Source organism: Peromyscus eremicus, chromosome 6, assembly GCF_949786415.1.
Source record: "Peromyscus eremicus chromosome 6, PerEre_H2_v1, whole genome shotgun sequence".
NCBI classification, from domain to species: Eukaryota; Metazoa; Chordata; class Mammalia; order Rodentia; family Cricetidae; genus Peromyscus; species Peromyscus eremicus.
In genome coordinates this window covers 65,876,174-65,947,192 of record NC_081421.1, presented here as the reverse complement: position 1 = coordinate 65,947,192, position 71,019 = coordinate 65,876,174, and the positions used below count along the sequence as shown (strand labels likewise).

At 42.8% G+C, this 71,019-nt stretch overlaps 5 protein-coding genes and 1 pseudogene across 6 annotated transcripts; 3 read left to right on the top strand and 3 right to left on the bottom strand.

Annotated features, from left to right (window-relative positions):
* Positions 1-11,377: 11,377 nt before the first annotated feature.
* Positions 11,378-21,551, top strand: LOC131913246 (uncharacterized). Of its 2 annotated transcripts, none has more exons than XR_009379844.1 (2): positions 11,378-11,695; positions 21,346-21,551. XR_009379844.1 is itself a non-coding variant. In XM_059265785.1 (2 exons), the coding sequence occupies exons 1-2, from the start codon at positions 11,556-11,558 to the stop codon at positions 16,890-16,892; spliced, it is 639 nt and encodes a 212-aa protein (XP_059121768.1). In that variant the 5' UTR covers positions 11,399-11,555; the 3' UTR covers positions 16,893-16,911. The 2 variants fall into 2 exon arrangements, 1 of the variants encoding a protein (XP_059121768.1); XM_059265785.1 differs by lacking the exon at positions 21,346-21,551 and adding an exon at positions 16,394-16,911 and having other exon boundaries at positions 11,399-11,695.
* Positions 15,720-29,011, bottom strand: LOC131913247 (late cornified envelope protein 3D-like). The gene is made up of 3 exons (XM_059265786.1): positions 28,741-29,011; positions 16,509-16,691; positions 15,720-16,024 (listed from the first exon to the last, which is right to left on the bottom strand). Exon 3 carries the CDS (start codon positions 16,002-16,004, stop codon positions 15,720-15,722), a length of 285 nt encoding a protein of 94 aa, XP_059121769.1. The 5' UTR covers positions 16,005-16,024; positions 16,509-16,691; positions 28,741-29,011.
* A 5,136-nt stretch (positions 29,012-34,147) lies between these two features.
* Positions 34,148-34,471, bottom strand: LOC131912551 (late cornified envelope protein 3D-like). Its single transcript, XM_059264854.1, has one exon. The coding sequence runs from the start codon at positions 34,469-34,471 to the stop codon at positions 34,187-34,189; it is 285 nt and encodes a 94-aa protein (XP_059120837.1). The 3' UTR covers positions 34,148-34,186.
* Positions 34,472-41,931: 7,460 nt separating this feature from the next.
* Positions 41,932-42,031, top strand: LOC131913902 (U6 spliceosomal RNA; annotated as a pseudogene).
* A 5,179-nt stretch (positions 42,032-47,210) lies between these two features.
* Positions 47,211-47,495, bottom strand: LOC131912550 (late cornified envelope protein 3D-like). The gene has a single exon (XM_059264853.1). It carries the CDS (start codon positions 47,493-47,495, stop codon positions 47,211-47,213), a length of 285 nt encoding a protein of 94 aa, XP_059120836.1.
* Positions 47,496-53,790: 6,295 nt separating this feature from the next.
* LOC131912549 (late cornified envelope protein 3D-like) lies at positions 53,791-55,346 on the top strand. Its single transcript, XM_059264852.1, has 2 exons — positions 53,791-54,418; positions 54,820-55,346. The coding sequence occupies exon 2, from the start codon at positions 54,837-54,839 to the stop codon at positions 55,119-55,121; it is 285 nt and encodes a 94-aa protein (XP_059120835.1). The 5' UTR covers positions 53,791-54,418; positions 54,820-54,836; the 3' UTR covers positions 55,122-55,346.
* The last annotated feature ends 15,673 nt before the right edge of the window (positions 55,347-71,019 follow it).

Below are 71,019 nucleotides of genomic sequence, written 5' to 3'. Positions count from 1 at the left end.
GGAGAGGCCAGATCCCAGGTGGCTTCAAATGCCAATTCTTAGAGTTTAACAATGTTGTGTTTGTGGCATAGAAAAATGGCTCTTAAAGGAGAATTCAGAAAGACAGAAGTTGACCTACAGAACATCTACAACAATGGTGAGGATGCTCTGGAAACCTGGAAAGATTATGTTAATAGGCAGCTACAATGACCCCGGCTTGAGATAGAGATCTGAACCTGGCATTGGGCAAGAAAAGGAAATGACAGATAGGAAAAACATTTGCCCAGAGGAAAGAATAGATAGAACTGGGTACAGGATTGGGGCTTTGGGAGATGAACCAACTGAGGTGGCATTGGGGAATTTGAGTCTGGTCGCTAGGAAATGACAATAACTGACAGAAAAGTGGAGAAAGAAAGAACATGTGAAGGAGGAAGAGTGCTGGTTGCCCCTGTGATGTGCTGGGCTGGAAAAGCTGCCAGGGCATGACCACAGGTCAGTGATGTGGGGCTGGAAATGCAGATAATCTCTGAAAACTGATTTAACAATATCTAGATAAAGAGGAGTAGACTCTGTGGAGGTGGGATCCCAATACTTGGCAATGGATGTGGTTTCACTTCTGCAATGAAAGTTATGAAGAAAAACAAAAACAGATCTATCTGGTCTGTCTTACTCAACACAGAAAGCCTGTGTAAAAATAGAAAATTGGACACTTGAGATGCCTGATCACTATGCATTGGATTAAGAAGCTGGCCAAACAGAAGCCGAAGAGGTGAGCTGAGGGGACTGGGCAGGAAGGAAGAAGCTGAATTCTGAAACAAAGTCAAAGATGAAGTCAGTAAACTCACTCAGGTTTTACCTGAGTAAAAAGCAGCTCATCCGGCTGCTTTCAAGACCGAGTTCTGGAAATCCAGGCTGAAGGGAAGCAGGGCAGAACAAGATTGTCCTTTTCCATTGCCTGCTCAATCTTCCCACCAACTAAGCATTAGACAGAGTGAGAAGTTCCATGTGAGGGGCAGCAGTTCCTCCTCAATTTGGTAGAACGGGTTAAACAGGCAAATTGGTATCACAGTGAGTAAGAGAAAAAATCCTCTCTGCTGTGGATGACGATGCAGCAGATTCGAATGATTTGGCTCTCATAAATCTGAACCGTGTCAGCTTGCCTCAGGATGAAGTACAGTCAGCCCTAGAAAGGCAAGTATCACCTCCTCTCATAAATACTGACCAGGACAAGGACAATGGCTTCTAATCTATCTTATTCAGTGATGCACCTTGTTAAGAATGTTGTTAGAGGGACCAGGGAGATGGTTCAGTAGAAAAGAAGAATTGAGTTCAAATCCCTAACACCTTTGTAAAAAAAATAAAAAACAAAACCTGGGTGTGGCTATGCATGCCTGTAACCCCAGCACTGGTGAGCAGAGACAGGCAGATCCTAGGAGAGCTTGCTGGCCAGCTAGCCTAGGTGAAATGGTAAGCTCCCAGTTCCCAAGGCAGTAAGAAGAAAGCAACAGGGGAAGACATCTTGTGACATCTCTCTCTGGCCTTCACATTCATGCATGGATGCACACATCTGCACACTCATGTATGTACCACACATCCACCGCAGCACCCACACGCAGAGAGATGGTGTGCATTGGTTTTATTGTCAATGATGTATCTGTGTCAACTCTGCTTATTTGTGAACTGAATTTGTAGTGTTAAAAGGCCATTTTTTTCTTGCTTTTCCCCCAAAGACCATTTTTTTTCTACCAGTTCGAAGTAATTCTATATACCAGAAAGCTAGGAGGAATTAACCTCCACTTCCTGTTCCATTCACTTACAGGATTTTCTGTTCGTTCATCACTGTAATCTTTCATTCATTAAAAGCTGATTGATCGCTCACCATATCCATGGCTCTTTTGTCTTAATGAGAGAGTCCAGTACAATGTAGTGTGATAAGGGCTTGAAGCCATCACATGAAATCAGCACTACACAGAGGTGACAGTTCACACTGGCAATGACAGAAAACATTGCTTGGACTTAATGCTGGAGATTGTGTTGGTCAAGCTGAGAACGCAGAAAAAAAACCTTTAAGTTAAAATAAATGACACCAAGGGTCAGGGCAGTGAGAAGAATATGTGACTCATAGCAAAACCATTTTGCATGGATGGACCTCGAGGAGGTCAGAGAAGTGAGATTATACATATAGCTGGTCGGGGAACAGACGAGGCAAACCCTTAAGTGCTTTCCTAAAGCATCTGGAGCTTTATCCTACAGGCACGGTGGATCATGACATTTTAAAATACAATATTTTTATTTATTTATTTAGAATTTCTCATATGTATACAGAGTATTTTGATCATAGCTTGTCACCATTCCCCTCTTCTCCACTCACCCTGGACCTCATCCTTCACACATCCCCCACCTAACTTCATGTACCTTTTTTATTTTGTAAATAATCCACGGAGTGCAATTTGTGCAGTTCATGTGAGTAGAGGTGTGGGGCGTCCACTGGCGTGTGAACAACCTACCAGCTGCGGTACTTTCAACGGAAAATGAACTTCCCTCCCTCAGCAGCCATCAATTGCCACTAGCTCCTTAAATAGGGGTGGGTCCTTGCCACCCCTCCTGTGTTAATGCTGGAATTCTGACTGGCTTGATGGTGTGCAGGTAACCACAGCTGTTCTGAGTTCACAAGGCCAGGATAATGGCCTTTTAAAAACTGTTAGATCTCTCTGCTCTTTTTGAACATATTGAAGATGCCGCCTTACCTTAAGGAGCCAGAGCACCGACATCGTCTCTTGCTATTCCTGGTCTTTTTTTTTTTTTAGTGTCTTCTCCAAATTCCCAAGTGTCATCCACAGTTCACTATTCCTTACCATACTTAGCTCCTCTGAATAATTCTTATCCCACCAACCATTAGGCAATATCATATCATCCCAGTCACCAGAGCATCTCAAGCTCCACATCCCATACCCCTTTCCTCATTCTCAGGGTCTTGGCCTCAGTCAGGCACTGCCCACTTCTGATCGAAGTTTACCTGTCCATTCTGGACTCTGCACTTCTATCAGTTTTCTCATTCACTGGTTCACCCCATCCGTTCTCTGCCTCTCTCTCGCCTAGTTTTTCTTTTAAGTCGGAACATTATACCCAAAGTTCTGATTTTTTTCTTTCTACGGAACATCTCAATCATTCATTTATTCACGTATGCATCATGACATCAGGTGTCTGTCTCATCCACTCTCTACCTTTTATTTTGAGACTGGACCTCTCACCAAACCTGAGACTCACCAGTTTGGCTAGACAGGCTGACCAGAAATCTCCAGGAGTTCACGTGTCTCTGCGTGCCAGTGCTGGGGTTACAGATTTATGCAGCACTTGGCTGGGGAATCTGAACTCACATCCTCATGGCTGTGAAGCATCACCCCAGCCCCTGCTGCGGAATCTTAGACACTGGCCTTCATATTTGTTTTGTGTTTGCACAGGCTGCTTTTTCTTCCCTAGTAATTGTCCTTCTGCCATTTCTTTCCTATTTTATATCATCATCACCATCACCATCAAGACAATGAGCAGAGAATTTGGAAGTAAATCATCTAGGCAAGTCACCTGTCATGTGACACCAGAAGGGTCTAGTGTTGGGTAGATATCTTAATCTAAGCCAATTTTTGGTGGAAACAAGCCATCTACAGAGAGGTTGGAGTTCTGTATAGTGTTTTCTTTGTAGTCTTTTGTGCTTTATTGCATAAGGTAAAAATTAAGAAGTAAAGTATAGAGTATAAAGGACAGTTCTCTCTGGGGCAGTATGACGTGTCTGAGAGCACTTCAACTCTGAGCGTCCTCTCCTTGTCTTCCATTTTGTTGTTGTCTGTCATCAAAGTGTTATCCTAAGACCCTTCAAGAAGTCTTCATTACTTCTGCTGCTTTTTACTATCAGTGCTTGTTATTCTATCAACATTTTTTGTTTTTCCTCTCCTTGTCTTAGTTATTGTTCTATTGCTGTGATAAGACACCGCAACCAAGGCAGCTTATAAAAGAAAACATTTAATTTGGGGTTCATGATTGCAGAGGTACAGGTCATGACCATCAATCATGGTGTGGGACGTGGGAGCAGGCAACCATGGTGCCGAAGCAGTAGCTGAGAGTCAGCCTGAGTGGCTGTGTTTATACTGTGTCTTGATCCACAAGCAAGAGACCGAGAGAGCTCAGTGGGAATGGTGTCCACCTCCAGTGACACACCTCCTCCAACAAGACCACAGGGGCACACCTCCTAATCCTTCCCAGATGGTTCCATAAATCAGGGGCCAAGCATTCAAATATATGAGCCTATGGGACCATTCTCATTCAAACAACCACATCCTGCTTACCATTGTTTTAGATCAGTCTTTCCTTTGAAATTCAGTTTTTATCTTCCTGAATTAAATATTCTGGTAGTTCGTTTTAGGCACTGTTAACGGTAAGATAATTTTTAGCTGAAAAAATTCTTGGTCCTCAACATTAAATGATATTTTAGGTGAATACAGAATTCTAGGTTGGGAAATTTGGCCTTGGATCATTGGTGATGTGTAGCATGAATCTTAGAGAGTCTTATTAGTAAAATCAAACCTGAGCCAGGTATTGGGTTGAACACTGGAAGATCAGAGAGACAGAACAAGCCACAGCTAACCTCACCTGGCCAACTTCTCAGTTGGTCTTGTTTCCTCAGACTGGAAGCTTCTGTGTCCTCATATCCGAATGACTCTCAGCTGAACTGTGCTGCTAGAAGCCTGAAAGCTTAACCAGCCAAATGCTTAACCAGCCAAATGCTTCTAGTTTCTGGTCTTCATGCCTTATATATCTTTCCTTTCTACCATCACTACCTGGGATTAAAGGCTCGCTTTCTGGGATTAAAGGTGTGTGTCACCATGCCTGGCTGTTTCCAATGTGGCTTTGAACTCACAGAGATCCAGAGGGATTTCTGTCTCTGGAATGCTAGGATTAAAGGCGTGAGTGCCACCATTTTCTAGCCTCTGTATCTAGTGACTGTCTGTTCTCTGACCCCAGATAAATTTATTAGCGTGCACAATATACCATATACACATCACCCTTATATTCAGGATACTAGTTCTTTCACCTCAGTATGTATTTCCCACCAACAATGTGCAGTGTCCAAACCAGGAAAAGAAAGGGATGAAGAGGAAAGGGACAATGAGTATGGATCTATCCTTTTAAAATGTCTTAGAGGTGTGCCTACAATGCCCAGGAGTGAGTGGCCACACTCACCTAGATGAGTGGCCAGGAAATCTCCTAAGATTTATGTGTTTTGTTATTGTGGAAGAAATGAGTTATAGATGCAGAAGTAAGTCAATAGCTCAGTGGCAAACAAACATTTTTTTTTTATTGCATTTGTTTATCCAGCAGCAGAGTTCAGGTCAGCAGTCTTTGGCGACAGGCACATTTATAGTTAAGCCATCTCACTGGCCTGCTAATTCATCTTTTACTCAGGGAGGACGCCCACTTCATTAGTTTCAAATTTATATTCTGACCTTTGCAGTCTTGGATCCCAAATTTCTAGAAAATTATACTCTCCACCTCCAGATAGCTTTGGCTTTATTCTCCCTTCTACTGGAATGTGGGACATTTTCTTACTTTCTTGAAAGCTTAGACATTCTTTAAAGTGCACTCTAACATCTTTCCCTCTAACATTTGAGGTGAGCAAACATGTAAACGCTTTTTAGTAAGATCTGTCAAAACTAGTAGTTGGCTGTTTGGAAGTCCTAAACTGTCTTCCCTGCTGAGGGAAACCAGGGTAAAGGATTTCTGTCAGATGGGGGTTAATATGCCCTGGAGACTACTGTGGATGAAGCAATGATACAGATAATGAGAGTTAAAAGAAAGCCAAGGTTCTGGGGAAGCCTCTGGACCCCCTGCTTTGCTACATGCCACATCTCCTCCACCATTAGCAGCCAGTATGCTTCCTGAGGACAGTGATTGTGTCTTCTACATCTTGTTTCTTTACCATCTCGGCACAATGGCTTGTACATGGAAGTTACTCAACAGAGCTGTTGATTGATTGTTGACAGCACAGACTATGCAATTTGATCCTTGCTTTGTACTTTATACTCATCAGAAAATTATATCAAGGTGTGGTGCATTTCAAATACGAAGTAGCACATTAACCCTCTACTCCACCCATTCCAGAAACATAGGGAAAATACCTGGACTCATTTTTGACATTATATCCATTCCATAATTAAGTTACAAGCAATAGGAGAGCAGAGATGATTTAAAATATTACTTCTTTAATTCAAAATGTGTTTTGGAAAAGCTTTCAGGATTTGTAGTCCCAAATTTCCTACTCCTTCAGTCTTTGGTGGGGTTATTACAAGCCCTGTAATCTGCTCAGTTTTGGTCCCTCTGCTGTGACCAGGTTAACACTGACTGTACAGAGATGGGGCATTAGCTCTGTCCCACCTGATGGTTCATTTCATTTTGAAAGTTTTTTTTTCTATGAAAATACATGTGGTTTCAATATTGACCTAAGTTTTCTATTTTACTGAATGATTGTACTCACTGAAGACAAGAGCAATCATAAATAAGCAAAAGATACCTTATATCAGCATAGCTATTTTACGGCTGTGTGTTTCTCCATACCATTCTTTACACTTCATTTGTTAAATAAGCCTATTCAGGCTGCAACGCTGTTTTTCACCTGCCTGGTTATGCATTCCTCTGTATCTTCACGCTGACTCTTTTTGTTTAATAAAGCATCCAGGCTGGGATGTAGTTTCCCTCACCCCCTTGATTTTTACTCAGGAGTGTAAAACCATGTTTATTATAGTAAATATACATAGCATGCTTTTCATGCCTACATAGTTTTCTATTTCACGGCTATCTACTGTTTACTTGGCCACCTCCTCATTATTGGGCATTATCTTGCCTCCAAATCTTTACTATAATTAGGTACAGTGTGATGCACATAGTTCATTCATTCAACAAATATTCATGAAGTATGTGAATTCTGCTCGCCACTGTGGAAGGGATTGAAGAGTCAGAATAGGGAACAAATTTCCTGCTGATTTCTGCTAAGGACAGAGACAGAAAATAAATATCATCAGAAGGCAAATAAGATAATCACAAACACCAAAGAAGGAAAAAAAATAAACAAGTAATGAGATAGAGAGTGATGGGCTCCAGCCTGTAATTTAGGCAGTGGTGGCCGACTGTGTCATAGAACCGCAGGATAAACCTCGGATGAACCTGCAGAGGTGGAACGCTGCACTGGGTATTAAGCAAACCACACCATGTGGGAGGGTTGGCTGCTTGTCATGCTGACCAGTGCTGTGCCCTGTCCTCAGCCTGGTGTCCACCTTTCAGCCTTCCTGCTGTGCTCTGAACCAACTCCGGACCATCTGCTCCCTGCCTGCCTCACGACAATATGGTCTCTCGTATGAGCAGGCACTTTACAAAAACCTTTCACGGGCTAACCTGATGTCGTAATCACTTCTAATTAATTAGCTAATTAGTTAATTCAGTGGAAATCTCCAAATCTGAACAAAAAGAGAGAACAATGATCCCTCAATTACTCTGCATTTATTTCTTCTACTCTCAATGATTTCTCCCTTGACTATTTTAAAATAAAGTCCAGAATAGTAACATCTTTCCCCACCATAAAATACTGAGGTTCATGTTTCTAACACAGTACGTTTTGAATAATTTGCTTGTCATCACTACTTCTGACAGAACAAACAATAATACTTCAAATAACACAAAATAGTTTGTGCTCACATTTTTATAATTATCTTAAAAGCGTGGCTGAAGAGTTGGCTTGTTTCAATCTCACTGCAAATTTAGCCACTCATTTGGCTGCTGTGCCTCTGAAGTGTCTTCAGATAGTTTTCTCCCACATCATTTACTTTGTAAAATGTACCTTACTTGACAAGAGTTACTCGCATTTTGAGTTAGATTAATTACTTCTCTTTGCTGCCTTTTTTTTCTTGTGATACCCTCACATTCCCCAGTGATTCTTGCAAACTGGTAATTATATATAGGAGCTTAAATTAAATTCAGGTTCAATATTTTTGGCAAGCATGGATCCAGTGTTATCTTATATGCTTGATAAACCATACAGCAGACTCGAACTGCTTGGATGTCCCACTTGAGTGATGTTGACTGAGACCAACCTGTAGATTTGGATGTTGTCAGTACCATCATTTATCCATCTTAAAGCTGCCCATAAACCTTTCACTTAATAGTATATAAGTGCTTCTCAGTGATTACTTCTTGAGACATCATTTCATTATTGATTAATACATGGAACTTTTCTGCCATTCATTTATCACTTATTATCTGAAATTGTTAAGGAGCTTTCTCTCCAACTACTTCATAGCTTGAAATATAAATTATATAGGAAGATAGTAATATCAATTAATTTTTATAAATAATATATAATTTATATATAAATTTTATATAAATATATATTACATAAATATATATAATTTATAATTAAATCTTCCTGTGACCAATTTTTGGGGCAACTAGTTGACAGCTTATTAATCCCTACGGATAACTCTTAAATCATCACTATTTCTGGGTCTCTGTTTTAATGTTCACTGATCAGGTGTGGGATATTTGTCATATTTTCCATCCAATGAGAATCCTTTAAAATGGTCTCCCATGTGTTTTGACACAATCTCAGAGACCTTCCACAGTGTCCTTGCTTTCTGGTCCAACATGGTAGTTCATCTTGTGTATTACTTACATCAGAACTAGACAAGTGTTTCTTCAAGGATCCTTGCTTTCTTTTAGTGGGAAATAGCATTTAGAGACCTCAGTGTGGCCGCCATAAATGCAAAATGCTACTATTTTTCTAAAAATATTGCTAGATTTTTTTAGTAAACAATTAGAAATATATTTTAAGGAGACAATTATTAGTTAATATTTTAAATTCAAATTTTGTATTTCAGGTCACATACTTAACTTGTTGGATTCTCTTCTTATATCCTATTATATTGAAAAAATTGATATTTTTATTTACTCTATAATAAAGCTGTGTTATTTTCTAAATGATAATGGTATTATTATTATTATTATTATTATTATTATTATTGATAAGATCATTCAATATTTTATTTGTTTTCTCTGGGACTTATTTTGTCCTTCAGAAAAGATGTATGGTACAAATATTTTAAAGTTGCTTGGGATAATTATTTTTTCTTCTGTGTCAACTTGATATAGCACCGGCTAACTCCAGCCGTTTTAGTTTGATTTTGTCATTTAGAGAGTTTAACTATTTTATTTTTGTTGATACATGTAACATTTACATGAACCAACAGACAAGGCACACTCAACAAGGTCTAGCTTCTTTTCTTGGCTCCTCTCTATTCTGTAGTTAATTTTTTTATTGAGGTTTATCTCACATTTTCTTTGTCATTATCCTTTCTTCTTATCTCCAACCCTTTTATTTAGGCAGCAAAGCAGTGATTATAGTAATAGAGGAAGTAGCACCGCCCTGTGTGAGCCCAGCTTTCCTGTCTCACACTGCCCTCCGCAGACTGCTGAAAGGATGTCAAGGCCAGGAGCCATTAGCTCACACTTAGTGCTAGCTTGACGCCCCATTTCAGATGATTCTTGCTTCACCGAAGAGTCCTCCCACTCTAGGATATGCAAAGTAACTATGAGAGTTATTTTTGGACTCTACATACCGCTGAGTGTACAGACAAAAATGTGTGACTGCACAGGTGTGTTGCCACTTCCTGCTAACACTGCTCTGATGAAGGGCTGAGGGATGCAAAGACGTTGAGTGCTTCCTGAGGCAAGTGTGGGGACAATTCACCCAAGGAAAGTGGTTCTCAAATAAACGAAAACCACAGTTCAGGGAACAACTGTGGTTTCTGGAAGTCTTGATTGCCACTTGGGACCTTCTAAGAGCAAAAACTGGTGAAACGTTCTCCAAATGTAAATGAGAACAGGCTCATATTCTTTTCTTTCTAGCTTAATTTCATTTAAAATGGTATTGGCAACGAGGTAAAATTTAGGGGCCACAACTCCCTTAAGAAAACTTCCTAGGCCGGGCGGTGGTGGCGCACGCCTTTAATCCCAGCACTCGGGAGGCAGAGCCAGGCGGATCTCTGTGAGTTCGAGGCCAGCCTGGGCTACCAAGTGAGTTCCAGGAAAGGCGCAAAGCTACACAGAGAAACCCTGTCTCGAAAAACCAAAAAAAAAAAACAAAACAAAAAAGAAAACTTCCTAATGGGCTAAGTCGCCTGCAAGGCTGTTAGATTCCTAGGGTGTTACTGACCACCAATGGAGTTCTTCACCAAAGGGGTCCTCAGAGTTCCCTCAGGTCCCCTGGCTTGCCCAGAAGAGGTGATGGACTTGCCATGGCTGTGCCAATAACATTCTTATAATGCCCACTGGAACTTCCACGTCACCTTCCTGCTTAGGTCTGCTTACTGTGACACCCTGGAAGTGAAACATCAATCCCCTCCCTCCCCTCCCTCCCCTCCCTCCCCTCCCTCCCCTCTCTTCCCTCCCTCTCCTCCCTCCCCTCCCTCCCTTCCCTCCCCTCCCTCCCCTCTCTTCCCTCCCTCTCCTCCCTCCCCTCCCTCCCTTCCCTCCCCTCCCTCCCCTCCCTCCCCTGCTTCCCCTCCCTCCCCTGCCTCCCCTCCCTCCAGGGCTTCTTTTCCCCCTTCCAGCTCCCCACCCACTGTTCTCCTGTCCTCTCCTCCTCAGTTCCCTGACTTCTTCTCTTCCTCCTTTTTCCTTTCCTTTTTCTCCCTCTCTCCTTCTCTTCCTTCCCTCTGCTCTTGCACCCCTTCTCTTTTTCTTTCCTTTTTCCTCACCCTCTCCCTTCCTCTCCCCTCCTCTCCCTCTTCCCTTTTCATCTTCTCTCTTCCCTTCCCTCCCTCTCCCCTGCCCCTCCCCCTCTTTTTCTTTTTTCCTGGACCATTTTATGGATGCTGCTGGGCATCCAGGCAGGTTTTTTATTCCTACACATCTAAAGAATGACACATACATTTTAAAACAAAAACTTCAGTAACTCTTCCCAGTAGTTACCAGTCTGTCAAATGGAATGACCGTTAAGGTTTTGGAGCCCTCCCCCCGCTGCCGTGAGCACACCACCCGGCTCACATTTTCAGTATCCGGAAGCCTACACTACTAAAAGAACTAAATATAGGTGAACACTGTTGTTTCTATTAAAGAAGTTGAGCCTGTATTATTTTTAAGACTATTTGTAGTACCTTTATATATTGACTTTGTCTTTTATTGAATTTATAAAAGTTAAGAGATACTTTGTGTGCCTTAATGTGTTAGAAGCTTTTGGTCCTTGTTAAGTAATTATGTACCACTTATGCTGTACAGTCATGATGATCTTATTGAAAATATGTTATAAATACTTTAGGCAGCTGGTAGGCCCATTTCCTTAAAAACAAAACCCAAAATACTTCACTAGTTTTTACTCTGGATGTTAACACACCCAGCTGTCTGGCTAGGTCAGCTCAAGAGCTCTTTCCAGGGAAGGACTGAGGAACACTGGCCTCAGGTGGCCGCTAGGTGGCTCTGCGCCAGGACTTCGTCACAGTGGCTGATGGTGAATACAGTAACCGCCCAATGACGGAGAAATGGAAGAGATCTACATGAACAGCCTGGACATGAGTGGGGGTAACGAAGAGCGAGGGTCGAGGGAAAGAGAGCTTGGGGGGAGCGGGAGATCCCAGCTGGATCAACAACAGAGAGGGAGAACAAGGAATAGGAGACCATGGTAAATGAAGACCACATGAGAATAGGAAGAAGCAAAGTGCTAGAGAGGCCCACAGAAATCCACAAAGATACCCCCACAACAGACTGCTGGCAATGGTCGAGAGACAGCCTGAACTGACCTACTCTGGTGATGGGATGGCCAAACACCCTAATTGTCGTACTAGAAACCCCATCCAAAGACTGAGGGATCTGGATGCAGAGATCCATGGCTAGGCCCCGGGTGGAGCTCTGGGAGTACAATTGGCGAGAAAGAGGAGGGTTTATATGAGCGAGAATTGTTGAGACCAAGGTTGGATAAAGCACAGGGACAAATAGCCAAACGAATGGAAACACATGAACTATGAACCAATAGCTGAGGGGCCCCCAACTGGATCAGGCCCTCTGAATGGGTGAGATAGTCGATTGGCTTGATCTGTTTGGGAGGCATCCAGGCAGTGGGACCCGGTCCTGTGCTCATTGCATGAGTTGGCTGTTTGAAACCTGGGGCCTATGCAGGATCACTTGGCTCGGCCTGGGAGGAGGGGACTGGACCTGCCTGGACTGAGTCTACCAGGTTGATCTTAGTCCTGGGGGGGGGAGGCTTTGCCCTGGAGGAGGTGGGAATGGGGGGTGGGCTGGGGGGAACGTGAGGGGGCGGGAGGTGGGAGAACAAGGGAATCCGTGGCTGATATGTAGAACTGAATTGTATTGCAAAATAAAAAAAAAAAAAAAAGATAGGCCAACTTGGGAAAGATAAGGGACCCATGGGCTGACAGGGTATGCGTGAGTTGGTTTCTGCCGATTCAAAGCGATCTTCTCTCAGGCCCAAGCTCACTGTCAGGTGGTGAGTGGGGGGAGTAGGCAGTGTGAGATGAAGATTTCTGATGAGGGGGACGCTTTTTATATCCTTCCTTCCAGCTCCAAGTTCCCTGCTTCTCCCTGGATAGGTGCCTTTTAGAAGAGTTTTAGAAAGTTCTTGTCTGGTGCCACTGCCATCATTTGTGTGTGCTGCAGGCAAGGCGTGCTAATTCTCTGTTTTATTAGTTCATGGACACGCTCACCCTAAAGTCACTGATCTTGCCTTATATAACACTGGCTGTCCTGAGAGAAGAGGACTCACAAATGAAGAAAATCCTTTTATTGAGTGCCTGAAAGCAGACTGAGGCAGACCAGCATCCAAGTAGTTAGGATCCATGTAATGCACATGAGTGAGAAGTCTTTGTGCCTTAGGTCAGAGCCTTTGGATGAGAGTGAGCCTAAGGGATGATTAATTCCAATCCTGCTACTTGCGATTGTTGGGGATGGTGGACTGTATCACTGTCTTGGTCAACAGCACTTGTCAGAAATAAAGGTGTTGGCCCCATCTCTGTACAAGGGCAACTGGCAGAAGCTGGACACCCAGGTACAGCTAATGGCATCTTAGAAGTAAAAAGGGTCTATGAGGAAGAGATAAAGGCGCAGTGACAATGGGGCCAACTGGGAAGTCAGAGAGCACCGTGGACCATGGATTGTAGGGGAAGCAGTGGATTAATCAGAAGGACAGACATGGGAGGCTCAGGTGTTCCTAGGATGCACTGATGTATGTATTCTGCTTTGAACACTTCCCAAGAGCTTTAAAAATCTTTTTAATTCTATGGACTCACATGGCATTGCATACTGTTATTCTTGTGTTAAGTGTATATAATGGATCTATTTGAGCCAATTTTGGTGTATAATTCCCAAAGGAGTGCAGTAATTACTGCCCATTTCCATGGCTTTTCATGAAGAAATTCTGTGCCCATCAAATGGTCAGTTCCCATTCTTCTCCCAAACTCCTAGAAATGTTGCTCCCCTTACTGTCTTTTCAGATGTGCTACTATACGGGCCTCATGTGAAGTAGACTCACATAAAGTCTGTCTGTTGCACATGGATTATCTCACTTGGTATTAACTTTTTATGGTTAAGTCAAGTAGCTGCTTAAGTGTTCAATAGAACTCTGAAGATGAATCTCAGTGTATGTTTATAACAATAGTTTATGTAAATGGACTCAAGCAACACTTGTCATAACTCTAAAAGCAATTAATTTTATAAAATGTATTTGAGATAATATTTATTTAAGAAAACATTAACATTCAAATAAGAAGAATAATTTTTATCTACACTAAGATAGCAATTAAGTAAATTAGTAATTTAACCTAAAAATCAACTATGGTCAACATTACAACTTAATTTATTCATTTACTATGAATAAATATTTCATGTCTTCTAAGAATTAAATATGTTACTGTGGATTGGAGTTAGAGTCCAGTGCAGCACTTGGCATAGCATTTTGAAGGTTTCTACTTCTTAGTAGTGTGAGTACAACTGCCATGAGTATGGCTTCACCAGCACTCTTTTGAGTCCTCACTTTCTATTCTTTGAAGAGGATTTCTAAGATATATTTTTGATTTCTTCAATTTATTTTAAGACATATCCTGGGCTTTGGATTATCATGTTGATTTACCATAATATCAACCATTTTCAGTCTGGAGAATGTCACTTTTGACTCACAAGAAAAGTGATGGTTTGGGTATGAGAGGAAGTGGCATGGTCACTTGACTGTGTTTCTATGTAAAGCCTGGGACAGACCTTCTTTCCCCAATGATGTCCTAATGAATCCATAACTTACATGGTTTGGAACTTTATGACACTGTGTTCAAAAGGTGATGTTGAATACATTGAGAAGTGCTGAGAGAAGGTAGTTTGGAAAGAATTCTTTTTCTTAGTTTGAAGCAAACCCCAAAGCATGGTGGTTGTAGCCCGGCTGTTGTAACATTTTGGCGAATTATGATAAACTGTGATGATAATATTTCCATATTTGAGACAATAGGAGCACCCACCTCAGAGTGTTGCTTCATAGAATAATTGATAAATTATGTCATATAATCAAGGTAATTATTTTGTTTTTAGTTTTTCTAATTTTTATTTACCCCAAATGCTAAGTAAATATTTGATCTAAAGACATTATGCATTCATAAAACCAGGATCTTTTTTATTTTCATTTTTTCTGATTTTCTTGCATAAGATACTTAAAAAAAATCAAACCTCAGCTCCATTTTCTTCTGGCATTCACAACTGCTTTAGCATTAATTCTCAGTAGTGTCCTTCAGGCATTAGTTTTTGTTTCCTTTGATTCTCCATTTTTTGTTTCTTTGTTGGGGATCAAGGAACACCTATTCTAACATAATCTTTGCCTTCTAAAAGAATCTGGGTACCAGTCAATGCACTTTCCACACATATTACAAGGTAGTCAGGTCTCCCACAGACATGGAGTCAAAGCCAGTGGCCTCTCCTCTTCTGAATGGCAATAGCCCACCTGGTCATGCTGTTCCTCTCTGAAGGCAGTATCTGTTGCACATAGTACTCCGAAGTACTGGCTAGTGGAGCAGAGGGGAGGAGAACAGACAGAGCTAGACATGAGAGACACAGTGGTGTTGAGAAACAAGTTCTTTACTTTCCACAGGGTCAAGTACAGGATAACAACTGACCAGGAAGTTATTACAAGCTCTCAAGATAGCAGGGTGCTTGCTCTGTGTGTGTGCAGAGAACAGGAAGAGCCAGGGGAGATTGTGAGCTCCCTTGGGGAACATCTCAGTACTCAAAGGAGACAGGGAAACTGGGAAAGAGGATTGCATCTTGGGGAATGTTCTTAGACTCAATTATGATAATGTTTCTTTTCCCAACTGCACTGTCCAGGTCAGCAGCAGCCCCCAGAGCTGTGGCCACACTGGATTTGTGCAGTCCTAGAGTTGAGAGTTAGAAGGGAGGGGCACATATCCTCTACCCGGGGAGGGACAGAAAACAATGACAGTGAAGACACCAGTGTGATGGGGACAGAAGCTTTATTCTTGGTCAGAGTCAGGGACAGGCACTGCCACTCTTCATTAAGGGTTGGGGCTGGGGGCCCTGGGCATCTAACAGGCAGAGAAGGGCCTCCGGAACGGACAAGACAAGACAGGCTGTGCTTTCCTTGGCCCGTGGAATTCTTATTTCCTCCAAACTCTCTTGTCTCAGCCTCAAGATCCAGGTCAGCAGCAGCCTCCAGAGCTGTGGCCACAGCCTGAGCCCCCCGACTGCTGGCCACTGCCCCGGTCACAGGAACTGGAGCTCCTGCGCCTGCATCTGTGGGACCTGCGCCTGTGGTGGCTCAGGAAGCAGCCTCCCTCAGAGCTGGGGACACTGCAGCCCCCAGAGCTTGTGGCACAGCAGGAGGAGGCTGCAGGCAGACACTGTGCTGTGCTCTTTGGGGGGCACTTGGGGGAGGGGCACTTGGGAGGAGGCTGGCACTGCTTCTGGTTCTGCTGGCAGGACATCTTGGCAGGAGTCAGTCAGCCTGGGGAAGCAAAGAAAATGTCTTTAGGCCCCTTGGGAATAGTTCTATAAAGCCCTGCTCCTAAGACCTGCTGCTCCCTGAGCTGTGATCTTTACAAAGGCAAAGGGTAACTGGTCTCCCTGACCTGCAAGACATTGTCTTCTTCTTTGCCCTGCTGGCAGGTGGGAATGCTGATACTTCTAACTAGTTCTCTGGTCAGCTGAATCGAATGCAGGTGATGGGAAAATGACTCTTGGAGAGTTCTCTGGGCAGATGCAGACCTCTCAGGAGAGTGAAGGGGATGCTGGGAGCCAGGACTCTAGTGTGTTACAGGCTCTGAGGCACCCACAGAAGTCTGAGTTCTCCTCCCTGTCCCTTGTCCCCTGGCAGGTCTTCTTCCTGTTGCCTTCTCATTAGACACCTCTGCTTCCTTCTTCCCAGTCAAGTCCACCTTGTTTTCCCTATGCACCCCGAGATGAGGCCCTGTTCCAAGTCTGGTACTCACCGGATACAGCAAAGTCTGGAGGAGAAGGCTGTGCTGAAGAGGCTGTGGTTGTATGGCACAGGGCAGCAGCCCTTTTATCCTTGGCAGGGCTGTGATGCACAGCCCAAGCATGCTGCTGTTTTCACAATCAGGGCAGGTGACAGAGGCAACACTCCCAGCACCTTCCTCATGTTTCCAAGATTCCTGACAAGAGACAATCAAGCAATCTCTGCCATTGCTTCCCTGGCATACTGGAGACCTGCTATTTCTTCTCTCATTTACCCAGCTCATGCTTTATCCTGTCTGTCTCTTATACTTTTGCTGGGTGGTGTGAATGTAGAGATACATAGAATACATTTCCTGCCCTTGACCATTTCAAATTTAACTGCAGAGACAGAGGAGTAAACATATATGTATGATACTGTGCCAGTTTATTATGTGTTGTGAATGTCTCCAAAAACATTTATGAATGATTTGATTAGATGTGATTACCCCCTGATTCTTAAGGGCGTTGAGTTGTCAAACCACTCAGCCCTGGATATGGGATGCATTTGCTAATGGACAGAGAATGGGTCCTAGACCCTGTGGAAGGTAGAACTAAAATTCATGTAGGATATGCATGAGAGACAATGTCATGAAGGCTATTAATATCACCCAATGCAATGTGGTCAAGGAGCTTGTCCACATTTATCTTTCTGAGGAATATTTGGTATTGAGTATAAGAGGAAAAATGATCTTAAAGCATGGAATATTGAATGGAATATTGAAGATGTCTGATGAATGGTAATGACTTTTGTTGCACTGCTAATGACCAAGTTGATGTTATGGGGGTACTGTGTGCATCACAATTAATGAAATTATCCTGGTAACTTCCAACATTTATGTGCTTGTTTTTAGCAGAAAAAAATTGTTTAGTACACTACAGTTGATTAGGTAGTGTTTTGAGAATTCCTTCCCTGGGAGATGTAAAAAGCATCTACTTTTTCCTTGTAAGTTCCGAGCAATAAAGCAAAGTTTGATAACAGTAAAGTGAAGCATGGTCAACCAATGGGTTGCGTGGGCTTACTTATAAAGTATGGATGAGGAGTTGCATACAGGGATGTGAAAGGCCACTGCACTCAAAAGTCTTTGCCCAGCATGGATGATGGCTTCTCCATAGTCACCTAGATGGAGTTCCTCCCAGTTAGTCACCCTAGCTCACACCTTAGCCCCTCCAAAGACTCCCAGGTCTTGTGTAGTTAGGGCAAAATTGAAGTTTCACAGAAAAGGTTAACAAGAGCACCTGGACTTTCAGATGAAGGCCCTCCCGACTCCCCCGTTCTCTGAAGGAACATCAACTATCCACATGCAGCTGGTGATGATTTTTTTTTAATCAGGCAAAGGTGATCTGATGAAGATAGATGCTGCTTTGCTCAGGGGCTCACATTGTATAACACAGTAATGAGCACTGCCTGTCTATGTAGGATGATTTTAATGAAATATGAATCCTCTTTTTCTACTGGATCTTATACTATTAGAGAAGTTGTCTTTGGATTCATCTACTATCATAACTATTTTGCTGTTTGTTTCCCATATTGCCATCAGAATTATAACAGAACACTGTTTATATTTAAACTAAACAATAATTTTTAAATTGGGATCTATTCATTGTACACAGATTTGGATGGGATATTTTCATATAAGCATATTATGTAATGAGCATATTTTACCTCATGTCTTCTTCCTTCCCTTTCCCTTTCTACCTTTTCTCCTGCTTAGTTGCCTACACAATTTCTCTTCTACTTTCATACCACATGCACACACATTTTATGTATGTATGCAAAATCTAGGATCTACCAAAGAGAGAAAACATGGTATTTGACTTTCTGGTACATTGCTCCACATAATGTAATAATTTTCAGTTGCATCCATTGAGTGATGATTTTTAATTGAAACATTGTATGACAAATTTCTTCTTGTTCTCTGTATATTTTAGTTTCTGGGTTTTTGAAACAAAAGCCCTTATAATGGTGTACTTTATTCTATTTAAAATATGGGGATTCTGTACTTCCTTTTGAAATAGCCACAGATTAATGAATTCCACTTGGTCTTAATGGAGGAGGAATGAACGAAAGAAAGTGGAAGTATTGAGTAGCCCTCCTTTCTGATTTTCTTCAGACTCTAGGAAGTCCTTGCCCCAAGGATATTTTCAAAGCTTAGACCATTAACAATGCTGAAGTGTCCTTCTCCTTCTAATAGTTTAGCATTGTATCAATTGTTACTGTACTAGTAGAAATTATTTATCATCCACCATTTGATGAGAAATGTCTCCATGTTCCCAAGCATTTGAACATTTGGTGCCCTGTTGGTGGCATTGTTTGGGGATATTAGGTGGTGCAGGCTTGTTAGAAGATGTGCACCCCTGGGAGTGGACTTGAAAGTAAAAACTGTGGCCTGCCTCTCATTTACTCTCTCTTCTTTGTTCTTTCCTTTGAAAATGTGAGCTCTGAACTTTCCGCTCCTGCCATCATGGCTGCTGCTTGGTGCTATGCATGTTCTGCCATTGTGAACTCTTATTCCTCTGCGACAGCAAGCCAAAATAAGCACACACTCTCTCTCTCTGGTGTTTTAGGACCACAACAGAAAAGCAACTATTGTGCTTATTAAATAATAATTAATTATTAAATAGTTAATAAGCTAAATCACTTATTAGAGGTACTTTCTCATTTCACAGTCAGTAGTGAAGCTGAAGGGGGACACAATGTGTTTAAGAAATAATCACTTTACCATGTAATGCTCAATATGGAGGCCAGGAAATATGAGATGGACAGGAAGCTAGTCTAATGAAAGTGTGTTCCTTTAGAAGGTACAGAATTCTAGACTTTCTAAAAGGTTTATGCTGTCCCCTGCCCGTGACTCCACTTGGAGGTATCACCTCTCTCTTGCCCCACATTCCCTTCCCTTCCTAACTACCACTAGTACATCTCCTCAATGAAATTCCTTCTGATTCAAATAATCATTCCATAGTTTTCATTAACAGACTTCTACTGAACACTGTTACTATTCTCCACCCAAATAGCAACAGGAACAGGTAGTAGACTAAAGTCTTATTGATTGGCTTATTGTCATGATGGAGAGAATAGATTCTCTAGGGTCATCAAGACATGATTGTTGGGGGACTAAAGAAGTGGCTCAGTAGTTTGTAGTCATTGGTATTCTGCAGAGCACCCAGAGTTGCTTCCCTGTGCTCACATGATGGCTCACAAACACCTTAAGGTCCGTTCTAGGGGACCTAATGCCCTCTTCTTACCTCCGTGGCACCAGGCACGAAGTGGAGCACATGCATACATGCAGGTAAACCTCTCACACACATAACAATCCTTTTTAAAAGAGAGAAATGATTGTTTAGGAATTGAGCTCAATTTGGGGAGTTGAAGTTTTCCCTGACTCGAAAACTTCACCGTCGAAAAGCACAAGCTCCTTAACAATACAATTGACAGTCTTTATCATTGTCAATCAGGAAGTGGTTAATCTAATCTTCACCATTTTTTCTTCTTCATCAAGATTTAAAAATCTTCATCATTTTAACTAGATCATTGAGGCAGGCTAAAGGTATAAATGCTGAAGAGGTGGTAGTCACTCACATTAACTAAAAGAGAGGATGTCTAGCAGTGTGTCATTTAGACAATGCTGCTGTCTTCATTGGCCTCCAGAATGACCTTGTTTGTGGTTTACTCCCTCATGGCCAGAGTCACCATGGCTGTTGTTGGAGGTCTGTGTAATGTTTGTATTCAACAGAAGAACACCATAGCATTAGCTCTTAGAGTCAGGTCAACTTCCTATGGACCATAGGGCTGCTCTTTCTTTTCTTAGCAGTGACTGTAAGCCAGTCATCTCAACCAGCAATATCAGACTTTTGAGCAAGTTTCAAAGGATCAAAATATACTTCCCAATGACTTTCAGTGCATAGTCTCACCTCTTGTTTTGCAACAACAGGGTTGCCTGAAAGGCATTCCTCTAGCTCTCTCCCCGATTGCCCATTTGGAAGATTCCTGAGACACCTGAAGATGGAGATCATTAATCTCACCCCTACCTTGGGGAACTGTCTTGTCTCTCATTTCCTTTTCTTTATGAGATCAGGTGATCTACAGAGCATCCATCCTGTGATGACTGCCAGCTCATAGCTTTGTATGTCTAATCACTCCCTGCCCCCCACCCTGAGAACAAAGGCTGGAACCCCAGGAGTCTCACCCTGAGGAGGCTTTGCTCTATAAGGTTTCAACAGGTCAAGGAAATACAGGGACTTGTCTAGCTGGATGCATCTAGGCAGGATTTGATGGCTTAGTCATGCTAATTGATATTACAGGAAGGAGCAGTAGAGAACTCAGGTTCAGGTTTTTGTAGCATATTTTCAATATTTTTCCCAACAATCTAGGACGAGTCAGCAACACAAAAGTAATCTCCTTTCCCTTACAATTCAGTGCCTTAGTTCGGTCCCTTGCATCTTCATAACAGTTGCATCCTAGAGGAAGAAGCGGCTGGAGAACCACCTATCTTTAGTGCCAATCTACAGATATGTGCCATAAAGTTCTTACATAGAATCTTATTTCCTCCTGTGATTAAGTTATGCTTTTTGACAGTATCTATATCTTTATAGTCCACTCTGAGAAAGTTCCAGATTGATGCAGCACGTAAGAGAAGCTTAGACTGGAATTTTATTCTGATATTGGAATGCTAGCTAAAGTCTCAGAGATGAAAATAACAGATGACCTTTGTCCACTTGAAGTTTCCTGAGATACTACGCTTCAGTCAATGCAGCACAGAGGAAGAAAGGATAAAACAAAAGTGTTCACTTCCTATTTTACTGTACTGGACCTAGGGAATTTAAAAGGCTCTAAGGAGATCTTCACACTAAGGGAGCATCTTGGAGAGTCTCTGCTTTCTGCAGTATCAGTTTAGAACAAGAAGTTCTATGATGCCAGACCACAAAGGACAAGCAAGGAGCAGTTCATGGGAAGTGACATAAGTTTCACCATGAACACTGATAGGTGCTACAAAGTTACTTAGAAGTAGAAACTGTGGGTTACTGAAGGGGTGTGTGGTGGAGCACCTGGTGCACTCTTGGAGGTCAGAGAAGAAGTGTTCTAGGGATAGAAGCATCTGAGAAGCTAAAAAGCAGAGGAGAGGAATTTAGGTGTGGAAGGCAATAATGCCCATGTGCTACTCACCTGTAGTGCATGGGGAAGAAGGAAAAAGGAAATCCCCAGGAAGAAGACGACTTTGCCAAAGTCCTTTGGCTTACCCTACTGTATCTCCCCTTAATTTGTCACCAAAATTCTTTCATTTATATTGTTTTCTTAAGACTTATTATTTTTCATGAATATGAGGAGAGAAGTGGACACACTAGGGGCATGGAAGGTCTGTTCCAGTTCTGGGGCAGGCATGTCACTTGGTAGTTCTCAGTGCTTCCGGGATACACTTTCAGGAAGGTGTTATCCCGAAGGGGTCTCAACTTGACTCAACTCATTGTGGGGTTGGCAGCTGCAGAGCGGTTGAGAGAGAAAGTAATAAGACTACTGAAAGAATGCAATGACATTTGACAGAGGTAACTGAAAGCAACCACCAAAAGAATAGGATGCCGGGAAAACAACAAGATCTTGGTGAGTGAAAGACTGTATAAAAATTATACCCAAGATAATGCCCGATCAGACCATGGTGAAAGCAAGAGACCAGATATTTACTGGTGCATGTGGCTTAGCAACATAAAGAGATTAAAGTGTAAAGTACGTGCATGTTTTAGGTTACACTAATGCTTTGAAGGACTTACCTACTGCTACGATCATCACTATTGCCCTGGGTGACTTCTCAGCCTAGGGGGTGTAGAAATGATAGAGTAGGAAAAGCATCATTCATTTGCTTTACTGGGTCATCCAGCCCTGCTTCTGTGGTGTCCAGGGCCCGGACCACTGCAGAAGTGACAAGAGCTGATGATGCTCTGGTGCTGTCCCCAGTCAGATAGCTAAAGCCTGTAGTTGCTCAGGCTGAAACATTCTCCAAAGCTGAAGATGGGGCATCCCCCAAAGGTAAAGGGCAGTAAGAAGAGAGTGTAGTTTGGAACCAGGCAGGATATTGGTGTAGGTACTTTGACAGACACTTGTGGTAACTATGGTTTGTCCCAGTTTTATATCAGGAAGCCTTAGGGGAAGTTTGAATGATGTCTGAAGGAAAAATGAAAATGATAGCATGAGATGGCACTTGTTTAAAAATTGACAGTTTTTTTTTCTGTTTCAGAGATGTGGCTGTGAACCCGCAGGTTAGGAATAGCTCCTGGGAAGTCAGGGAAAAGGAATACCAAGTCCAGGGATCCTGATTCTAATGAGGACTGACTAAATCTTCCAACTGTTTCCTGTTTTACTTTTCAGATGGGAAGTAGGTAGGTGCTGTGGGATGTCTTTCTGTACGCTGTGAATATGTGTTGCTCTGTTTGGTTGATAAATAAAGCTGCATTGGCCTATGGCAGGGCAGGATGGAGCCAGGCAGGAAAATCCAAGAGAGACAGTGAAAGGAGAAAGGAGAGTGGGGGAGACACCATCCCGCTGTCCAAGGAGCAACAGGTAATGGGACACAGGTAAAGCCACGGAACATGTGGGGATACATAGATTAACAGTCATGAGTTGAGTTAAGTTACAAGAGCTAGCTAGTAAGAAGCCTGAGCCATAGGCCATATAATTTGCAATTAATGTTAAGCCTCTGAATGATTATTTTATAAGCAGCTGCTGCACCACAGGGCCAGGTGGGACCAGAGAAACTTCCCTCTACAGGTAAGGAAGGGATGAAATGGGGGTAGCAAGCATTACTTAGTGGGCAGTTTTCTTAATTAGCCCCCAGCCTTCTGATGGCAGGTATCAAGTACTCTGGAGAGATAAGAGATTAAAAAAAAAAAAAACCCAAACTATTAAAATATTTATTCTTCAGTCTTTCTATAGCTCTTCTTGATTTTCTCCTTTTTCTTTCTTTCTTTTTTTTTCTTTTTAGGGAAATTGAGGACAGAGATGGCTTCTTTAAATGTTAGTTAATGATGCTTAATGGTTCGTGGCCCACAAGCTCACTAACACAGTTGGTGGGGAATGTTCTGGATCACACTGTACCCAGCTCTGTTTGCTGTGGTGGGAAAGAGCAGCAGGGCTGCCCTTAAGCCTACACCATCCTTAAAGCCTTCTTCTCCTCCATCACTAACCTTGTCAGAGAAAAGGGAGATAAAACTATGAAGTGTTTACCAAGGAGAGAATATTGGCTTTGGTCCATGTCACCTTCCTGTCCCTCTGGGTCAGGGTTCTTTGTGACAGCAGCCTCTAGGGGAGGTGTGGAGGAGGAGGCTGGGAGGGCTACTCGTCCACCTATCTCAGAGGTTAGGAACAACTCCACACACAGTCCACAACTCCTTCACCATCTCTCAGAGGGTGCACCATCACGGATTTGAGGACTCATGTGTCTCTTTAGCTCTGCCTGGCTATGATTTCAAAGGCCGGGAAATGGCCTTCCTGCTGCCAAGCTGGATCCCCTAGTGGAAGATTCTGCTCCACACAAAACAGAACCCTTAGTGTTTGTTTAATGAGAAGCTGCTGCTTGTGCTGGGGCAGGACCCAGGAGGGGGTCGGGGATGGGGGAGAAAGAATGACTCCTCAGCTGCTCAGCTGTCCCCTTTTCTTTCTTTCTTTCTTTCTTTCTTTCTTTCTTTCTTTCTTTCTTTCTTTCTTTTTTTTTTTTTTTTTTTGAGACAGGGTTTCTCTGTGTAGCTTTGCACCTTTCCTGGAACTCACTTGGTAGCCCAGGCTGGCCTCGAACTCACAGATATCCACCTGGCTCTGCCTCTCGAGTGCTGGGGGGCTGTCCCCTTTTCTTACGCCCCTCCCCCCGGTTGTGTAGGTCAAAGAACAACCTTGGGTGTCTGCCCATGCCTTCTACCTTGTTTGAGACAGAGTATCTCTTCTCTGAGGCATGATCTTTTCTTGTTCACTATTGCATTGTACCCCAGGCTAGCCGAGCGGCAAGACTCTGGGGACTCTCCTGCTTCTACCTCCCATGTCTCTGTAGAAGTGCTGGGATTAACGCTTTTCTTGATTTTTCACTCATTAAAAGAATTCAACTTTTCAGACAATTTGTAGTGACCTAATGGTATGCACTGAGTTGGACATGGACATGGGAGATTCACGAACGGAGCTACTATCCCACCCTCAGGTCCAGTGTATGGATGAAACGTTAAGTAGTAAAATAATTATAATCCAACCAAGGATGCTGTAATAAGTCCTTGGGCCTGAGGTCAGGGATCTGGGATATTAGTCCCTAGTGGCTCTATTGTGACGCCAAGTGACTGGGAAATCCAGCTGTTGTCACCTGCTGTTTCTTGCTATGCTAGACACAATGAACAGTGTATGGAGTCTGTTTCTGTTCAAGACAAGGAAACCTGACTAGGACAATTGAAAGGAGGTAGAGATCCCAAATTTAACAAGGAGAGCAGCAGGTGGGAGAGAGAACTCTGTGTAGAGGACAATGGGACTCAGGGGAGCTCTGGGCCATCTAAGGTCTCAGGAGCAGAACAATGTCCTCACTAAGATCACCTTTTTGGAGACATGTATCTGCAGATTTGAAACCTTCCCTGCTTTTTCTCATAGCTATGTTAAAGCAGCAATGTCTGGGGAAAGAAATAGCCCTATATAGTGGCACAGATATATAGAACTATAGACAGGGTAAGAAATCTTTAAGATATGATTATATGCTTAGAGATTAATGTATTTAACTGACATTTTGATAGTTAAATATGTTATATGACTGTAAGGCTAATTGGTTTTTTGTTTTGTTTTGTTTTGAGACCAGATTTCTCTGTGCTGTAGCTCTGACTGTCCTGGAACTCGCTCTGTAAACCAGGCTGGCTTCAAACTCACAGAAATCCTCCTGCCTCTGCCTCCTGAGTGCTTGGATTAAAGGTGTGTGACACCACCGCCCGGCATGTAAGGCTAATTCTAAGAGAACCAGTATAGAAAGTTATTTAAGTTGGCTTGTATGGCTAAGAGAGGTGAACCTAAAGATGAATGGTAATTGCTGGGTGCTTGTATAATAAGGTTGTTATGGTTATAGTTGTGAACATCTGACCTGACATAAAATGCTTGGAGTGAGTGACAAGTATATCTGTTTACACTCCATGGAATTTTCCCATTGCATTGATCATAGCAGAAGATATGTTTAATCCTGAATCAATATATTGAAATACGGAAAAATGTGACAAACATTTAAATGTCGAATATATCTCACAATGACAAAAGTAGACAAAGCATTATTATATGACGTATCTCATAATAATGCTATTATAATATGGGGAAGGCTCTTTATGTGGCTATGTTTTCAGATGGTCAGAGACTATGGCCAAGTGAAAAAGTGAAGCTCTTTAAAACAGATGGTGAATGTGCTTGTTCACAGAGGCTCAGGATCTGGGCAAATGAGAGTGGGAAGGAGATAGGGATAGTTAATCATGAGCCTTTCATCATTAAACTCTTTAATTTATCCTTTGTCTTTTTAATTGTTATCATGGGAATGGGAGCATGCAGATATTAGAATAGCCTTTTACACCCATCAAAACAATGGTGTTCAGTTCTCAAATTTTATTTGTGATACATGCTTTCACTGAGTTTAGGACTCTGTTCCAGTGTCTACACAATGCCCCAGACTGAAATACAATTGAACACAGAACCACTTCTGTTCAATACTTGTGCCTTGGAAGGAAATCAGATATTTTTCTAGCAGACTCACTGGTATGGGGACTTTGTTTTCATAGTGGCTCAAGTATCTGGACCAATATCACACAACTGCCCATTGAATGAGTGAATTAATGAATGAATGGTTTGGGGTTTGGTCTGCAGGTTCCCCGATGAGGACGGGAAATCTGTCTCTATAGTCACTGAGATCTCACTTAGATGGGTCACATTTTATGCAGGAGATACTTGAACCAACTTCTGGTTCCACTAATTGCAATGATGACTTAGATCCAAGCTATTAGTTGAATGTTATATAACTTTTAAAAACTAAACTTTTTTTTTTTTAACAGTTTCACACATGTATAAATGCATTTTGGTCACACTTAGCCCCCACCAGTCCCCTCAAGCCCTTGTCAATATCACACCTTCCTATAGTCTCCTTCCAACTTCCATATCTTTTTGTTTTATTTTGTTTTTGTGACCTGAGATTAATCAGTGTCATATGTGTGCACATGGGTGTGGTGCTATCTACTGTAGTATGGAAATGGGGCTACCAGTGTCTACATCACTGAGGAAGATTAATCTCCTTCCATTTCCCCAAGGAGTGGTAGGGCCCCTGGAGTCTTTCCCTCACCCATGATTGGATGTTAACAGGCTGTTAATTCTGGGCCCATTTTTCCATATCTCTGATATGATCCACCAACATCAGGACTTTTCATGGCAGTGCTGGGCTGCTAAGCCTGACTCTGATTCCTGACAGATGACACACTACAAGCTATAAGCTGCAAACAAAAGGCCTGGAACTGTTTCTAAAGTAGAACTGTGCTTTGCCTATAAAACTCATCATGTCTACCCTGAACTGTTTTTAGGGCCATGAGATATATCGGGGTCTTGGCTCCAGAGCAGAGACACAATCCATGCGACTTTGCAAGCTCTTACGATTCACGGCAAATCCTGCCCCATTGTTGCTATTTCAAAGCATAACTTAGCATTCTCATGCCCCCAGCCTGGTTCTATCCAATAGCCTCTCAAACTGTGAGTGGTGTGAAGCCATGAACTCAAAGCCTATTACAGCATTAACATCTCAGCTCTGATAGCTCTTGAAAGACATCAGCTTAGCCAGCTTCCTCTTAGGCTGTCTCTTGGTACTATTTTGATCCCCAAGTCTTAAGAAAATGAAGCTTTGATAACATGAGAGAAAACAAATTTCTAGTTTTTTAAAATTTCCCAAGAGATTTAAAATATCATTAAAATTTTAATATATTTGTATATTACCGCACACATGAATTTCCCTGCTCTATGCCCACCCCCAATTAGATGTTTTTCATACCTCTTTATTTTAGCTCAGTCTGTGATGACTCTACAGATGTCAGTGTTTTCCTGATTAACATTCAGCTTCAGTTCTGACTCTTTCCCCTGTAGACTGTTAGCCATAGACTTGGCAGGCCAGATGAAATGTACATTTAGTGTAATCAAGACCATTGACTTCAGCCCTGAGGTCAAGATGAGTGCCATATTTGAGGTGCAAATTCTGGGAGACCAGGTCCTTAAAACTGGCTCACGTGGTTTGGTTTTCCAATGATGTAAAGTTTAAAGGAAACACATTGGAGATTAAAATAAGCACAGAGGAAACTCACTGTATCTTCACGTCTCTGAGAACATTTTAGAGGAAATTGGGTTCCACAAAGATCAGGAACACAGGTCCCTCAGAATAAAACTGGGCTGCTATGAGACCCTGGGAAATCAATCCAAGTTGATCCCTTTCATAAAGATGGAAAAGGGCAAACTGCAACCCAAAGATCAGAGTAAGGACTACATCATTCACAAATGTCAGACCCTTGGTGCAGAGGTCAGTAGGTCAACCACTGGCCTTATTGACATATGCAATTTAGAACCTGAAAATGATCTTTTATTTATCGCTTTCCACATGTTTGTGTTTCTGTGTGCCCTTGCAATCATGTTTCATGTTTTTCTCTGTTATAATTTGAATTAGAAACATCCTTCACACTGCCAGTTTGTGGTGCTGTTGCTGTAGAGTCTTTAGGAAGCTGGGTCTGGCTGGGGGTTTCTGGTCCCAACAAAAATGTTGCTCTCAACTATACTGTCGAGATCAATGATATCAGCCAGAAGCCCCAGTAGGTTCATAGAAGCTGGGGCTCTGGGTCTGGTGTGGATGAAAAGGAAAAGGAGAGATGGTCCAGGCAGCAGCTGCAATGCCAGGAGCTCTGGGAGCTGGAGCACCTACCTTAGGGGCCAGTACCCCTGTTGGTTTTGTTGGCAGATCATCTGAGGAAGAGTTAATGATCCTAGAACAAAATGAGCTGGGAAGCCTAGGAGCCTCTGGTCAGCATGCCTTCTCTGAGGGCTTTTTATAGATCTGGTCTCCTTATGAGACCTTACCTGACCTTATCAGAGGAGGAACCGTTTTTTCCCTCCTTATCCTGCTAGAAAAGGCTATTTAGTCTTTTCTAGTTGTTTTCCCAGCATCTCTATGTCCGTGTCACCTGGGATGAGATTAAACCTACCATGGGAAAGCTTCCTGGAAGAGGTCTGGCTGGATGAGCAAATCTTTCAGAACGCCAATAGAAAGTATGAAGGTGTTTGGACCAATGACCTTTGTAGTGACAGAACTCCTGAAGCATCCACAAAGGAGCTCATCACTCCCTTTGCCTTCCGGCTGCCTTCCTTCCACACCCGCTGCTTCTGCTCCTCTGAGGGAGGCTGGTCTGGTCTCCCCAGTTCTTCTAATGTAGGAAGAGTCTCCAACTAAATATTCCTCAACCTTCATGAACATCAGAAGATCTTGTAGACTGACGAGCTCCAGCCTCTGAGGCACTCAGAAGAAGTCGGGACCTGAGGAAGGGTCATAGCATCAAACACCCCCAGCTCAGCACTAGACCTTCATCTTTCTGGTCATAGGCCAAGACAGGTGGCAACAGGACAGGGAGCCCTGACGTTTACCTACGTCTTTTACTTAGGCAGCACTAATAAAGGCCATTTTTGGTCCCTGACAGTAGAATTTCAGAGAAGAATGTGTGACACACACTTTACCCTACAGTAATTAGCTAGAAATAGACTAGAAAGCACTATAAATCACTAACCATGGAGCCTGCAGTTCTTTGGTGAATTTGTGTAAACAGAATAAGTATTTTCCCTGTATGTCATTTTAATTTTGAAGACAAATCTCTAATGTGAAAATAGTGGCATATTGTGGATCCCTTTGAAGATATAGCACAGTGGGAACTACATCTTTTTCTTACAGCATTAGGAAGTGAGAGCTAAAAAATTATGGGGTAGAGAGGGAGGGGAAATCTCTGAAACAAGAAGCTTCTACTAGAATTTCTTAGAAGTCCTGTGTTGGGGGGGGAGTCACTTATGGGGTGCATGGAAGGTATGCATATTCATATCTCAGCTCTGAGCAGGAGGGGCACTAATATTAGGCCCTCAGTTTATTCTCACATCATTGGTATACATACAGCAAGGAGATGTGGGTAATTGCCTGTCACTCACTGTGCACATCCATATCACAGCGGTTTGGAAGGGGACTGGATGAGAGAGCGCAGTATTCAGACTGAAAGAATCCAAGCAGCTTCCAAACTCTCCTTTCCTTCCTTCTTCCCTTCCTCCCTGACTCCCTTCCTCCCTCTATCCATCTATCCCTTGTCCTTCTTCCTTCTTTTCTTCTATTCCTCCTTCTCTAGAATGTGCTGAGCCAGGCAGCTTCTTGTAATCTTCATCCCAGTCCTCCCACATCATCCTGGGAAGATGGGAAGAGTTTTCCTAGGAGGAGACACATGACTCCCCATTTATTCAGCCTTCCTGTACACCCTCCATGCTAACTTTTCCATTCTGTCACTCACTCAACTATTTACTCAATATTTGATGCATCACAATGATGTAACACACCATAAATAGCACACACGCAGTGGGGCGGACAGACACAATGAAAGAAGCGTAAGTCACTGAGGCAAGAGCTTCACTGTTGGTGTATGTATGGCAGAAGGTCTCAACCCCTTTGGGGGTTGAATGACCTTGGTTCACAGGGGTCACCAGGACCATCAGAAAACATAGATATTTACATTATGATTCATAGCAGTAGCAAAGTTATGGTTATGAAGTAGCAATGAAAATAATTTATGGTTGGAGGTCACCACAGCATGAGGAGCTGTATTAAGGGGTAGCATTAGGAAGGCTGGGAACCACTGGTGTATGGAAATGAGAGTGAAAGTCTCTAAGCTGTGTTCTGCAGCCCCTATCAGATGGCAGACTCTGATCAGAACTGTGAGAACAGCATTTGAACAAGAAGCAGTCCCAGGGCGGTAGCTGCTTGCTCTGTCCCTGGAAAGTCAGTCTGCTGGCAGGACTGACAGGGGCTCATAGAACTGAGGCCATGCACATCAGAAGAGAGATGATGCTAGTGTGTGAAGGTGGGGTTGAGTGGGGTCTGGTAGGGTTGGGTGGCACAGAGGGTGCTAGAGCTAATGAAGCTGAGCTTGTTAAGCACATTCATTTTGGAGGTGGATGTTTCTGAATTTGAATCCTGTATCTCTAGATAACAGATAGTGTCTGGGGAGAGAAAAAACTCTAAAGAGAGAGGAGGACAATAGGTCAAGACCTCTCAGGAGAGGAGATAAGAAATCCATGATAAGTGAGGTGACATGGCGTGAAATGTGATTTTGATGTCCATTGACAGAGCTGTAGGAATGGTTCCGGGGAGGAAGTGATGCAGCAAGACTGGGGTGAGCAGGGAGATCAGCTGAGCGATGAGTAATCCTTTTGGGGTGTGGTTTTATTGAGGTCTGTAGTGACAAAATTCAGCAGTGGTTCTCCAAGGGTTTGGAAATTGCAATTTGGTAAGCAGTGCAGTGTTCCTAATGCATTTTATTATATAGCACTAGAGGTGCACAGCTCTCTGGAAATCTCATTCAAGAATGGAGGAAGCTGGGAGATAGTGGTTCACGCCTTTAATCCCAGCACTCCGGAGGCAGAGCCAGGAGGATCTCTGTGAGTTCCAGGACAGCCTGGTCTACAGAGTGAGTTCCAGGACAGGCTCCAAAGCTACACAGAGAAACCCTGTCTGAAAAACAAAAACAAACAAACAAAGAAAAAAAAGATTAAAAAAAAAGAATGGAGGAAACCTTTTAAATCGCAAATATCACTCACAAGGATGACAAAGTATAATCATTTTAAAATAAAATTTAAAGAAAATATGTGTCTGATTGTCCTATCACAGGAAGAGTTAAAAGTCTAAGGCTTCCCCTTTAGGAGATGAACAGGTTGTTGTTATGGGAAGAAAAGAGCAGAGGTGTCCTGGGGCAGGGGAGCAAGAAAGAAGGGAGGTGGGGAGGGCTGAGGAGGGAGGAAGAGGGGAGGTGGGGGAGGGCTGAGGAGAGAGGAAGAGGGGAGGTGGGGAGGGCTGAGGAGGGAGGAAGAGGGGAGGTGGGGGAGGGCTGTGGAGAGAGGAAGAGGGGAGGTGGGGGAGGGCTGAGGAGGGAGGAAGAGGGGAGGTGGGGAGGGCTGAGGAGGGAGGAAGAGGGGAGGTGGGGAGGGCTGAGGAGGGAGGAAGAGGGGAGGTGGGGAGGGCTGAGGAGGGAGGAAGAGGGGAGGTGGGGGAGGGCTGAGGAGAGAGGAAGAGGGGAGGTGGGGGAGGGCTGTGGAGAGAGGAAGAGGGGAGGTGGGGGAGGGCTGAGGAGGGAGGAAGAGGGGAGGTGGGGGAGGGCTGAGGAGAGAGGAAGAGGGGGGTAGTGGAGGGCTGGAGGCCTGAGTCATGCTGATGCACAGACTTTATCTCATTGGTGCTAGGAGTTGATTTGTGTCGAAGCTGTGAAATGCTTGTCTTTTACTGACCCCACCAAAACCACTGTCTCTAGACTTTGTCCAACCTAGTGTCTTCTCTGGTTTTATTAAATAAACGGCAGTGTCCACTCATTTCCAGAGAACAAGCGGCTGCTTCCTGGGCTGTGGGCCATGCTGTTCCACTGCTTATAAAATCAGGAACCCTCATTTTTGGACCCAAATTCTTCCCTGACTCTATGCTGAACCTGTAGGGCCCAGAGTTGAGTGCACAGTAGACAATAAAAACATGAAATGAATAGATGGGTCCTGGGCTCAGAATTCTATTATAGTCTCTCTCATGAGGTCTGCAGGTCTGCTCTCCATCAAGACCTCCTCTTGCTCTTTTGTTACTCCCAGATTCCCAGGTCTTGGTGTCCCACTCAGGCACTTTATTGGTGACCCGTCTGTTTTCACTCCACTCGGGTAAGTTAACTGGAGTAGAGGTTCTGTTGTGCTTTTGAAGTGGGGGTGCTTCTGAACCTCTGAATCTGGTTGTATAGCCTCTGTCAGAAGGCAAGCTCTGACCCTACTTCTGTCCAGCCTGTGGCACACCGTGAGAGGCTGCACAGAGCTGTGGGAACTTTGCATGATGTCATTCACATCTAGGGTGTGACATCTCTCAGGCTGCCACAGGTTTGCATAGCTCTCCCTCATCCTGGGCTGCCCTTCCCATCTACAGCCTGCTAATCATCCTGCCTCTTGTGATTTCCTTATAAACTTTAAGGCCAGAGCTATAGCTCCTACTTCAATGGATGTTTTCATATTTAGACTATGTCAGTAGATGTCTAATATTAAACTCCTTTCAGGTTTTTTGATCATTAAACTTTGAGCGAACTCTTTTTTAAATTCATTGAATGCACAAAGTTAACTGTAGTGCCCCCTTTGCCTTGTCTCAAAAATCAGATTTCTTCTCATTAGCAATTTGGTTAGAGTTGGGGGTCTGTGGCATTTCTCTGGTGCTCAGAGTGAGGTGCTCTCTTGTTCACTTGCAAGAACATTATTTCAGCCCCAGAAACACCTTAACTTCACAATGTAGGTGACGGCAGGTCTGCATTGAGGCTGTAGCTCCCAAGTATTGGAGTTGGAATAGTGTAGAGTCTCAAAATTGCCTTTTAAATTGTCCTATTTATTCTAATGGCAACATTTCTCCTTATCTTTTCCCTAAAATTCCCCTTTTGCACACTCCAGTCATCTCACAGACTAAACTCCAAATCTCTGGCTGCATCAACTCTTCTTGGCCTTATAAAACAATTATTTAAGATTTTCTCCTTTTCTTTGGATCTTCATACAATAATTGTGTTAGCCACCCCTCTATCATTTTTCTTCCTTGACCTTGTGTGTGTGTGTGTGTGTGTGTGTGTGTATGTATGTATGTATGTATCTACGTACGCATGTATTCAGTTTCTTTTGCTGGGATCAGAACGGGGGCCTCACACATGTATACCCACCAGGGAAACCTTCTCCCTGAGCTTCAGCACCAGCCCCTAAAGCTCTGCATTCAGCTCATCCTCTGCCTCACGTCTATGCCTTTGCCTCATGAGTCTGACTCCTTTGTAATGAGGACCTTAAAAACAGTTCGTCCAAACAAGTATCATATCTCAGGTTAGATGTTTCCGGGTTAGATCAGGGTCCTGTCATGTTTCAGAAGAAAAAGCAGTCTTTCAGAGATTTGAGAGCACCAGCCACCAGCCTAGAGCCTTTCCTCCCTCTTGCCCCATGGTAAGACTCTCTGCAGCCCTTCCAGAAGCAGGCAGGAGCGGGAGCTGCTATTACTTCCCATGCACAGCTAAGGATTTGCCCTGGAGATGGTGTGATAGTCAAGGAGCTAAGGATTCTGGGACATACCCACAGAAGTTCAAGAGCGGTACAGAATGGAATGACTCATGAGATCCAAGCACGATCAGCTTTATTATTGAGTTAGGTATGTATAGGACATACGCAGTCTTCAGCTGGGGCAGGTGTGGGGACTGTGGCTTCCTGGACAGCAGACAGAAGGAGAAGTCCATAGGAGAGTTGGAACCCTGGACAGGAGGAGCCAGCAGGGCCTTCGGGAATGGACAGATCAGGCTGTGGTTTCCTTGGCGCTTGGGATTCCTGTTTCCTCCAAACTCTCTTGTCTCAGCCACAGGATCCAGGTCAGCAGCAGCCTCCAGAGCTGTGGCCACAGCCTGAGCCCCCCGACTGCTGGCCACTGCCACGGTCACAGGAACTGGAGCTCCTGCGCCTGCATCTGTGGGACCTGCGCCTGTGGTGGCTCAGGAAGCAGCCTCCCTCAGAGCTGGGGACACTGCAGCCCCCAGAGCTTGTGGCACAACAGGAGGAGGCTGCAGGCAGACACTGTGCTGTGCTCTTTGGGGGGCACTTGGGGGAGGGGCACTCGGGAGGAGGCTGGCACTGCTTCTGGTTCTGCTGGCAGGACATCTTGGCAGGAGTCAGTCAGCCTGGGGAAGCAAAGAAAATGTCTTTAGGCCCCTTGGGAATAGTTCTATAAAGCCCTGCTCCTAAGACCTGCTGCTCCCTGAGCTGTGATCTTTACAAAGGCAAAGGGTAACTGGTCTCCCTGACCTGCAAGACATTGTCTTCTTCTTTGCCCTGCTGGCAGGTGGGAATGCTGATACTTCTAACTAGCTCTCTGCTCAGCTGGATCGAATGCAGGTGATGGGAAAATGACTCTTGGAGAGTTCTCTGGGCAGATGCAGACCTCTCAGGAGAGTGGAGGGGATGCTGGGAGCCAGGACTCTGGTGTGTCACAGGCTCTGAGGCACCCACAGAAGCTCCTGTCTGAGTTCTCCTCCCTGTCCCTTGTCCCCTGGCAGGTCCTCTTCCTGCTGCCTTCTCATTAGACACCTCTGCTTCCTTTTTCCCAGTCAAATCCACCATGTCTTCCCTGTACATCCCAAGATGAGGCCCTGTTCCAAGTCTGGTACTCACCGGATACAGCAAAGTCTGGAGGAGAAGGCTGTGCTGAAGAGGCTGTGGTTGTATGGCACAGGGTAGCAGCCCTTTTATCCTTGGCAGGGCTGTGATACACAGCCCAAGCATGCTGCTGTTTTCACAATCAGGGGAGGTGACAGAGCCAGGACCATTCACTCATAATCTTCCTGTATTCTTACTACAGTTGCCATCAGTAGGGAATCAGGAAGATTTGATGTCTGTTTGACTTCTTCCTCAGGCCTGCTTGGTCGAGGGTGGGGGTGGGGGGCTGCTCTGCCACCTTTACCATATTTACTCCCTTCATATTCTTTAATACAGTCTCTGTGCTGTGGTCTTTTCTGAAATGAAGCCATAACATGGCTTAGTATAGTGCTTTCTGTTCTTAGGTAGATCATGATCTATTGGGAAAGAGGTAAAAATATTAATATCACACATGTAAATAGAGTCAAATATCACATGCCAAATGTTTTAATCTACCTATGTGTTATGTTGTCAGTCTTTAGTGCATGGTCTTTGGTGTGAAACTTACTTTACCCTACATGTAAACTGGAGTATCCTGCCATATCTGGATATAGCCAGTGATCATCCTCTTGAGCTCTGGTGATGAGAAGAGTAGGTGAAAAATGTCAAAGCAGATCCAAGACCTTGTCTAGATGACAGGGATCCCTAAGAAGATCTCATGGCACCCAGAAGTCTAATCATAGTGTTTCTGGGTAAGAGAGAGGTTAAGCTGAATTGACATTTGTTTGATGAGAACAACTTAGTAAAATTTATAATATACAAGACTGATCTACTTAAATAGGCTGGGGGCTTTCCTTATTAGAGTTTACCAATTTGTTACCTACAGTTTCAAAGAAAACACAGCTATCAAGAACATGACCAACAGGGCTGGAGAAATGGCTCATCAGTTAAGAGCACTTGTTGCTCTTGCAGAGGGCCTAGTTTGGTTCCCAGCACCCACATGGATGTTTACAACTCTTTGCAGCTCCAGGTCCAGGAGGTCCAATGCCCTCTCTGACCTCCATGGTCATAAAACACGTATGTGGCATACAGGCATACATGGCAGACACTCACACACAAAACAAAATAAACCACAAAAAATAACGTGATCAAAATTTAATATTGTATTTAAATTATATTTTAATTCATGTAACATATTTATATTTTTGGACAGAGATAAGGGTTCCTGGATTATTTATGACTGGTTACGATCCTTACAAAATGTACAGGGTTATATGTGAGACACTCTAGAGGAAGTATTTTTCCAATGGCTTACTCTCCTGTGACTATTAGAGACTAAATGACTGGTTATTTGCTGTTAGAGGAAAAAAAAGTTTTCTTAAAAGGATTTCTCTCTCTCTCTCTCTCTCTCTCTCTCTCTCTCTCTCTCTCTCCTTTTCTCATTTGAAGTCCTCTTCTTTGACACCAATGTCAGTAGCTTTTTCTTCAGAGACTTGTGAGGCAATATATATCCTCACTAAAGGAAACAGCCGCTCAGGATGCTAAGGGGAGAGCTAGGGACCCTCACCCCCAGTTTCTCAATGGCCACATCACTAGCATTGTTTGATGTCCCCAGACTGTATCATGCCAGGAGAAGCTGCTCACAAGGAAGGATAACATCTGTCTTCCTGGCCTACCACTCGGCAATGCTGTGGGTAAATGTGGGATGGTGAAACACATGGCTTCTCACTGGCCAGCTTTGCTGATGGTGCCAGTCTTGGGGAAACGCACTTTTAGAAGAAGGGCATATTCTAATGAGCAGCTACTGTCGGGGAATCCTGGGCTACATACAAAGCCCAGCTGCTTTCTGCTCTAAGATCCTGGTGTGAGAGGACCACCCACTGTCTTCCGTAAGCTTAGCATTTGGCTTGAGCTTCTGTTGTTAAATGAATATCTGCTCTCCCTCAAATTCATGTGGAATTTCTAACCCCTAATTTTGTGGTATTAAAAGCGTGAGCCCTACCAAAAAAAAAAAAAAAAAAAAAAAAACCGGGCGGTGGTGGCGCACGCCTTTAATCCCAGCACACGGGAGGCAGAGCCAGGCAGATCTCTGTGAGTTCGAGGCCAGCCTGGTCTACAAAGTGAGTTCCAGGAAAGGTGCAAAGCTACACAGAGAAACCCTGTCTCGAAAAACCAAAAAAAAAAAAAAAAAAAAAAAAAAAAAAAAAAAAAAAAAGCGTGAGCCCTAGAGAGCAATTTAAGAATGTTGTGAGAAAAACATTTAGCTGTTTTGATGCCATCCATTACAGCAGACTTAACGAGCTAAGAAAGCCCCCAGCTTTCCGCATGACTGTCTTGAGGAACACCCCTTTTTCTTGAAGACTCCAGCTTTCTAGCTGTTGTAGATACCCTTCTCACTTAAGCCATGCAGTTCTTTATATTTTAAGTTAAACACATTTTATGGAGCATGACCCATGAGCCAGGCAGCATGGATGGCACCGTAAATGCAGTCTGGAACAAGGGAGCAGTTTATACAGGACCAATACCAAGGCAATAAGGATATTGGTGTCCAGAGCTAGGGCTCTCTCTTCTCTGAATTGTGTAACAAGACTGGGGCTTCAGATACTCAGTAGAAGTGAACACTGGTTTTATCTATTTTGTGATTCTTCAGAAGCAAGGACAATCATCATTTTTGACCAGATGGGTAAAAATCTTAAGTTAGCTGGGAACAACACTTGAAAAGTAACCCTGCTCACACTTTGTCAAGTTTTACATCAAAGCATTCAGAAACTATCAGCAAGGAATCTTCCCGTGAAACACAAGCCATATTATGTTGAGTTTCCAGATGTTCTGTCCCTACCTGCCTGTGGAATCTTTTATCCAGAAGAAGGAACTTCCCCGCCCCACAAATGCAAAGGATATGAGAACTACACCACAGGGTTCCTGTTGGGAGAGGTGCCATCTCAGGGAGAATGGGCATCTTGTGATTCAGAGAAGGTGGCAGCAACTCAGAGCCTGGTCCAGATGGATGGCTCCTGATTTACTAATGCTCATGGGTGCTACGAGGTAGGCCTGCAACCTTTCAGGCTTATCTTCTTGGTGCGTTCTGCTCAGAGCATGTAACTTATAAGTCAGTGGTGACTCTCTCCTTCCAACTGAGCAGAACTAATTGCCAATTCAAGATTTTCTTGTTACCATAATGAGGTTTACTTGATGACACTTATTTGAGTCACACTCATGTAAAATTGGAGGAGATGGACAATAAATACCATAACTGTTGTTACATGTCAGAAAATCCACCTTTATAAGGTGTGCAAGCTTTTGGTAGAGTTAGGATACTCAAAAGGTACAATTATCATCACCAATTTCATAACAATTTTCATACTATCAGATAAAGCTCATGTCCACTATCACCTGCATTCCCAATTGCCTGTTGCCCCATACAACACTGTGTAAATGCAACGATTCAAGAACAAGAGCCTTTTGTTCTGGTCTTTTTCACTTAGCGTATTTTTAAAACCCCTTTCAGTCATTTATTAAAAGTTCTTACTGCCGGGCGGTGGTGGCGCACGCCTTTAAACCCAGCACTCGGGAGGCAGAGCCAGGCAGATCTCTGTGAGTTCGAGGCCAGCCTGGGCTACCAAGTGAGTCCCAGGAAAGGCGCAAAGCTACACAGAGAAACCTTGTCTCGAAAAACCAAAAAAAAAAAAAAAAAAAAAGTTCTTCCTAAAAGGGGAACTGGAAAGATGACTCAGCGGATAAGAACACTGGCTACTCTTGCAGAGCACCTGGATTCCATTCCCAGCACCCACATGGTGGCTCACAACAGCCTGTAAGTCTGGTTCCTGTTCTGGCCTCTGCAGGAACCAGGCATGTAAGTGGTGAATAGACATACACAGGCCAAACACCCATACACAGAAAATAAAAATTCAAAAAAGTTTTAAAAAGCAGTTTCTAAAAGGGCTGTTCAATGTTGAGATGAAGTTGCCTGGGTAATACTTTTATCATCTGCTTTCAGAGTTGTTCCTGTTGTATAATCGTTCCTTCCACGGTCCAATAGTGAACATTTGGGCTACATCTTGTGGATGGTATGGAACGCCACCTTTACGGTTTCCTTTTAATCGTCCGTTAAAGGCTTCATTTGCTCTTCTTTCTTCAGTGTCTGAGCAGTGGAAGTTAGGGTGCTGGTGTGAGATTTGCTTCCTTTTTAATGTAGTAGTCGCAGCTATAATTTTGCTTTGAGTGTTCTGTCAGCTGTAGTCCATGAATTTTGACATGGTGTTTTTTCCCATTATTCTCAAAATTAAAAAAAGAATGTGTCTTGTGATTTTACTCTCTAATTTATTGGTTATTTAGAAGTATGGTTTTGCTTTATGAATATTTCTGAAATTTTTTGTTTTTCATTTTGAGACAGAACACACTCAATTATCAGGGCTGGTTTTCAATGTGCAGTTTTCACATCTCCCCTTCCCAAATAGCTGAGGCTCCAGACATGCCCCAAGGGCAGACATGCACCACAGGCAGACATGGACCACCAGCACACCTCACAGGTCTGTCTTCTTTCTGCTTCTGAGCTGTAGCTTCACTCTTACTGAGGTTGGAGGAGACACACTGTGTGATCTTTTAAAAATCTAGTTATACTTCTTTTTGGAGCAAAATTAATTTTTACTGTAGAATGTTCCACAGGCACTTGAAAACATTTGTGATATACAACAACCAAAGGTTGGTCTAATTGCCTTAGAGTGTGTTGTTAAAGATTTTGTGTCCTTGGTCTTCTGCCTCCTTTTGTTTGTAAACAGTGGACTCAAAGTTTCAGAGATGGCATTGAAATATGTAGCTGTGAGTTGTCCATTTCTCCTTCCAGTTTTGTTCATCTTGGGTCAAGAACTTTTGGACCTTGTTTTATTAGGTTATATGTACATTTATTTAACTGATTGATGCCTTTATAATTAAGACTGTCTTTGTATCTAGTATTTATTTTGACTGATGCCAACATAGTCATTTTAGCTGCCTTGTTTTCTATGTATAGTATGTATTTTTATGCTCTTTACTTTCATCTTGGCAGGGTAGTTCGAGATAGGGTTTCTTTGTGTAGCGCTGGCTGTCCTGGAACTCACTCTGTAGACCAGATTGGTCTCAGAGAGATCCACCTGCCTCTGTCTCCCAAGTGCTGGGACTGAAAGTGTGCATCACCTCTGTGCCCCCCTGCTCTTTACTTCTTTAAATATAAGTGTCTTTTATAGACAGCTTTCAGTTGGATCACGCTATTTTGCCTGTCAGACCTTTTTATTTGAGTAGTTAATAAATTCACACTGGACACAATTATTCTAAGATAGAGTTTACATCAGTAATGTTTGCCTGTGTTCTTGCATCATTCCTCTATCCCTAAGACTTCTTTGGTGTTTAGTGAGTAATTTTTAGAGTACCCTTAAGTTCTCATATCATGCTTTGATACACACACACACACACACACACACACACACACACACACTCGTATTTCCTTTGAAATGACTGTTACTTCCTTATGTCAATTTAATTAAAATCAATACAACTTGATTTTTGATAGTATAAAAATATGGCTTCTAAATAGCTTTCTTCCTTTTCCCTCCTGTGTGCTGTATTACACAAATCACATCTTTATTCTTTATAAGGTTATCATCATAGCTTTATAATTACTGCTTTATGCAGTTACCCTTTAGCTTAAATAGTGCAGGCCTTCTAGAAACAGATTGTCTTAATTTTTTATGCCAAAGCTGTACTGCTGGGTGTTGAGTAGCAGTTTCTGTGATGATTGAAACACCCTATCCTGCAGAGAAGATCCTGAAGACAGAAGGCAAAGAACTCAAAATAGCTTCAGGAAGTTCCTGAAACTGACCAGATTCACTAGTCCTCCCTCCCAGAGTAAACAATAAAGACCTCTGAGAGTCACTCCCAGACAAGCTGCTAAGAAGCCTCTCAGACTAGCCAAGCAGCCTGAAAGAAGCAGAAACCAGCTACTCTGCCTAGAAATGGCTCAGACCAACTGAACCACCTGGAAAGGATGATCTCCGGTCTTGTGACCTGCCTGCAGGGTGGGCAGTGTGCTCCAGGTTCCTAGATTTTATGAGAGTCACTCATGCTGGGGTGGACTTCGGTGATACAGCTGTTTTTGAGTCGTTTCTGTTCCTGTAAGTGACCCCTCTCCCATATTCCTGTAAGTAACCCCAATAAAACTCACTGGCTCACCAAGGTAGGTTTTGGTAGTATCTGTATTTTCATCTGTTTTGGACTTCCTTTCTGGGGTGAGTAAGGGTGTGAAGGGGTGTGAAATAGAGGTTCAAAAAGGGGATTCCTGGGTGTACTGTCCTCTAGTCCCCAGATGGAAACTTCCTCGGTTACTAGTCTCTGACCAATCAGGAGCTGGCCGCCTTCTCTCATAGCCAGTCCTGCCATCCTCTCCTAAAGCTCTTATCCTCAGCTCCTCACATATCTGTAACACCCAGAGACCCAAGAACTTTTGCCTAGAACTGACATGAGGACCCCTTAGTGACAGATGCTTGGCACTCAAAGTATCTATATGAAAGATTGGGGAAAGATTCAGGAGTCAGAGTTCAGGCTGCCAGACCTCATCAGCAGATCCGGTCGGTGTTCTTGTTCCTAGGCTCAAGGTCTGGTGGAAGAAAGATAGATTTTCCCTAAGAAGTTCTTTAAGGCTATCCAAGTATTTGTTTCTTAACCTCACTGTGGGCTTGTTTTTTCACCTCTCTTTTTCCTTTTCTTTTAAAACAACTTCTTTTTTTATTTTTTAAAGTTTTATATATATGTATGTATGTATGTGTACCATGTATATGCAGTGTCCATAGAGTCCAGAAGAGAATGTCAGATCCCCTGGAGCTGGAGTTACAAATAGTTGTGAACCACCCTGTGGGTGCTGGGAATCAAACCTGGATCATATAGAAGGGCAGACAGTGCTCTTAACTGTTGAGCTACCGCTCCGGCCCTGATTTTCTGTATTTAAAAAATAATGCTTGCTTTGACAGCACATATATTAAAACTGGAATGATACAGTGATTATCATGGCCTCTGTGAAAGAATGACACACAAATTTGCGAAGAGTTCCATACTTAAAGAAAAATAATCAAACATGAAATATGATCCAATGGCTGAGGGGTTACCAACTGGATCAGGCCCTCTGAGTGGGTGAGACAGTTGTTTGGCCTGATCTGTTTGGGAGGCATCCAGGCAGTGGGACCAGGTCCTGTGCTCATTGCATGAGTTGGCTGTTTGAAACCTGGGGTCTATGCAGGGTCGCTTGGCTCGGCCTGGGAGGAGGGGACTGGACTGACCTGGACTGAGTCTACCAAGTTGATCTCAGTCTGCGGGGAAGGCTTTGCCCTGGAGGAGATGGGAATGGGGGGCGGGCTGGGGGAAGGTGAGGGGGGCGGGAGGGGGAAGAACAAGGGAATCCATGGCTGATATGTAGAACTGAATTGTATTGCAAAATAAAAATTAAAAAAAAATCAGAACAAGCCAAAACAAAAGCTTTTCTCTGTAAACCTTAATTGTTATTTTTTAATAATATTAGTCTTCAAACAATGTATCATTTGAATATATTATAAATAATTTGAAAACAAACTTTAAATTTGCAACGTAGAAAGCACTATATAAAATATTGTGTTCTTATTAATATGATATCTGAGTAATGTTAACATAAACAATTTAGGTCATATAATAAAAAGTTAAAACAAAAAACAAACAAAAAAAATCAAGCTAATATTGCAAACCAGACACAGTGATAGACATATAAGCCATGAGATGATAAAGGCATCCAACCACAAACACATATGGCACAGTCCTGGTTGGGTAACTTGCTGTGTAACGGGACAGACAGACAGGTAGTTAAGTCAGTGCATCAGGTGACAGGCTCACTGATGACCACCTGAGGAGTCATCAAGGCCTAGGCAAGAGTTCACAGGTATCAGTCTTGTGTTGCCTCGTGTGTTGTGATGTTGTCATTTAATGTCACTTGGGAGTGGCTGAGATGAGGTGGGCCGCCTGTCAGAACTGACAGTGTTGGGCATGCAGCAGGAACAGTGGGATGGGGAGCTCCACCCTTGCCAAAGGGATAGCTGGTTCTGGGGCACTGAGAGTAAAGCATTAAACTCAGGAAGCAGGGAGGTCCTCAGAGAGCAGATAGCACACATAAAGCTCATACCTGAGAGCAAAATGTAATATACAGTAAAAGCCAGAATGATATGCGCAGTAAAAATTCTGGTTGGGCCGGGCGGTCGTGGCGCACGCCTTTAATCCCAGCACTCGGGAGGCAGAGCCAGGCGGATCTCTGTGAGTTTGAGGCCAGCCTGGGCTACCAAGTGAGTTCCAGGAAAAGGTGCAAAGCTACACAGAGAAACCTTGTCTCGAAAAAAACCAAAAAAAAAAAAAAAAAAATCCTGGTTGGGCACCAAGTATTCCTGGCTTTACCTCCTGATTTCTATCGGTGACGACTGTCTTAAGGTATGGGTGTTTGGGAAGAGAAAAGGCTACTGTGTGGTGAAAGCACAGTGGAGTACAGATGTCAGAATCAAGACCCAAACTTCATCTGCTGATCCATTTGTGAGTCTGCCACTTTATGTCTCAAGGTTTCAGACATAAGTCATAAAAGGAACTGAATCATTTAGGTTGGGATACCCAGGGGAAGTCGGCTGAAAGGTGAACTATAAAATAATAGGAGGTGATTAGTGACAAACACGGCAGTGACTTTGTGTACACCTGACATAGTGCAGGTGATGCAATGTAGTCACACCCCTGGAAGGTGCATTTAAATTAGCCTTGTCAAATTTTCCTGTTAACACTAGAGATACATTTCCTTCTGATGCTTAACCAGACACGTGGAACGTGAATTACAGCCACTAACTAACACAGTGGTTTTTGGTCTCCACTTTCTGGTGGAATGGTTTTGTCCACTGGTTCTGGGTTCATGGTTCTCGATTCACACAAGATCATATACACATGGTGGCATCTCTTAGTCCACTGTTGTGGGATGTTTGTTTACACTGTGTGAGGATGTGTCATTGTAATTGGTTTAATAAAAAGCTGAATGGCCAATAGCTAGGCAGGGGAGGTTATGGGGGACTTCTGGGCAGAGAGAGGAACTCAGAGGGTTAGTATTTAGACATGTAAGAGATGCTAGTGAGATGTGGAACAAGTCAGATGTACAAAGTGGGAGAGAGGTAAAAGATACATGGTAGAACGTAGATTAATAGAAACAGGTTAATTTAGGTTATGAGCTAGTTGGGAACAAGCCTAAGCTAAAGGCCAAGTTTTTTTACATAATGGGTAAGTCTGCAGTCCACCTTATCATTCTGAACAGCTTTGGGTCATATTTTGTAAAAAACTTGACAACATTGCTGGCCCATGATGGAGTGATACCCAGCAGTTTCTCCAGCAGTGAGTTATGAGCATCTCGTGGTGATAGATTGAAGCATGGCAGCTGAGGGTCCCACTTCAAGGAGCTGTGTTTTCCTAGAGAGTGGACTTGATCTGGACCTGGTCAGGGTGTCTTATGCCACTCTTTGGAAATTCTTTTCTTTATTAAAATATAAAGTTTTTGAAAACCCTAAGTCCTTGGATCCTGGAGTGAAAATAATCATATATTTTTAAGTCTTGATTTTTAAATTCAATTAACCTCTAAAGTTCTATGTACGTGGTTTTTTTTTTTTGTGTATGTGTGTGTGTGTGTGTGTGTGTGTGTGTGTGTGTGTGTTCCATACCTAGACTGCCATCAATTTCTCTTGCATTCTCAATTGAAAATGAGTCCAGTTTCTGGGATGTCCCTCGATCTTATTCTGAGAGCCCCCAGAAGGATTTGGCACACTGCTCTTATACAGAAATATTATGGAGTCTGGTAGGTGGATAAGACAAGTGGAGGAAATGATTGCAACCCAGGGGGATATTAAGTCGTACATTTTAGGTTTCAAATATGGGAAACAAATTATTTAAAAGGGGTTTTGGGTCATATGCTAGGATATTAGCTCTGAATGCTAAAAAATCAAATATATGAACAAAACTCAAATATATGACAAAAGGCTAAGCTAAATGAAAAGACTATTTCTATATATCTCTTGAAAAGTCTCTAGGGATGGTCAAGTGCTAAGTACCCAAGAACAGGGACTTACTTTTAAGCTGTGTGTTCTGGCCCGGCAGTGGTGGCGCGCGCCTTTAATCCCAGTACTCGGGAGGCAGAGCCAGGTGGATCTCTGTGAGTTCGAGGCCAGCCTGGGCTACCAAGTGAGTTCCAGGAAAGGCGCAAAGCTACACAGAGAAACCCTGTCTCAAAAAAAAAAAAAAAAAAAAAACAACAACAACAACAACAACAAAAAAAGCTGTGTGTTCTGGGTCCTGGAACAAAGCAGGTTTCCCCTATAAAATATGTGGCCTTTCAGAGAAATGATGGAACATGTTACTTACAGAATTGAGTGTCCATCTCTTAGGGGCTTTATACGCAGTAAGCTCTAGTGAACTACTGATTAGACAATTATATAAATTAATAATATGACCAGTATTTCTCAGTTCCCCTTCCTCTTTGTCCTGTCTGGTGTTCATGCTCATCGTCATCTTGTTTTCTAAACTCTTAGCTCCCTCTCTGTCCTTGACATACTGTTTTTAACTTGATTTCCTCCCCGGAGCTCCCTGTTAGAGTTTTATCGGGTCTGTTTCTCCTATACCATCCTTGTGTACTTTTTACTAAAGTTGGAAGCTTTCAGTCTTTTTGTTACTGGCATCTTGGAATGACTATTTCCTTGCTGGAGGAGCTAGCCTCTCTTTTGTAAGATGTTTAGGGCTATCCCTGGCTTCTACCACAAAATGCCATCAGCATTCATCATAAGCCCAAGATTAATTTAATTAAAAATTTATTAGCATACAAAGATTTAGGTTTAATTATGAAAAATTTCAACAAAATCTGTTTCTCTTTCCTCCTCTCCCCATCACCTGTTCCTCCATGGTCCCTCTGACCTCAGTATTTCCCTTTCCACTTTTACGTTAAATGTCACCTTTTGTTACTCCTCCCCACTCTTTCCCCTTTCACCGTCGTGATCTAGTGTCATAGTCTACACCCACCCACACTCCTTTTTTTTTAAACATACCCACAAACATTAAAAATATCCGCCTATGAGAGAGAACATGTAGGTTTTGTTTTTCTGAGTCTGAGTGATCTCACTTCATGAGATACTTTACAGGTCCATTGATTTCTTTGCAAACTTCACAATTTCAGTCTTCTTTACTGGTAAGTAAAATTTCCATGGTGTACACATGCCACATTTTTATTACTCGTTCTTCTGTTGATGAGCAACTGGACTGGTTCCATTTCCTTTGTATTGTGAATATCCAGGCAGTAAACATGGATGTTCAAGTATCACTGTGGTTGGATGTGAACTCCTCTGTGTATGTGCCCAGAAAAAGGGCAGCTGAGTTATATGGTAGTTCTGGTTTTGATTTTCGAGGAGTCTTCATACTGACTTATAGAGTGGCTTTACTTGTTTATATTCCCACCGCAGGCACTCTTCCCCAGAAACTTGCCCAATATGCCATCATTACTCTCTTGATCATAGCCATTCTGACTAGGTGAGATAGAATCTCATAGCGGTTTTAATGTGCATTTCCCTGATCCTACGCACATTTTTGTTTATGGCCAAATTTGTCTAGAGTATTTCTATACACACCTTGGAAAGCCACAACATCTCTACTTAAAAAGAATGAGTTACTCTATTTGAATACTTACCTAACTTCAAATTCATTGTTTCTTAATTAGATGCTAGAGATCATTCATCAAAGCAAACAGTAGCTCCTCCAGTTGGCACAGGGTTTCACTGTGAGGTGGATATACACTCCACATTTCATAGGACACATCATTCCTTGTTAGAAACCCCAGCCAGCCCTGTCCATTTCCTCCCCTGCTGCTTCAACTGAAGTGAGCATTAGCAGACCTGAGAGACCTCTAAACTTTTGCTAATATACAGCTATGATTTTTTATGCTCTAGATTTGTGCAGTCCTGGAATTGAGAGTTAGAGGGGAGGGACAGAGAACAATGACAGTGAAGACACCGGTGTGATGGGGACAGAAGCTTTATTCTTGGTCAGAGCCAGGGACAGGCACTGCCACTCTACGTTAAGGTTTGGGGCTGGGGGCCCTGGGCATCTGACAGAGAAGGGCCTCCGGGAATGGACAAGACAAGACAGGCTGTGCTTTCCTTGGCCCGTGGAATTATTATTTCCTCCAAACTCTCTTGTCTCGGCCTGAAGATCCAGGTCAGCAGCAGCCTCCAGAGCTGTGGCCACAGCCTGAGCCCCCCGACTGCTGGCCACTGCCCCGGTCACAGGAACTGGAGCTCCTGCGCCTGCATCTGTGAGACCTGTGCCTGTGGTGGCTCAGGAAGCAGCCTCCCTCAGAGCTGGGGACACTGCAGCCCCCAGAGCTTGTGGCACAGCAGGAGGAGGCTGCAGGCAGACACTGTGCTGTGCTCTTTGGGGGGCACTTGGGGGAGGGGCACTTGGGAGGAGGCTGGCACTGCTTCTGGTTCTGCTGGCAGGACATCTTGGCAGGAGTCAGTCAGCCTGGGGAAGCAAAGAATACAACTGTCAGTAATCTACAGTCCAGGGTCTTCTCATTTCTGGTATTGTCTCCTTTCTGGACCAAGAAATGCAAGAAGGAAAGCTGATGTGGATGGAATCCATTGGATCATGCCAGGTGCCTCTCACTCTGTTCTCTACCCAGGCACTAGAAGCACAGGCTAAGTCTGCCTGGGAATTCAGCTTTTTGTATCTTTGAAGAATCCCCAGCAGATGTACCTGTTAGGGAAAAGTGATCTGGACTAGGGGGTATCATAGGAAGCAGTGTGAACACCTGAATGGAAAGGAGGTAAAGTGTGGGAAGTGGATGCTGAACTCCTGTTGCCTTTGTAGGTCACAGGGTTCTTGCTACCCTCCCATCCCTCAGGATTCTACCTTTTTGAATAATCACCTACTACAAACTCATTTTTTTAAATTGAATACTGGTAACTCCTTATTTTCTCTATGGTACTTTGTGTCTAGGTTCTTATGGAAGACCTTATCCCTTTTCTCTCTTTCCCTGTGATCATAATGTTCCCTTCTAACCTCTCATGCCAAGGCCCACCCTTGCTGGATACTCACTAGATGCGGAGGATGCAGGAGAAGTCTGTGTCTGAGGATGCTATGGCAGAGTAGCCCAGGGCCAGAGCTCTTTTATCCTGTGCAATTGGTGATGTCACTTGGGCATGCCTCTGCTTTCACAACCAGAGGAGGTGTTACCTGAACGTATGTCCAGCGGTTTTTCTGGTACTTCCATGAAGTCCAACTAAGGACTGAACCAGGAAGTAGGAAGATTGTCCATAGGCCTCCCACTGAAGTCTCCTGAAAACTTCTCATCCCCTCCCTTCTTCCTACTTCCTTTTCTTTTTTCCTCTTTTGGGTCACATGCCTTGGAGTATTACTTCCCTTGGTATGATTATGAATGAGTTCTTTACAGGCACACACACAATAGCTCATAAGAACAAATCTTAAATGATAAAATATTGTAATGTCCACAGACCCCATGTTGCCCAATAAACATGGGTAAATGTAATTCACAGCTGCCCCCTGAGCTCCAGCAGTGGGGTGCCTGGGAAGTGATCGGGAAGTGGTGAAGCCTTGTTTGGTGACAGTCCCTTAATGACCTCATGGCTTCTAATAGTAGAGTGTACTTTCTGAGCACTGAGAGGCAAAAGCGAGATTATAGATAAATAATCATACCACATAGGTGGAGATGTCTTCCATGTGATGTTATTAAACTCATGTGAGCTGAAATCTGACTGAAGTATTGTAATACCATGCTATGTTCAAAGAAAAACATAATTTGGGCTATAGTTAGCAACTTTAATAATTCATATACAATTTAAATACTTTGGTTATTACAATATCAGATCATATATTTGTGTTTTCTTACAGAGAAAAATATTTGTAGCTTAGAACTAACCTGTAAAATGCAGGTGATGAGCAGTATACACAGTTAGTTGTATCTTATAATTAATTATAGAACTAATCCATAAAAAGCAGATGATGGGCAGTATACACAGTTGTATCTTATAATTATATTGTTAATAAAAATATAGTAAATGTGTCTCATTATTTATGGCCATTAAAACCTATATGATAATTTAGACAATTATGTTTTTCTCTCCTCATTCTAACATTAACTGATGCTAATGTATTGTCTCCTTTCTGGGTCAAGAACTACAGGAAGGTGGAGAAAGCTGATGTGGATGAAATCCCTTGGATCATGCCAGGTGTCTCCCACTCTGTTCTCTACCCAGGCACTAGGAGCACAGGCCAAGTTGGGCGTGAATCTGGCTCTTTCTGTATTTGGAGAATACTTAGCAGATGCCCCTGTTTGGGGAAAGCAGTCTAGAGTACAAGTGTTCTCCGGTATTCTATGGCCCTTGTGGACAGGACTTGCAGTGACTCTTAGGAATGCAGGCCAGGATGAACACGGTGGAGGAGGCAGCAAGGGAAGGAATTTGCCGGCATCCTTTCCTCCTCAGAATGAGTTTCTTGGTGCCTGGTGCCCAGCTTTCCGTCTCAGCCTCATTGCAGCTTCAGGAGCTGTTTCTCTTACATTGTTGAGAGCCTGTAACTAGATCCTGGATGGGCAAGGGGTTTCGGATGAGTGCTGAAAGTACAGATGATTTTCCATGAAGACTCAGTGATGGGGACACACAGAGAAGAATGCAAAGTATGTCTCTGTTCTCAGCAGCTGTGCTGGGCAAAGCGAGCCTCAGACAAATGCCCCATGAGTGTGGTTAGCTTCCTTCTTGATTTTCCTGAGAACTCTGAGTTTACAACTTAGTTCCCAATGTAGTTCTTCAGGAGTGCCTTGCTATAGATCAGTGGTTCTCAACTTTCCCAATGTTGTGACTTTTAATTCAGTTCCTCATGTTGTGGTGACCCCCAACCATAAAATTATTTTCATTCCTTTTCCTAACTGTAATTTTGCTACTGTTATGAATCACAATGTAAATATCTGTGTTTCTCATTGGTCTTAGGTGACCCCTCTGCAAAGGTTGTTTGACCTCCAAAAGGTTCATAACCCACAGGTTAAGAACTGCTAGTATAGATGAGCACCCAGGGAGCAAAGGTCAACCCAACAGAGGTGATGTTAACAGCATACTGGAGTATAGCCTGACCTCCTATGTGACTTTACACAAACCAGACCCACTCCTTCCTAATGACCATCATTGTCTCTTTTCCTTGAATTTCTTCTCACTTGGTCATTAACTCCTGATTCCTGTCTTCAACTGTGTGTCAACTGTGTGCTTAGCACTGAGGACACAACTGTAAACTAGAGATTCGGCTTGTCTAACTGGCTCATTATAATCACTCAAAGGGAAATATACCAAATGATGGACTGAAGCTGCGGTGTACATAACAGAGAAATTATAGGTTCTGTGGGGTATGTAAGAAGAGGTCTTAACCTCATTAGGGATTCAGCTCTTTGGATAAAATTGAATAGCTTTTCAATTTGACTTACTATTATATAGAAGCAACTATGAAGACTCCTCTTGGTTTAAACAGGGTTAATCTTGAGTCATGAGGCAGCAGCTGAAGAGCAGGATTCAATGGCTGGTCAATCACAAGATTTCTGGGTGACTCAGCAGGAAGAAGAAAATCCTTAATTCTTCTGAGCCAGTTGGGCATTGAAGCCATGAGCTGGGGCAGGAGAGGCAGAGCCTGGTGGGCTGTGTCACCAGGGCTGCCTAACTGGCTTCTATGATCATGTGACATACCCTTTTGTAGATTCTAAGCAATCGATAGGGTCTATTTATTACTGCTTGAATTGTTGGTTCTTCTTAGCTACTTTGATTTAGGCAGAGACAGTTCTTGTGATCTCACCTTCGGCATCATGTTACAAATACATTCCAGAAGATATTCATAGTTTCCAAAAATATACTTCTGTATAAATGTAGAAAAATTCAGACATGACATCAGTTCTAGGGAAATATGTGAAGTTAGCTAAGACAGGACCTCACATCAAAATAAAGGGAAGCTAAAAACATCCCCCTAGAAATGGAGAAGTAACTTAACAAAACTCAGTAGCGACCCATAGTTAAAAACTTTTAAATAAATATCAAAAAGGAGCATATTTCATTTGAAAAAAGGAGTTAGCAAAGCCTTATTACTAACATGCTGGGTAGTGAGAATGGGCCCTTGGTTCCTAAGACAGGGAGCAGCTCAGATGTTTAGTGTCCAAAGTTAGACCCAGAATATGTTTCAAACAAAGACACAATGGCAGTTTGCTGGAGGAAGGACATGTCAGAATGGATGGAGGAATTTTTCCTAAGACCCCACCCATGGAAGAAGAGCCACAGGAGCCACAGGCAGTCAGTGGCTGCTGAGGAAGGGAAAATCAGGTTTTTTTGTTTTGTTTTTCTGTTACTCCTTTTTCTCCCTGAGGGCAGAGACCTTAATCCTAAGCAGTCATCTCTAAATGCCTGCAAATCAAGGCAACATGAGTTGTACTCAATAGGTTGTGTGTGAGTGTGAGGAGGTGGGAGTGATATGTGAATATGTGAATACAATGAGGTCATAAATTTGAGAGAAGAAGTTCATAGTGGGGACATGGGAGGAATTAGAAGTGGGTGTGGGAAGGATTCACATTCAGGAAACACACTGTTTGCATGTATAAAATCCTCAAATAAAATAAATAAAAAATTTTAAAAACAGTGCTAAAACAATTGGGCATCTATATGTTAAGCAAAACATATTTAGTACTACACACACACACACACACACACACACACACACACACACACACGAAAGCTATGGATAATAGATCATTGTGTAAAACACAGAATAAACACTTCCAAAATACAATATAGGACACAATTTTGTGACTTTATGTAATTTTCAAAAGAAAAATACTGAATTAGAACGACTGAGGTATTGGCACATGATTGAACATGCCTATAGTGGTACATGACTAATTGCAGTCCTGGGAAGACTGAAGCAGCAGGGTCATACATTTGAAGCCACCTTAGGTTATGGTGAGACAGATACAGAGAACAAACTAAAGTAAAGAACTAAAACTTCTGCTATGAAAGTGACTGAATTCACAATTAAAATCCACAGACTCAGAGAAGAAATTTGCAAAGCACAAGTCTGATTGAAGGTTTGTGTCTAGAATATTCTAAAAGCAATAAAATCCATGAGTAAATGGAAAGTCTGATTAAACTGGGAAATATTTAAAGAGACTGATATTTCAACAAAGATACATGGGTGACAAATTAGCTTAGTGCATTACTCATTAGGGAAATGCAATTAAGAGCAAAGTGACAGACTACCTGCACACACTTCACCAGCTAAAATAAAGCTCTTACCTAGCAGTGTGGAATCCTGTCTAGGCTAGGGAGTGGCTCAGCTCAGCCACTGCTGACAGGAAGACAAATTTACAACCATGTTGGAAGTTTCTTAGAAGTATCCTTAACAATTAAACATGTTATTACTGTTTGCCTTGGAAATACAATGCTTTAGTATTTATCCAAGAAAAAAAAAGTCATATTCACAGGAAAGCTCAATGCTGATATGTGCAGTGCTTTTATTCATAATTGTTTCAAACTCAAAGCCTCTTGAATGACATTCAACTTGTGAACAGATTAAGAAAAAACAGTGTGGGTATGTATATATACATATATGTATATATGCATATATATACATATAACATATATGTATACACACAATGGAATGTTATTTAGCAATACAGAAAGGAGAAATTATTGATCCGTGAAACAACAGAAATGAATCTAAGATGCAAGAAGCCGGACTTTAAGTACTACTCTCTGTCTCTGTCTCTCTGTCTCTGTCTCTGTCTGTCTGTCTGTCTGTCTCTCTCTCTCTCTCTCTCTCTCTCACACACACACACACACACACACACACACACACACACACACACGGTAGACGAGTTTCTATCAAAACAAAATGTGTATGCAGAGCCAAAGAAACAATGAAGAGTCAAGAGACAGCTGATAGGGTGGGAAATATTGGTGAATGATACAACTTATAAAGAGTTAATATCCTAGTATATTAAGAATGTAAAGATCTCAACAGCAAGGAATTTAAAAAAAACACTGAGCTTAAAAATGGAGAGATACCCTGAGGAAATATTTCTTAAAAGAAGACATACAAATGGCCTACAGATGTATGGAAAAAGGTTTTTTTATCCCTAGTTATCAGAGAAATGCAAATGAAAAAAGACTTAAACTCATACTTGTCAGACTGGTTATTACTAAAGATGCAAGAAAGAACAAGTATTGCCAATAATTTGGTGGCAAAATGGAATACTTACTGGAAATGTGAAGTGTCCCAGCCATTATAGAAGATAGTATAAGGTCCCGAAAAACTTAAAAGTTAGCTACTGTATGAGCCTCAATCTCATTAGTGTGTATGTACCCAAAGAGAAAGGATAGTCATATACTGAAAAGATATATAACCTCATGTTTGTTGCAGCACCACTTGTAACAGCCATAATAAAGCATCTTCCTAAATGTGTATCTGTGAATGAATGCATATAAAACATGGGGCATATACAAGTAACAGAATATCAATCAGCCTTAAAAAGTAGGTAATCCTGTCATTTGTGACAACATGAATGAACCTGGAAGATATTGAATAAAATGAAATAAGCCATGAAAAGAAAGATCCATTTTTCATGATGTTACTTACATGTGGAATCTAAAATTTCACTATGAATTATACTCGTCGATGCAGAGTGTAGAATGGGGGTTGCCAGATACTACGGGTAGGGTGAGGAGACTGAGGAGATCTTCCTTCTTAATAATAAAATTTGTGAGTCTTATCACCTCTAGAGTGCTAAGTCCCTTCTCTGTACTTGGTCTCAGGTGTCTTTTCTGTGCCTCTGTTGTACGAATGGCATCCCTACAGAACTGCCTTTCTCTGCTGCCACTCTCAGAGGACACCTGAAGGTCCCATCCCATCAACTTTTGGTTTGCAGTGCAATGGGGGCTTGACTTATAAAGACTAGGGCCTTATGTTTGGACTCTTCATAAATACATCCAGGATAGCACTGATTGTATCAGATCAAATGTATTTAAGTTTTGAATGATGGACATACCATGTACATCTCCATGTTAATACTGTTGAGTGACAAAACAGGGTTAGAGCTTGTGAATGAATGGGCAAGGGTGAGACAAAGTCTGGGGAAGAACAAAAGGAAGTGATTTTGCAGTCACAGTGTATCCCGGTTCCACCTTATGAGTTCTTTAGGCATATGTACAGGAAAGCCCTGGAGGCCAGTAACTGGGAAGTGTCTAGCACTGTCACCTCCTCTATTGTGAAAATAGCAACATGCTTGGATGATGCTTCACCAGCTCTACACAGAATAAAAAGGCTCCTGCCCTGGACTCCTTATCCATTGCCTGCTGAGACTTTCCCCCGTCTCCTTCGCATCTGGTAAGTGCCCATTTGGGACCATTTCATCATGTAGGGGTGCATGGGACAGACAAGCCAGATCTGAACTAGAACCTGAGGAAGAGGCCCACAGTTGGCAGTTGCGGGGGGGCGGGGGGGGGCAGGGGGTGGAGTTGGTAATGGTGAGGGAGGAAGAAGTCTTTGTGTTGGTCAGGGAGCTTTTTATCATTGTTCTGAGTGCATTACTAGGGATATATGCTTATCTATCTGAAAGTTGTGAGACACTTTATACAGATGGGTGTGTGCCTCCATGCTCCTGTTTGTCTCATAGAGATCTTGGCTTAGGAAGTCAATAGATCATGGGAGGCCTGTATGTGACAGATTAAGTCAATAGATGTTCACCGGAAGTTTCTCTCTACAATGTTTCTATTATACTTTTCTAGGTCAAATTTCTGCCAAGATGTCCTGCCAGCAGAACCAGAAGCAGTGCCAACCTCCTCCCAAGTGCCCCTCCCCCAAGTGCCCCCCAAAGAGCACAGCACAGTGTCTGCCTGCAGCCTCCTCCTGCTGTGCTACAAGCTCTGGGGGCTGCAGTGTCCCCAGCTCTGAGGGAGGCTGCTTCCTGAGCCACCACAGGCGCAGGTCCCACAGATGCAGGCGCAGGAGCTCCAGTTCCTGTGACCGGGGCAGTGGCCAGCAGTCGGGGGGCTCAGGCTGTGGCCACAGCTCTGGAGGCTGCTGCTGACCTGGATCCTGAGGCTGAAGCAAGAGAGTTCAGAGGAAACCAAGAGTTCAGAGGAAACCAAGCAGTAGCCCCATCTTGGCTCATTCTTTCTCAGGCATCTGAATCTTCCTTGGGCTAAGCGCGCTTGGACTCTTCTAATGGATTTTCCAAAAGCCTGGTTATCTTCTCATTCTGAGATACATCACCTGTGCCTGGCCATGTAGGTGAATAAAACTCTCAACAACACCTTTGTGTTACTTGTCCCTTGATGTACTCCACCCAAGGCTGCTCACTGGGTTTTTCCTTTCTCAGCTCTTAAAGGTCCAATATGCCCAACACCTGAGATTATCTTAGTTTAGGAATGAAGGAGTCATGCCTTAGATTCTTCTTCATACAGAGAGATTAAGTAGGAACTTCCAGCATAGACGTGTGGGTAGGAATAATGGGAAGTGTTTGGAGGTTTCTGAAAATCCTCTTGGGAAAAGGGCTCATTTTTCTTGTGTAACTTGAGAGTTGGCATCATCTGATACTGAAATCCCTACTCTCTATGTAGGATGACAGGGAGGATGAGAAAGGCGGCAAGAATGAGAGCAGAAGGATGGAGGATGTGGAGAAAGGTCTGTAGGTAGAAGATCAAGCCAAGCTACACATAATAGATCCCAGAGGGTGAACTGGGTGGTTGAAAAATGAGTAAACTCTGGAGAAACTCGAGTGGGGGGATTTTCCTGAATGCAAATGTAAAGCTGTAGGTGTTGAAAAAACTGAGAAAAAAGGATGTCTACAGATTGTAGACTTCAACTTCTCTTACAAGATGAAGAGTCAAAATGATGTGTGATTGGTAAAGGACCCTATTTCGGGTCACTTGCCTCAACTTTGGAGTGGTGCAGTACTTATTTGTACTGTGAACCAAGGTGGTCATTATCCATGTGAACTGTGGATGTGACTTCACTTTGATGGCTTGGGTTTTAAAATATTACAGAATATATGCCCATGGTTCTTGAACTAACTTCAGAAAGGTACCCCAGACCTTGCCTACATTCACAGTTGAGGCTGAGCATGGAGGCTCTAGACTATGGACAAAAATCTGTGTAAAGCATTGGGAATTTACTGGAATAAAATACCTTGAATAGATTTGCTCTTTCATATTCTCTAAAAGCCAACTGGAAACATGCTTTGTATTATTATTCTTGAACATATACTTTCTTATGAAAGAGAAGGAACCATACCCAATGGCAGTCTGTGCTACCTCTGCTCTGTTACTCAAGTCACTCAACTGGCTGAGACAGAGAGCTTTGAAAGAGTGGCCACGGGCTTGGGACTTCCTTTGGAGCAGGATGGAGGAACTGCATGATTGGCTTCATGGTCTTGAGATGCTCTTGGAGAATACTCTGCAGAGTCAGAATTAAAATGAATCTCAGACAAAAGGAAAAGAATGGACAAGCTCTTTTTGAGAACACACGACCTCACATTTAGCTATGTTGAACACCTAGAATCATAAAAACTGGTGAATCTGTGCTGGTTCCTCTGGAGCTCATGGGAAACATGTACATTTCAGGGTGGATAAATTAAGATTTATCAGTCAAGTTCCAGCTGCACATAGCAGCAGGGAAGATTAGCAGGTCAAATCCCAGCTCTGAAGACTCAACATTTGCTCAATCTGAGCAAAATGTCTAACCTCTCTGCTCCTCCTCCCCTCACCCAAAACATGGGACAGTCGTAGTTCCCTTGGAGAACTAGAAATCTTCATGTTAGTATATGTAATTATGCAAGACATTGTTGAAATACTAATTCTCATTATTTGGACATCTTCAGTGTGAAAACTGAGAAACCAGTCTCAGAAGATTCTAACCACAGCACACCATGTTAGGAAGTCTAATGGGATGAGGAAAGAAAGAAGAGAGCTAATGACCCAACCCTGGCTAGTTATTAGGATAGCCATCTAATTAATTACATGTAACATTGCTAGAAATGGTTCCGGATAGATGAGGTCCTGGTCAGCAGAAGAAAAATTGGTTCTTTGAACTTGTTTATGTTATAGACTTGGGTCAGAGTTGGAGCAGCAGATCGGGGAGGGCAGCTCCTGAGGTTTACAGATTCTCACCCCAGGACAGAGAACTGTATTGGGGACATATGGTTAGAAATAGAAATATTTATTAATGAAGAGAAACACACTCTGGAGAATGGGAGTGGGCTAGAGAGCAGAGGAAATGCATAATCTCAAAAGTGCTGGCTCTCAGGACCCTTCATCATCATTTATATAGCATCCACCTTCTCCCAATGTTTGTATGTCATGTTTGTTTTCTTTCACCATGCTTGTCATATTTGCTGCACATTGCCCATGAGCAAGGGTCCCCAGTCTTCTACTCACATCTTCATTCATATGTTAATTTTAATGTCTCTCTCTTTAGCTCTCTAGTCTCTGGTCACAGTTGGGATGCTATCAAAAGCCAGATCAGCAACCATCAATTCATTTTATAATCATTTGATTCATAAATAGTTGTTGAGTATCCCATGTGCCAGGTACTATTGTAGGCACCATGTTACCATGGGAACAAGGTTTCTGTTCCCTTGGAACAGATGCCCATCTGAGTGACCACTTTCCAGGTTGGTACCTATAGTTTCTCACTCTGTAGGCTATTGTATTTGCATCCCCTTTGGTAATAATCAGCAGTGGAGGGTGGGTAAATCCAGGCCTGAGCAAAAAGTTAAGGCATGAGAATGCTTGACTGTGTAGGGTGTTGGGAAGTCAGAGAGTGACTTCTGGATTCTCAGCAGAGTCAACAGTTTTAGTAATGAGGGAAAGACAGCAGACCCCGATTACTGTTGTTCACACCACATCACCCTACTTCATGGAACATCTAAGTTCAAAGGAAGATACACCAATGTCTGGTGCTGGTTCCAGGAATTTTAGATTGTTTTCCAATGGTTTCTCAAATGACCAGTCTACAAGTCAGCAGCAGCCTCAGAGCTGTGCCCAAGGCAGAATCCCTAGACTGCGGACCAAGCCGCTACCACAGGAGTCATGACTCCAACCCTAGCATTCGTGGCACCTGTAGTAACTGTGGTGGCTTAAGCAGCAGCTGCCCTCAGAACTGGGTTCACTGCAGCCACCAGAGCTTGTGGCACAGAAGGAGGAGGCTGCAGGCAGACCCTGTACTGGATTCTTTGTGGGACACTTGGTCGAGGAACACTTGGGAGGGGCAGACATAGTTGCTGGTTCAGTGGCAGGACATTTCAGAAGGAATCAGTGAGCCTGCATAAAGTAAATTAAATAGTAAAACAAAACAAACAAAATATGCCAACACATAGGCTTCAAGCTACTGTCTCCTCATTCTTTACTTTAGTTGGAGATACTTAAACTTTCATTCATCCAAGATCTCGGAAGGGAAATGGACCGGTTTGGAATTAAATTGGCCAGGTGAGCTATGGTTCTTTGCTCTCTTTCAGCAGCTTCTGGGTGAACCTTCCCTTCTGCACTAGACAGGTTATCACAAAGACCATATGTGAACAGTGCCCCCTGCAGGTACTCAGTGCACAAGACACACAATCACCCATTGCTTTCCAAGGTGTCACACCTGTCTGCCTGTGAAAAAAGTGAAGATCAGTGGTGGTTTGAAGAGTCAGCAAGTGTCTCACCAGGCATGGGAGGAAAAGGATGAGATCATGAGGTCAGTGTCACCAAAGAACACTGCCATGGCTCACGGATCTTCATTTTTAGCTTCTTCTTCCACTGTTGCCATTCTTACCAGGATCTCTGCCACCTCCGAGGGACCTGTCTTCCTGGAAATCTCCATGTTGAACAACAGGCATGTCTACTCAACTCTGTTGACTCAGGTCCACTCTCAAGATGAGCACTTATTAGTTCTAGCTAAGAAATATTTTGCATTGACTGTATACTAAGCAACCCAGGACTTCAGACCTTTTATCTTGAGCTAGGTTTTATGGTACACACAAAAGTATGTATCTTTGTTCTACCCCAGGGAAAGGGTGATAGCATCACACACTCCAAAGACCAGGTTTGCAATGTTTTCCGCTGCACATTTCAAGGAATTACCTACGTAAAGAAGAGAATCGGAATGAGTGTTACTGTCAGCTCAAATCCTGTGGCAGCCACAGTACTTGTATATTTTCATTCTTCTCACATAACCCTCCTCAGAATATGCTCTTCATGTTCACTGGTAATATGGAGACAAACAGCATATTTCTGCCCTTGACTAGCTCTTTGTCTCTCAGAAGGACAGAAATGAACTCCTAAGCCTGACCACGCAGACTATGTGGCAGAAAGGCAGAAAGCAGTTGGGGCCACTGCTTGTGGGTGTCACTCCCACTTCTTTGTAGAGTCCCTTAGTGGATGATAGATAAGTTAGTTCCTTCCATATGGGTTTTGATTGAGTTGTTTATTGATCTTGGTAATGAGACATGTTTACGTAAGGGGTAAGCAAACGAATGGGGTTGGACCTTGGTTTGCAAGGTTAGAACCTCTTCTGAGAACTTCCTGCATCTGCAATGAAGCATGGGGTGCTGAGAGGAAAAGAGCTGAGGGAGGTCTTGGTGGAGGATCAGACTGTATGAACATGTAACCTGCATCTCCAGGGCCAACAGAAATCACAAGCAAAAGGTAAAGGAACATCTGTCTGTGGCTGTCTGTTGGGTTTGTGAAGTTGCATCTAGTCATACATATCAATGAAGACTTTGTTGATAGTGATGAGTCTGATGGAGTTGCATACATTTCTCTTACCAAATAGTCACAATAATGCCTGAGGTTTGTATATGGCAAAATCATATGAACTCAATGTCATTTTCATTTAATTTTAATTATTATCCCAATGATAAAATTAGTCAGTGGCTCCATCTTTAATAATACAATATACTGTAGATGCTACAAAAAAGTCATGGGTTTTTAAATAACATTAGTTGTTCTTGTATTTACCCCTCCCTTTTCTCTGTTCTTCACTTTACTTTGAGTGTGTGCAATACTTAGGGTTCTTTAAAGAATCCTGTAGAGTGTTTCAGCTAGTGATGTAGCTCAGTTGGTAGGGTACCTGCCTTGTGTGTATGAGGCTGTGAGTTTTGTCCCCAGTGCCACAAGAAAGAGATTTTGTAGAACTATGAATAAGGAAATGAACATTCCAGAGGGAGAGCTGGTGAAAGGCTGGGATGGGTAGGAATGTTTCTGGATCATGCTTCAGTCTATGCAATGGAGTCCTTGAACTCTGTTCCAAGTCAGCCTCAGGACTAGGCTAGAAGTGACATTGACTCTATGTTACCAACACTCTTTTTCCTAACTTTACTTGGAGATACTGTGATAAAGACAGTTAATTACAAAAGATGACAATGAGCATTGATGAAATGCAAGACTAAATGGTGAGGCTGGGAAGAAAGTTTAAAAAACAAAGTCTGTTCTCAGATGAATAGGATAAGTACCAAATACACTAGTGATGAATATTCCTGAAGGAGAAATTCAGGTCATATGTGATGTTCTGCAGTCCGGTTCAGAACTGCTTGCAGAAGTAAATATTTTCACTTTTTGGTCAGATATTCTCTTTAGGCATAAGCACAGGCCATTAAAAAAATCCAAATTTAGGTGATCTTGGGTATTTACCAGGCAAGAACTAGGGCGTAACACACAATACCGAGATTAGTTAGAAGCTCAATGATTAAAATATACCAGAGGCATCTGTTTGAGTTGTCATGGGACACAAGCAGACTTCTTGGTGACTTCTCAGACCTTGACTTCCTATTGGAGGATTTCATTCTAGGTGCTTCTTTTCATCCTGGAGAAGGTGAGTCATTATCCCTACCTTGCAAGGAGAATGGACACGCAGAGAAGACACCCTGTGAGGGCAGAAGAGTGACTCATTAGCTAGTCTTTTCTCCCAGAGCATTTGGACAATTCCAGATGGAGTATACATGAGTATCATCCTTTGTGGTTCTGACACTGTGGGGCCTGCAGAGAAACTGTGAAGACTGAACCTAATTCAGCTGATTGAACCCTTGGAAGAGCTCATCATCTGGTTATGCCACTTGACCTAGTAGGAACACACAGCGCAGGCTTACCTTTCAGCCAAGGTACATCAGCGACAAAATAATTGACAAGACTATGACTTTTCATGCAAATCTATGTGACAATTGACAAGTCATTTCCCTTCCAGTTCAGGTCATCATGTTGTATATGCTACAGAAAAATCAGTCATGGATTTTTAAATAACATGGATTTTTAAGTAACATCCTCATCATGTTCTCCCCCACCCCCATATCATATGAAATGCAGCTGAATCATTTGTAAGGAGCATGGATGAAGAGCCTGGGTGTGCTGATTTGGTTTCTGATTTAAGCATATGAGATGGAGAGTAAGGGTTAGTCAAGATGATGCCACTGACCATCCCATCTAAAAGCTAGGGTGTGGAATTGTCATGAATGAAACCAAGCAGAGAAGTCATTTTAGAGAATCGCTATCTGTCATAGAAGGACTCTGATAGACATATCTTCAGGATTTAGACAAAAGAGTCTGGGGCCTAGTGTTCTTCTTGTCAAAACAGGCATGGAAAAGACTTCTGAAAGGCAAAGATTATTTTCTTTCTCTTTTCTTCTTTTCTTTCTGCCCTTCTCAGCTTTCTATCCTCTGCCCTCCCCTTCTCTCTCTCCTTCCCCCGCCTCTCCATCTCATCCACACAGACCCAGTTTAGTCTTTTCATTCTTATTATAAGATCCCCCCCCCCCGCCCCAATCCCATTGAACTATGAACAGCTTGGCAGGCAAGTTTTTATGTGTTATCATCTTCACATTCCTAAACAATGACAGATCGGGCTGGAAATTGATCACACAGGAAGTATTTTATTAATTTTTGCTGAATTAAATGAAAAGCACCAAGAAGACTGAGATCATGTCAAGGAAAGATAATGAATGAGAAGTTGGAGATGGTAAGAACAAAGCCAGTGTCCCAGGGAGTTGGCTTACAGCAGGAATTCCACTGGAACATTCCTATGCTGCAGCCCCACAGCTGGAGCACGAAATCTGACGAGGGACACCAAGGTTAAACAGCACTCTAGACACCCAGCTTCAGTTCGTCAGGGAAGCACCAGCTCTCTTTATTCGTACCAACATGGCCTTATATACCCCTCTAACAGCAGAGGTCAAGGAATAGGTACTCTGTATCCGTAGGCAAGCAGGACACTGTTTTCCAAACAGGAAAAACCACAGAGGAATTGATCCCCAGCATCCTCCAGAACCCAACTACACATTTTTCACACAAACAACTTAACTGGGGCAGGACAAAAAAGGGCATTTAAAATTAAGGCAGCAAACTTACTGCTGCCGACGCTTTTGGTCCTGCCTTACGTCTGAACTTCTGCAATTCAGAACCACTACCATAGCTGAGGCTGTTCCTGGCTCCAGTTCTACGCCTCTTTTGTTGAAGCATCTCCTCTTTGCTCTGGGCTTCAGTAGAACCGGGTGATGCTGTCTAGGCCACTGGAGTGCCAGGCCCTGTGGTGATTTGGGGAAATTTTTTAATGGGATATACACAGCTCTCACAAGCTGAAAGTCATAGAGGCCTAGGGAGATTGTAGACAGATTTGGGACTCTAAGATAGAACATGGAAGAAATCATGTCATCCTAGTCTTCTCAGGAAGGCATGGATGCCTGAAAATATTCTGACCCACTTCTTCAGGGTTCCTAGTGTGAACATAGGATTAGTTAACTTGTTTAGTTCTCAAGAGTGGAGCTTGGGTGATAGACTTCATGAGAATCTAGAAGTCAGATAAGAACTTGTCTGGGTTTAAGGGAATACCTCTGAAAGTTCTATGAAGAAATTGATGAGGCCACTCAGCTCTGTAAATACAGGGGCTCTACAGGTTCTGATGGAGCAGGGTGAGTTGACTGCACATAAAGGTCTCAGGTGAAGGAGCTGTGTGAAAGGCATGCAGGAACATATAGGGAGCAAAAACCAGGTTTATTAGCTTCTATGAATTGACTTTCTATAACTTACTTAACATCCCAGTGCCTCATTTTCATCAGTAAAATGAGTATTAACCTGGTGTTGTAGAATTCCTTACAAGTACAATAAGCAAGGCAGTGAGATGACTTGCAAAATATACATATGGACCAAAGCCTTAGACAAAAATACTGCTTAACATTCATGTGTATGATTCTTTAATGTCTCACAGATGAATCTTCGGGCAAGTCCTGTCAAATCAATGTTTATCTTAACTGAAGTCCCAAGAAATGCCAGTGACTCCTGGTCTTCTTGTTTAATATATACAAAGAACATGACCCTTTTCAGGTTATTTAAGACCAGAGAGGCCAACAGAGGAGCACTAACTGCCTATACCATTTTATTCTAGATTTTAAAAAATGTGGCCGTGGAAAAAGAAGTAGGTATTATTATACAAGGAGGATTCTTATTAGAGAAAGGTTAAGGAAAATAATGCATAATTCACAAGACAATTCAGACATTTATGCAATTATTACCAAATTTTGGTTATACCTTGTGACCCAAATCAGGTCCAGACACCCATACTCTCAATCAACCAATTAAAAGAGCCAAATTTCCAAAAAGTGAAAGGCAGAAAAAGGAGATTCATTTAATGTGCCCACAGTGGGAAGAGCGACAAAGAGATCCAGCAAATTCATCTGTCTTCCCAGTGTGGCCAGGTTGGACTTTACATGGGTGCTGGGAATCTGAAAGCATGTCTTCATGCTTACACAGCAGACACTCTACCTCCGAGCCATTTCCCTGCCCCTTTTAAACTTTATTGTCGTTCTGAAGATTTAGAACTTTGTTTCATGTTACTAAGTTATGACTTTTCCTTTTTGTTACCCAGATTCATCTTCCCCATTTCTGTGTCTATTTTAGAACCAGGATTCCTTACTGTACAGAAGAAAAGAAATATTGTCTTGTTTCTGGTTCAAAACATTTCAGATCCCAGAATACAGTAGCGGGGGACTTACCAAGGGAGGCCTATGTCCCACTAGAAGTAAATTGGGGCAACACAGAGGAACCCTGCTCAGAGAAGAGGGTGGAAATATACTTGCCTTGAGTTTTGGAATTCCTAGTCAGTGTTTTCCATAGGGTCTGGTAGATACAACTTAAAAAGCAGTTAATAATTTCTGCCTTCATGGAGGGAGGGAGATTCTGGTGCTCACCTGATGATCCTAAGAGTTTACCTTCCTGCTGAGTTTGTAAAGAAGGGCTCATCGCGTACTATATAGTCACTGACTTCACTGGGACGTGACGTAAATTCTGCAGCTTCCGCATCATAACTATCTCCAGGCATAATATTTGCTACTAATAAAGAAAGCAGGAACTCAGTAGTTGAATGACAAAATGGGTAAAAGTTAAAAATATTCTATTAAGAGCAGAATATTAGAAATAATTCATTTGTAATGAACACATAAGTCAGGCAAAACTTAGCACATATTCTATGAAATAGATTCTCATTCATCAACATTTTGCTCCTGATACTAAAAACAACACCCAGCACACACTCTGAGAAATCCAAGTAGACCTGGGATGGTGGTGAGGTAACCTTTTGTTCTGTCAGTTCTCAGCTTTACAGGAATGCCTCTGGAAGTACTGCCATGCTTAGCGAGCATCACTGAGCGCCATCTAGTGTTGGTTTAGGGAGCAAGCGCTGAAAGCCTCGTGCTCAGAGAGGGTATTCAACCACTGTCTTCTTTCAGTCCATACATTAGGTGACTCCGGTTGCAGCAGTGGCACAGCTGGCAAGAGGGCTGGTAAAGCCAAAACTGCGAGAAGGGAACCTTTTATATTTGGTAGAGCTGTGGTCCAGAAGGTGTGGCCAGTCTCCTCATCTTTTTTCCTATTTTCCCATCTCTTCATTTAAGTACATGGCAGTGGGGTTCTAGAGAATAGTTTTTTTGTTTTGTTTCGTGTTTTTTTTTTTTTTTTTTTTTTTTTTTTTTTTTTTTTTTTTTTTTTTTTAGCAGGAAAAACATGAAGTTTAGTTCTAGGGGACCAGAAAGTACTGGAGAAAGTAGTTAATAAAAATGATCCCGTAAAGCTGTTTACGAGTGTCAGAGGTTTAACACTGGGTGGCACTTACAAAGGGTTTGATAATTTACAGGTATTCTGTTTCCCAGTCTCAGGCTCACAGCAGTTGGCCCTCTCTGGATAGATTAGGGGAGTGCTTCAAACACTTGAAAGTTTGACTGATATGAGTGGACTGGGATTTGTACAATGTTTATTAATCCAACTGAGTGGTTGTTGAAACAAAGTATCAACATTTTCTATAGGATTTTTAAAAGACCCCAAGCTTTGTTTAAAATGTTAAGAATGTCCAACATACAAAGCCTAATTACTTGGCATAATACAAAGCATAAAATATCAACTCACAAATAAAAAAGACAATTAATAGAAAACAGTCTATAACACAGACGTTGGGGTTATCAGATGAAGATTTTAAAGCAGCAATTGTAAAGGTTCAAACAAACCATTAAGACAAAAACAAAACAAAACAAAAAACCAGAAAGATGTTCAGGAGAACCAAATGGAGATTCTGGTACTGAAAACACGTAGTAATCATTAAATTTTAAAAGTCACTGGACAAATTCAATAGCAGAATGAAGGTGGCAAAGTAAAGAGATGGTGAATTTGAAAATGAACCAAACAACCAATCCATTCCAAACAGCAGAAGAAAAATGACGTTAAGAGCCGCAGAGACCTGTGGGAGAGCAGGGAGAGGTCTGTAGCTTACGTCATCAGTTTCAGAAAGAGGCGATGAGGGAAAAGAACACTTGAAGAAAGCAAGACCTAAGCCTTTGACTTTGAGTCGAGGACGTCAGCACATAGACCCAGAGATGCCATTGTGAACTGCCATGGGAACCAGAGACAAAGAAATCACCTTGGACGCAGCCAGAGAAATAGATTACAAAAATAATATGGTTTCCAATGAATGCAGACGTCTTATCAGAGGTCACAGAGGCCCGAAGGGACCAGCGAACTGCCTCCGAAGCTCTGAATGGAACCAGTGGTGACAGCAGTCACTAGGAATCCTGTCAGCCTGAATACCAGTCTTCTTGTGCAGTCTAGAGTTTAAGGTCTTTTCCCCCTTAATTTTGGCTGCTGAGATCATTTTATTAAACCATTTTGCTAACCAAACACATGTAAAAATCCATTACGATAGCTATACTTTATTCTATGGGTGCACAAGGCAAATGCTTCATTTATAAGCGACCAACAGTATGCTTTCATTACACTTTTTTTTTTTAAGCCAGAAAAGATTTTACGTGCAAAAAATGATGCTGGCGGAGATGAAGTGATTGGTCCAAAGCTACATGTGAAAATTTTTTTAAAGCCAGAGCTAGAACCCGAGTTTCTGAATCCTGCTCCAGGGTTGGATCTTACAGGATTTGAGACTCAGACATAACTGCTTATCTTCTTGTAATGGATAAGGGACCAATGACATGAAAACACTTGTTCTGATTTCCAGCTGCCTCCGGCTTGGCTGTCCAATATAACCTCCCTGTCTCTACTGTTCAGTGAAGGCTCTCCTGGTGGGGTCCTGCAGGGTACTCCTCTCTACTGTCTCACATCCTGTTGCCGTTGTTATACCTGGACTCACGCTGAGCAGCCCTGCGGGAAGGACTTTTCCCTGTGTTCTCTATCAGCTCAAGTCTCTTGACTCTTAAACTCCTGTGTCTACACAGAAAACCGAACCCTCTCCTCCATAGCAGCCAGAGCTATGCAAGCCGCTCTCCCCTTTAGCACCTGGGCCTACATGAAGCTGCGTCAGTAGATGGCGCTTGAGGAGTGACTAACCTAGCGACAAAAGGGGGCTATAATCATCAGTGCGGATCGTCCCACGACCCCCACCCCCGACCAGCCGCCACATCAGCTTTTTACACAGGTTCGCACAGAAGCCTTAACGCCACCAGTCACACCCCCTCCTTAGAGAACCGAGTTCCGGGCCTGCAGCTCTCTCTTCAGAAGTTCTAGTTCCCCGAAACCACAACTTTGTCCTCGTTCTCCAGCCTTGAGGTTTAACACCTTTCTACCCACAACAGGTTCGGCTTCCTACTTATATCTGAGTTCTTGCAACTGAAGATAGCTGGCTTGTCCCGGAACATTTGTACATCACAGGCATGTTTGTAGATGCGCCGAGTGGCTGGCAGAGGCACATAGAGAAAACGGTGATGCCAAAAATTACCATGAAATGCCAACTGGCGTCTTTGACTATGATCGCTTCTTTTCTACTGTAAATATATGTTTGAAAATTTTCTCCCAATATTATTAAAGTGATAATGATGGGAATTTTTTTTTTATTTTGTATAAAAAGAACTTGATATTGTTGGATGTTGTTTCAAGGAGTGTTCAATGGAGATACCTCCGGCTTCTCATCATCCCTTCCACTCTCCAACGGTAGAATGTTCCACAGACCCAGCGACAGGAGTCCAGCGCGCCCTCTGGTGGGCAGAATGGAACGAACGGCTAAGCAATCAGGATGGTGTGTGGACACCCAGAACTGTGATTGAGGAAAGGCTTTGGGGAGGTCGGCTTCTGGAGGCTGCAGCTAGCCTAGGCTGAAGAGCCACACTGTGAGGAGGTTGAGAAGCTGCTGTAGTTTGGTACTTCCTGCTTTCCACTTCCTCTCATCCAGTCCAGTGTTGACAGGAAGACTCACAGAGGTCCTGAAGGCCTTGGTGTTTGGCCACCCCAGATGCTTAGCTTGCTTCTAAGTCTTCCTGTCTTTCCTCTACTTCATGTTACAACCAAACACTGACTTCCTGTTCAGGAAATGACATTCTCTCTTAATTTTAAAATAAAATCACTTTATTGTAAAGAAATTGCAAATAAGCATCGCATACTAGATTAACGTAGCCACTCAAATAAGCACTTGCCAAGGCAAGATGTGCAGTCTACACATCTCCGTGAATTTTGATACAGTTAGAATAGTCATTCTGAAGCTGTGCCCTTTGTGATTTTTAGTGTCCCCCTGAGATCAGGACTGCCGAGGCATGCTCTTCACAAGAGGGAACAGGACCTGAGTCAGTGGTGAGTGACCTGCTGAGAGGCACTGACAGCTCCATTTGCAGGGGTTGGAGCCCCAGTAGGGCTACCTCTGTAGGGCTACCTCTAGCCTCAGCAGCTCTGTGTCTCTCTCTCCGCTGAGCTGCACAGTTGTTCTCGTGTTTTTGAGAAATGCTCATTGGGACATGTTGGGAAGTATTTATTTGCAAATGTGTGAGTCTAAGGAGTGACAAATGTCCATTTAACAGACTTTCCCTGGTTTGGGATCAACAGTTGGTAAAATGCTTGAAATGAAGATTAAGACTCTTTTTAGTGTGGAGTGCTGCAGGTGGACTATTATTATTATTATTATTATTATTATTATTATTATTATTACTATTGACCATTCCTCCTTCAACACTTGGACTCTGCCTAGTCACCATCAGGAGGGAGGTCAGAAGAGCAACAGCCTGGATGGGATGCCTGGGTGTTAACAGAGATGAGGGACATATATTGGGGCACTGCAGGAAACTGAAATGTGGGAATCTCACACTCACACTAAGAGGTGACTGTGAAGACATGAACTGAGAGTCTGTTGGATGTAGAATCCCCTTAAAGCCAGTTCCCCTTACCATTGTGGCTTCCAAGAACAATACCCATTGTTAGCTTGAACTGCAGGTCCCACCTTGCCTCCCACTCCCGATGTTAAAATGATAGGTATGCACCACCGCTAACCCAGTCTAGAAATCAAGTCTAGGAGTCTGAACAAACTCAATGAGCAGTCCACCAACTGTATTACAAGCTCAGCTCTCAATGTGATTTTTTTCCAGTATTTCCATGTCTATTTTGAATTCTTGCCTTATGTCATTTCCTTATTTCATCCAGCTGTTCATATTCTTTTTGAATCCCTTCAGGAGTTTATTTGTATCCTTTTTGACTTTGTGAAGCATTCCTAGAACCATTCTCTAAAGTTCCTCATCTGGGATTTCCTCACTCATTCTCACTGATAGTCAATACGGTGGAGTTAGTGTTTGGTTTTTCATGTTACTACACTGAGATTTACACCTCTGGGGGAATTGCATTGATTGGGTTTTCTGTTGGCTGTATTCTTTCGATTGAAGTACTTGCAATAGTCAAGTGGGCCTAGGCTATGGTAGAGTAGAAGTACACAGTTAACTCCTCAGTACCTGTGCTTGGGATTCCTGGAATGACCTGTGTGTTTCTTCTGAAATAGACTATTAACTGCAGAATGAAGGTGTAAATGTCATGTTAACCAGGTTTTTTGTTTGTTTGTTTGTTTGTTTGTTTTAATGGTCTCCTTAAAGTCAAGCTATTGGAAGTTCAACAAAGATAAGATAAAATGATATGCGCTAGGACACTGAGTTTAGGAATGGAAGGGAAGCAGACAGGGTAAAGACAGAGATTATTATTAGATTAATTGATGGAAAAACATCTGTAAGGGGATTCAGGGAAACTGCTGTGAGCCACGGTTTAAGGTTACCCAAACTTTGCAAGATTGTGGCTACAATGTTAAAGAGGAGGGGTGGGGAGATCAGTAAGGTGAGAAGAGATGGGAGTGAGAGGGCAAGTGTATGGACAGTATGTAGGAAGAAGTAGAGAGCACACAAGAGCAGACTGGGTGGGAAATGTACAGAACAATCATACATCCTGACCAAGCGGAATGCAAACTAAAATACATTACAAGATTTTTTCCCCCCTGCAAATGTGGAGATTAAAAAAAAGAAAGGAAACATTAAAGAATAGCAATAACAACAACAAAAGACAAATTTGATTGCATTACAAGCAAACCATTAGGGCTGAGAGGGGTGCTTGCTACTAAGCTTGGCAACCTGAGTTTGACTCTTGGGTCTCACTTGGTAGTGTAAGAGCCAAAGTTAACCTGCAAGTCCCACTTGCCCAAGGACAAGATAACTTCCTGGAATGCTGAGAGCTGTAGCTCTTGGGAAATAACAAGCCACATGTTTTCACTTCCCTAAACAAGTTTGTTTGACCCATCTGCACCGGATGTACTTGATCACATGTGGGCAGGAGGTATGTAGGCAGGAAATATGCCAGGATGTGTGCTTGCCCCTGATTGGACCTAATGAGAAATGCAATGAATTGTGGGTTTTGTGTTTTAAAGCCCCTGTAAAACGTGACTGGCAACCATTCCCTGAGAATCCAGGGGTGGACCTGGCCAGAGTCCATCAACTTGGCCAGTAATTAATTAAAACTTGCTTCAAATTTGGCTCAAAATTGTGGGGCTGTTTTTTTCTCTCTCAAGAATCTCAGGACTAACAGGAGAAGGAGAGAACTGACTCCGGAAAATTGTCATTTGACTTCTACGTATGTACATCCACACGCAACAAAAAACTAATTGTAGCCGGGCGGTGGTGGCGCACGCCTTTAATCCCAGCGCTCGGGAGGCAGAGCCAGGCAGATCTCTGTGAGTTCGAGGCCGGCCTGGGCTACAGAGTGAGTTCCAGGAAAGGCGCAAAGCTACACAGAGAAACACTGTCTCGAAAAACCAAAAACCAAAAACAAACAAACAAACAAAAAAACAACAAAAAACAAAAACCAATTGTAATAAAAAATCATCAGCCAGTATTTCTTCCTTCCTTTCTTGGTTAGGTTTTAATTCTTTCCATCCCTGTAATGTTTCATGTGGTAAATGGGTGAGCTGTGGTTTGCAATTCCATTTCAAACTCAGTAAAACCAGACTTGGCAGAATATTGTAGAGTTTAGATCAGTTTCAATGTGTACTGAATCTCTGGCACAACTGTACTGGATTGGGCACATGGGTTTCAGCTCCCCCTGTGATGTATTTCTCTAGTTGGACAGTGCTCTGTAGGACAGTGCAGGATGAGAGCTGTGACTGCAGGTTCCCACTACTTCAGTAGCAGCCTTGTGGAGGAGACTGCCACAGATCTCCAGAGTCACATTTCAGGGCCC

Excerpts from the sequence above, each read along its gene's own strand:
- LOC131912550 (XM_059264853.1), bottom strand. The coding sequence starts at position 47,495 with ATGTCCTGCCAGCAGAACCAGAAGCAGTGCCAGCCTCCTCCCAAGTGC.
- LOC131913247 (XM_059265786.1), bottom strand. The coding sequence starts at position 16,004 with ATGTCCTGCCAGCAGAACCAGAAGCAGTGCCAGCCTCCTCCCAAGTGC.
- LOC131913246 (XM_059265785.1), top strand. The coding sequence starts at position 11,556 with ATGGAAGAGATCTACATGAACAGCCTGGACATGAGTGGGGGTAACGAA. Across the intron at positions 11,696-16,393 it reads ACAAGGAATAGGAGACCATG|GTCTTCTTCCTGTTGCCTTC; the intron begins GTAAATGAAGAC and ends GTCCCCTGGCAG.
- LOC131912549 (XM_059264852.1), top strand. The coding sequence starts at position 54,837 with ATGTCCTGCCAGCAGAACCAGAAGCAGTGCCAACCTCCTCCCAAGTGC.
- LOC131912551 (XM_059264854.1), bottom strand. The coding sequence starts at position 34,471 with ATGTCCTGCCAGCAGAACCAGAAGCAGTGCCAGCCTCCTCCCGAGTGC.